At 52.7% G+C, this 67,676-nt stretch overlaps 5 protein-coding genes across 15 annotated transcripts in view; 1 reads left to right on the top strand and 4 right to left on the bottom strand.

Annotated features, from left to right (window-relative positions):
• Window positions 1-17,545: 17,545 nt before the first annotated feature.
• On the bottom strand, window positions 17,546-20,691 carry ZBTB9 (zinc finger and BTB domain containing 9). 2 transcript variants are annotated; one of them, XM_055406918.2, is made up of 2 exons: window positions 20,437-20,691; window positions 17,546-20,181 (listed from the first exon to the last, which is right to left on the bottom strand). In XM_055406918.2, the coding sequence occupies exon 2, from the start codon at window positions 20,173-20,175 to the stop codon at window positions 18,796-18,798; it is 1,380 nt and encodes a 459-aa protein (XP_055262893.2). In that variant the 5' UTR covers window positions 20,176-20,181; window positions 20,437-20,691; the 3' UTR covers window positions 17,546-18,795. The 2 variants fall into 2 exon arrangements, with proteins under 2 accessions (XP_055262893.2, XP_055262895.2); XM_055406920.2 differs by having other exon boundaries at window positions 20,540-20,691.
• Window positions 20,692-21,497: 806 nt separating this feature from the next.
• Window positions 21,498-48,102, bottom strand: SYNGAP1 (synaptic Ras GTPase activating protein 1). 6 transcript variants are annotated; one of them, XR_016036039.1, is made up of 19 exons: window positions 47,985-48,102; window positions 45,769-45,874; window positions 39,436-39,527; window positions 38,924-39,045; window positions 37,100-37,253; window positions 36,780-36,878; window positions 34,792-35,418; window positions 34,513-34,657; window positions 34,181-34,325; window positions 32,492-32,728; window positions 32,167-32,368; window positions 31,807-31,985; window positions 31,299-31,340; window positions 29,919-30,990; window positions 29,403-29,576; window positions 28,081-28,292; window positions 26,936-27,026; window positions 26,005-26,084; window positions 23,223-23,351 (listed from the first exon to the last, which is right to left on the bottom strand). XR_016036039.1 is itself a non-coding variant. In XM_088831173.1 (18 exons), the coding sequence occupies exons 1-18, from the start codon at window positions 48,087-48,089 to the stop codon at window positions 23,205-23,207; spliced, it is 3,951 nt and encodes a 1,316-aa protein (XP_088687299.1). In that variant the 5' UTR covers window positions 48,090-48,102; the 3' UTR covers window positions 21,498-23,204. The 6 variants fall into 6 exon arrangements, 3 of the variants coding, with proteins under 3 accessions (XP_088687299.1, XP_088687300.1, XP_088687298.1); XM_088831173.1 differs by lacking the exon at window positions 26,005-26,084 and having other exon boundaries at window positions 21,498-23,351; XR_016036040.1 differs by lacking the exon at window positions 31,299-31,340.
• Window positions 48,103-53,401: 5,299 nt separating this feature from the next.
• On the top strand, window positions 53,402-54,988 carry CUTA (cutA divalent cation tolerance homolog). 2 transcript variants are annotated; one of them, XM_055406750.2, is made up of 6 exons: window positions 53,402-53,514; window positions 53,905-54,113; window positions 54,257-54,316; window positions 54,426-54,471; window positions 54,595-54,644; window positions 54,762-54,988. In XM_055406750.2, the coding sequence occupies exons 2-6, from the start codon at window positions 53,932-53,934 to the stop codon at window positions 54,886-54,888; spliced, it is 465 nt and encodes a 154-aa protein (XP_055262725.1). In that variant the 5' UTR covers window positions 53,402-53,514; window positions 53,905-53,931; the 3' UTR covers window positions 54,889-54,988. The 2 variants fall into 2 exon arrangements, with proteins under 2 accessions (XP_055262725.1, XP_088687244.1); XM_088831118.1 differs by having other exon boundaries at window positions 53,512-53,649.
• An 87-nt stretch (window positions 54,989-55,075) lies between these two features.
• On the bottom strand, window positions 55,076-60,800 carry PHF1 (PHD finger protein 1). Of its 2 annotated transcripts, none has more exons than XM_055406748.2 (15): window positions 60,287-60,800; window positions 59,368-59,542; window positions 59,203-59,284; window positions 59,010-59,105; window positions 58,146-58,246; window positions 57,903-58,051; window positions 57,645-57,740; window positions 57,401-57,469; window positions 57,120-57,243; window positions 56,947-57,014; window positions 56,681-56,785; window positions 56,383-56,572; window positions 56,206-56,300; window positions 55,862-55,939; window positions 55,076-55,710 (listed from the first exon to the last, which is right to left on the bottom strand). In XM_055406748.2, the coding sequence occupies exons 2-15, from the start codon at window positions 59,524-59,526 to the stop codon at window positions 55,422-55,424; spliced, it is 1,701 nt and encodes a 566-aa protein (XP_055262723.1). In that variant the 5' UTR covers window positions 59,527-59,542; window positions 60,287-60,800; the 3' UTR covers window positions 55,076-55,421. The 2 variants fall into 2 exon arrangements, with proteins under 2 accessions (XP_055262723.1, XP_055262722.1); XM_055406747.2 differs by having other exon boundaries at window positions 55,862-55,942; window positions 60,287-60,797.
• Window positions 60,801-61,618: 818 nt separating this feature from the next.
• KIFC1 (kinesin family member C1) overlaps window positions 61,619-67,676 on the bottom strand; it is a 15,202-nt gene continuing 9,144 nt past the window's right edge. For all 3 annotated transcript variants that reach the window (XM_055406885.2, XM_055406886.2, XM_088831202.1), the window contains exons 6-11: window positions 67,288-67,676; window positions 65,842-66,621; window positions 64,632-64,922; window positions 64,462-64,535; window positions 64,272-64,347; window positions 61,619-61,714 (exon numbers count right to left, since the gene is read on the bottom strand). The exon at window positions 67,288-67,676 is cut by the window's right edge and continues 9 nt beyond it. In XM_055406885.2, coding sequence (XP_055262860.2) covers window positions 61,670-61,714; window positions 64,272-64,347; window positions 64,462-64,535; window positions 64,632-64,922; window positions 65,842-66,621; window positions 67,288-67,676 — 1,655 coding nt within the window. In that variant the 3' untranslated portion in view covers window positions 61,619-61,669. The remainder of the gene's footprint in view (window positions 61,715-64,271; window positions 64,348-64,461; window positions 64,536-64,631; window positions 64,923-65,841; window positions 66,622-67,287) is intronic.

Here is a 67,676-nt window from a genome sequence, read left to right as displayed (position 1 = left end):
CTTATGATTGTACACTAGAGGTGCTGAATAGATTCAAGAGACTAGATCTGGTAGACAGAGTGCCTGAAGAACTACGGAGAGAGGCTCATATAACACTGTACAGGAGGCAGTGCCTAAACCGCCCCAAATGAAAAGAAATGTGAGGGCGAAGTGGTTGTCTGAGGAGGCTTTACAAATAGTTAAGAAAGAAGAGAAACAAAAGGCAAAGGAGAAATGGAAAGACATACCCAACTGAAGGCAGAGTTCCAGAGAATAGCAAAGAGAGAAAAGAAGGCCTTCCTAAAGGAACAATGCAAAGAAACAGAGAAAAACAACAGAATGGGAAAGACTAGAGATCTCTTCAAGAAAATTAGAGATACAAAGGGAATATTCCATGAAAGGATGGGCATGATTAAGGACAGAAATGGTAAGGACCTAAGAGAAGCAGAAGAGATTAAGAAGAGGTGGCAAGAATACACAGAAGAACTGTACAAAAAAGGTCCTAATGACTGGGATAACCATGATGGAGTGGTCACTCAACTAGAGCTGGACATCCTAAAGTGTGAAGTCAAGGGGCCTTAGGAAGCATGACTACGAACAAAGCTAGCAGAGGTGATGAAATTCCATCTGAGCTATTTAAAATCTTAATGTTGTTAAAGTGCTGCACTCAATATGTCAGCAAATTTGGAAAAGTCAGCAGTGGCCACAGGGCTAGAAAACATGTTTTCATTCCAATCCCAAAGGACAATGCCAAAGAATGTTCAGACTACTGTACACTTGCACTCATTTCACATGCCAGCAAGGTTATACTCAAAATCCTTTAAGCTAGGCTTCAGCAGTACATGAACTGAGAACTTCTAGGTGTGCAAACTGAGTTTCAAAGAGGCAGAGAAACCAGAGATCAAATTGCCAACATTCACTGGGTCAAGGGAAAAGCAAGGGAGTTCCAGAAAAACATCTATTTCTGCTTCATTGACTATGCTAAAGCCTTTGACTATGTGGATCGCAACAAACTGGAAAACTCTTAAAGAGATGGGAATACCAGACCACCTTACCTGTCTTCTGAGAAACTTGTATGTAAGTCAAATAGAAAGAGACATGGAACATCTGACTGGTTCCAAATTGGGAAAGGAGTATTACAAGGCTGTATATTATCACCCTGCTTATTTAACTTATATGTAGAGTACATCACGTGACATGCCAGGCTGGACAAAGCACAGGTGGAATCAAGATTGCAGAGAGAAATATCAACAATCACAGATATGCAGATGATACCACTCTAATGGAAGAAAGTGAAGAGGAACTAAAGAGCCTCTTGATGAATGTGAAAGAGGAGAGTGAAAAAGGTGGCTTGAAACTCAACATTCAAAAAACTAAGATCATGGCATCTGGTTGGTTTCATCATGTCATGGCAAATAGAAGGGGAAAAAGTGGAAGCAGTGACAGATTTTATTTTTGGGGGGCTCCAAAATCACTGCAGACAGTGACTGCAGCCATGAAATTGAAAGACGCTTGCTCCTTCAAAGGAAAGTTATGACAAACCTCAGTTCAGTTCAGTTCAATTGCTCAGTTGTGTCTGACTCTTTGCAACCCCATGGACTGCAGCATGCCAGGCTTTCTTGTCCATCACCAACTGCTGGAACTTGCTCAAACTCATGTCCATCAAGTCGGTGATGCCATCCAGCCATCTCATCCTCTGTTTTCCCCTTCTCCTCCTGCCTTCAATCTTTCCCAGCATCAGGGTCTTTTCCAAGGAGTCATTTCTTTGCATTAGGTGCCCAAAGTAATGAAGCTTCAGCAACAGTCCTTCCAAAGAGTATTCAGGACTGATTTCCTTTAGGATTGACTAGTTGGATCTCCGAGCAGTCCAAGGGACTCTCAAGAATCTTCTCCAACACCACAGTTCAAAAGCATCAATTCTTTGGCGCTCAGCTTTCTTTATGGTCCGTTGGCTATATTCCTTGTGTTGTATAATATATCCTTTTAACTTATGTATTTTATACGTAGTACTTTGTACCACTTAATCCCCTATCCCTATCTTGACCTTTCCCCCTTCTCTCTCATCACTGGTAACCACAAGTTTGTCTTTGTATCTGTGAGTCTGTGTCTTTATTATAGTCACTAGTTTTATTTTTCAGATTCCACATTTAAGTGATATCATATAGTATTTGTCTTTACGATGTTGTAAACAAAAGTGCTGTCACCCAGGTTTTGCTATTCCATTCATAGAGCACAGGCAGAATAAACTTAGCACAATACTTAAGGGCCTTATGGTTTTTAGAAGGGCAAATGAGCACTGACTTCAAATTAAAGTCACCAGTTGCACCAGCCCCTGACAAGAGTTACCCTGTCCTTCGAAACTTTGAAGCCAGGCACTGACTTCTCCTCTCCAGCTATAAAAGTCCTAGATGGATTTCTTCTTCCAGTGTAAGGCTATTCGCCTGCACTGAAAAGGCTATTCATTTAGCACAGCCATTTCTATGAATTAGCTAGATCTTGTGCAGATCTTCCTTCGGCTTCTACATCAGCACTTGCTGCTTCACCTGGCACTTTTATGTCATGCAAATGGCTTCTCTGAAACCTCATGAACCAACCTCTGCTGGTTTCAAACTTCAGCTTCCTCACCTCTCTCAGCTTTCACAGAAGTGAAGACAGTTAGGGCTTTGCTGAGGATTAGGCTTTGGTTTAAGGGAATGCTATAGCTGGTTTGATCTTTCGAGACCACTAAAGCTTTCTCCACATCAGCAACAACATCAGTTTATCATGTCCAGAATTATTGGACTCCTAATTGTGCACCAATATGAGATACCCTTGAATCTGTATTTAGTTTATCTCTTCACTTCTTATGGCAGCATCCAGGGTACTTCTTACTCCCCGGTATAAGATGTTTTCAATATACAGGATGAGTATAATATTCTGGAGAATATCCAGATGATCAAGGTCATGTTAGCCTATATTGTGGCAGAGAGAGCAAGAGAAGGTGCAAGGGAGTAGTCCTGGCAAGGACCCTGACGGGACACCAAAGTCTACTCTGTGTGTAAACTGTTTCTTATCTTCCTTCCTGATAGAGAAAAAAAATGTAATTATCAGGTCAAAAGCCACATACTGGGGCTTCCCTGGTGGCTTAGTGGTGAAGAATCTGCCTGCCAGTGCAGGGGACACAGGTTCAATCCCTGATCTGGGAAGAACCCCACACGCCTCAGAGCAACTAAGCCTTTGTTCCACAAAACTGTTGAGCCTGTGCTCTAGCGTCCGGTAGCCACAACTATTGAGCCCACGTGCTGCAACTACTGAAGCCCTTCCACCCTAGAGCCTGTGCTCTGCAACAAGAGAAGGCACTGCAGTGAGAAGCCTGAGCGCCACTACTAGCACCCCTGCTCTCTGCAACTAGAGAAAAGCTCACGCAGCAACAGCACAGCCAGACCCAGCAGAGTCATCAATAAATAAAAATACTGAAAAAATAAAGGCAATATACCAAGGGCCAGAGGTTATGCTGGATTATCAAATAGTCCACCACCATCCACCATAATCAATCTGATTGTCACAGGAGCCATTAAAGTTACAATTCAGTTGCTCAGTCGTGTCCAACTCTTTGTGACCCCACGGACTGCAGCATGCAAGGCTTCCCTGTCCATCACCAGCTCCCAGAGCTTGCTCAAACTCATGTCCATCAAGTCAGTGATGCCATCCAACCATCTCATCCTCTGTTGTCCCCTTCTCCTCCTGACTTCAATCTTTCCCAGCATCAGGGTCTTTTCCAGTGAGTCATTTCTTTGCATCAGGTGGCCAAAGTACTGGAGTTTCAGCTTCAGCATCAGTCCTTCCAATGAATAGGAACCATAGTAGTGAAAAAAATAAAAGGAAATATAACCATATAACCACCACATTCTTTTAAGTATTTGAGGATGATATTAATCTCTGCCATTCCACATAGGATGCAAAACTACTTCTAATTGATCTTCTAATTGGGTAGATGATACTGTTTTGGGAGCTTTTACTTGTCTTTTCTTACCATTTCTTATTCCATAGATCAGGGAACTCCTAGGAAGTTTCTCAGTTCAGTTCAGTTCAGTCGCGTCCGACTCTGCGACCCCATGAATCACAGCACGCCAGGCCTCCCTGTCCATCACCAACTCTCGGAGTTCACTCAAACTCATGTCCATCGAGTCGGTGATACCATCCAGCCATCTCATTCTCTGTCGTCCCCTTCTCCTCCCGCCCCCAATCCTTTCCAGCATCAGAGTCTTTTCCAGTGAGTCAACTCGTCGCATGAGGTGGCCCAAGTATTGGAGGGTTCTACAAGAGTCTAAATAGATCCTTTCTAACTATGCTTTTGGGAATTACTGATATCATCAGAGGATTTTTCCATAAACCCATGAGACCTACTGTGAGAAATACTTAGGCCAGGACTCCATTTATTACTCAGCTTCCCTATACCACTTACTAGGGGTGCCATGATGTTGCTTTGGTATCCTAGTACCACTGACAGTTCAGATTCTAAAACCCACATCTCTTAAAAGATCTTGTTTTTCCTCCTTTTCCTATGTACAGTTCCTTTAATAAATTATAACAGGTCCCTTTAGAATTAGAGTAATTTCTAGTATGTTGTCATAGAGTTTTTCCTCAAGATAATTCAGTCGTCTCTGGGTCTGAGAACTGGCTCTGATCTGTCAGTCGAGTGAGGGATCATGATTCTTCTCTTCAGTAGCAAACATCAGCCTTTGGCTCATTCACTCTTGATCTTTTTGTTTTGGCTATGTAGGCTTCGTAATGTCCTCCCTGGCTATCTACCTTGCAGAGGGAATACCCTGACCTATCAGCTGTTGACACAGACCTCTATCTGTCTCTTCCCTCTAGTTTCCATTCATGCTTTGCTGCCTATTGTGGTAATTACGCCTGCCTTGCTCCTGACAATTAAGTCGGGGCCTCTACTCTTTCAAAATTGTATCTCTCTATTGACACTAGGGACTCCAGTTCCACATCAGCCTCCTCTGGGATGAATCCTAGCTTTCAAAGAACAGCTACTACTGATAATCTCAACAATGTCAGTGCTCATCTCTAGCAGATTTCTTATTGCTTTATTGAGGGGAGTGGCCTCTGGCCTCCAGGGAACATAGTCAACTAACGAGTTCTCTTTTTCAATTTCCCTTTCTGATTGCTGATAAAGCAGCGCTTTTTTGTTTTAGTTATTTTTGACCATGCTCCATGCCATGCAGGATCAAAGTTCCCTGACCAGGGATCAAACCCTCCCCCTGCACTGGAAGACCAAAATCTTAACCACTGGACTGCCAGGGAAGTCCTACGTTCTCTGATAGTAAAGCAAATTTATTCTGTCTACATTTTAACTTTTCCAAGGAAGTTCTAGCATCTCTTCCTCTCTCACTGTGGGGTGCTGCCTTCCCAAGCCTTCAAGAAGCTTTCTCAGTTCCAGGTGTCTTTGCCAGGATATTAAATCCTAAGTCACAAGAGAATGTCTTTTTACTAACATATGATTCCTTATCCAGTCTTGTATTCCAATCTTCTTGTTTCAGCACCCTCAAGATCCCCTTCCCTTGGTACATGCTCTCAGTTCCTACTGGTACATATTAGCCAGGTTCTGCAACTCTTCTGGTGAATAATTTCTTTTCTTCCAAAATAGAGTCAGTGTTTCCCCAGCTGGGCCATAATAAAAGACCCAAATTTTTAGCCTAGAAGTCATGCAGGAAATTGCAGGCAAATCTTGAAGAGGGCAGGTATCATTTACAAGGCATCTGTCTCAGATGCTGAAAGTGAAGGCTAAGAAAGAGTTGTAAATGGCCTGGTTAAACACTGAAGTTTTCTCAAGCCAGAGCCAACCTAAGAAGACTTAGAGAGTAATTTTCATTTTCTGGTTTTTGTTGTTGTTACCCATAATTATCAAGGTATCCAGTTTTCAGAACTTCCCTGGAAGTCCAATGGTTGAGACTCTACACTTCCAAGGAAGGGTGCATAGATTCGATCCCTCGTTAGGGAACTAAGATCTCACCTGCCTTGCAGCATGGTCATGTGTCTTTAATGTATTATTTCACTGTTCACTTATATTACTGTACATATTTGTTACAGTTAAAAGGAAAACATGAATTTGTACCCTAAAGGTTACTGCACAAAATCATTGAGTTAATTAAGTGTTGAACAATTAGAGAGCTGGTGTTTTAAAGGCTTTATCTTAAGCAGAAAACCTGGCTGATTGTTATATACATATATGTATTAGAGTGTTTTAAGTACTGAAAGAAATTGGTTGGGGCTTCTAGATGTGCTGGGAATATATATATATATATATATTTATATTTAGAACAATGATGTAGAGACTCTCCCTGTCTAAAAATTCACTATCTAACATGTTTTTAGGAATGGATTAAATTCTGAGGGATGCCTGAACTAGAATACAAGATACTAAAAATAATAAAATCATATTGCTATTACATTGTTGTGAATATTGCAGTCCATTAGAGACACATGCTCAGCCACTAGTGATGCTGAGATTGATCATCTGATACACAGTTAACGCTCTCCCTCTTGAGACTGGAAAGTCATCTCTGTGGTGCTACTATGGCCCTATATGAATGTTTACAACAATCAATCATCTGGTTTTAATACCAGTTGATATTCCTTGCCTGAATCAACAATTTCATTGGAGTTTGTTAAATTATGTTTTTCTGATTGTTTCCTTCACACTGTTTACAAGAATTCTGTGAAGATTTTCTTCATTAACTGGGACTATGTGGTTTTCCTAAAATAAACTTTTACTGGAAGAGCAAAATAATGCTTAATAGTCTCCCTCTGGACTTCCCACATGCCTCAGAAGTAAAGAATCTACCTGCCAACCAAAAGATACAGGTTTGATCCCTGGATTGGGAAGATCCCCAGAGAAGGAAATGGCAACCCACTCCAATATTCCTGCCTGGGAAATCCCATGGACAGAGGAGCCTGGTGGGCTACAATCGATGGGGTGCCAACAGTCAGACATAACTTAGCGACTAAACAGTAACAATTTTCCCTTTAATTGCCAATTTTCAAAGCAGATATTTTAAAAGTCACCCCAAATTGCAGTGAGTGAGAGTTCTTGATTTATTCTCATTTTGAGTATCATCATAAAATAATGAATTTCACTCAACCAATGTGTTCAATTTGATCATTATTCTTTTAGTTACTGAGACTGTCAGAATTTTGTTCATTGGAGACATTTTCATGTAGGCTCCTGGGTTCTTAAAGTTTTCTTTCTTCCTAACACAAAAAGGTGTCCCAGATGCACTTTGAAAAATGCCTACTTCTAGGTGTGGAATCAGCACTTTCTTCAAGAAGCCATGCTTTATTTTAGTAGGCTCTAGGGTTGCTCACTTATATGCAGAGTACATCAGGAGGAACGCTGGGTTGGAAGAAGCACAAGCTGAAATCAAGATTGCTGGGAGAAATATAAATAATCTCAGATATGCAGATGACACCACCCTTATGGCAGAAAGTGAAGAGGAACTGAAAAGCCTCTTGATGAAAGTGAAAGAGGAGAGTGAAAAGGTTGGCTTGAAGCTCAACATTCAGAAAACAAAGATCATGGCATCTGGTCCCATCACTTCATGGGAAATAGAAGGAAAAACAGTGGAAACAGTGTCAGACTTTATTTTTGGGGGCTCCAAAATCACTGCAGGTGCTGATTGCAGCCATGAAATTAAAAGACGCTTACTCCTTGGAAGGAAAGTTATGACCAACCTTGATAGTATATTAAAAAGCAGAGACATTACTTTGCCAACAAACGTCCGTCTAGTCAAGGCTATGGTTTTTCCAGTGGTCATGTATGGATGTGAGAGTTGGACTGTGAAGAAAGCTGATCGCTGAAGAATTGATGCTTTTGAACTGTGGTGCTGGATAAGACTCTTGAGAGTCCCTTGTACTGCAAGGAGATCCAACCAGTCCATTCTAAAGGAGATCAATCCTGGGTGTTCATTGGAAGGACTGATGCTAAAGCTGAGACTGCAATACTTTGGCCACCTCATGCGACGAGTTGACTCACTGGAAAAGACTCTGATGCTGGGAAAGGTTGGGGGCGGGAGGAGAAGGGGACGACAGGAGAAGGGGACGACAGAGAATGAGATGGCTGGATGGCATCACCGACTCTGTGACATGAGTTTGAGTGAACTCCGGGAGTTGGTGATGGACAGGGAGGCCTGGCGTGCTGTGATTCATGGGGTTGCGGAGAGTCGGATATGACTGAGCGACTGAACTGAACTGAACTGAACTGAGGGTTGCTCACTGTTTCTAGTCCATTTCAGTGGGCAAGACCAGAAAATACATATTTGAAAACTCATAAGTTCATCCTGATTTTTCATTTTAAACATTATTATGTTTTCAGTGGGTTTCCTTGGTTATATAATTGTATATCTTTTCTCTTATACTAAAAGCATCGATTCCTCAGGGGCTTCCCTGGTGGTCCAGTGATCAAGAATGCACCTGCCAATGCAGGGGACATGGGTTCGATCACTGAAGATTTCACACGCTGCAGGGCAACAAAGCCCAATTTCCACAACTACTGTGTGCCTACAGCCTGTGCTCTGCAATAGAGGTTGCAGCAATTAAGAATCCTGCACACTGCAAGGAAGCATAGCCCCTGCTCAAAGCAACTAGAGAAAACCCTCACACAGCAATGAAGACCCATCATAGCCAAAAATAAACAAAGACACTGATGGCTCCCACTTTTAATATAACCATGTCTTTTGATCTATTTATTGGAAAATATTTTATTTTTAAAATTCCTGTATTGATAATACTTCAAACAGCATAATTTCAGAGACAAGTTTAAAGCTTAAGAGAATTTCACATTTAAGGGCTTAAAAGTTTAAACTTTTAGTTAGGGATTTTTTTGTCCTTAAGAGTACATCCCATTAAGGATGGAAAGTCTTCAGAACTAACTCTTTTTGGGATTATATTGCCAAGTTGATATGGTTCAGTTCATTTGTTCTCAAATGGAAAGAATTTTAAAATTTTTATTTTTTGATTAGGTAATTAAATTACATAATTCAAAAACACACAGGCACTTCCCTGGTGGTCCAGTGGTTAAGACTGTGGTCCAGTGGTTAAGACTCCATGTTCCCAAAGCAAGGGGCCCAGGTTCAATCCCTGGTCAGGGAACTAGATCCTGCATGTCAAAACTAAAAAAACAAAAGAAAGATCCTGAATGCCACAACTAAAACCCCATACAGCAAAACAAGAGCAAAAAACCCCCAAAGTACACCTACAGGAGTCTTAAAGCACAAATGGTCATTTTTGTCCTTACCTCAACTTCTTTCCCCACTTTTATTGTTTTCCTGTTTATCCTAGGAGTGCTTATTTTTGCAAATATAAGCAAATATTATACCTTTCTTATTTCCTCTCTACATTTACTGTCTCTCACACAAAACACAGCATGTTATGTATTAATATATTGTCCTGCACTTTGCTTTTTACACTCAGCAATATATGCTGGAGATCACTCTAAATCAATACAGAGGACAATGAATTATTTTAAGAGTCAAGTAGAAAGTTTTATTAACTTTGACCAGAACACCAACCAGAATGTGCATGTAAAACAAGATTCTTGACTCAGTTCAGTTCAGTCACTCAGTCGTGTCCAACTCTTTGCAACCCCACGGACTGCAGCACGCCAGGCTTCCCTGCCCATCACCAACTCCCAGAGCTTGTTCAAACTCATGTCCATCAAGTCGGTGATTGATTAGATGCTCTTAATGTGCATTAACTATTTCCAAATTTATTTCTCAATCTTTTTAAAAGTGACTATATAGACAAACATTATAATTAACACAATTCTCTAGAATGCATGTGCATTTAGCATTTTTATTCAGTCTACATCTATGGATACATACATTTACCTGTAAATAACCAAAGAAAGGGCTCCCTCTTTTTTTAAACTCACAATACCATTATCACAACCAAATTTTAACAATAATTTCTGATATCTTCAAACGTCTAGTCAGTTGTCTCATAAAGGTGTTAATATATTTTTTTAATCTTAAAAATGAAAAGCTATGATCCAAACAAGGCCCACACATTACGATTAGTCTTTTAAAATCTTTCAAACTGCAGGTTTCCTTCCATCCCTTTTATCCCCTTGCAATTTTTTAAGAAACCTGGCTGTCTAATCCCCAGAGTTTCATACAGTCTTGCTTGAGCTGACTGCATCACTGTGGTATGGCTTAACATGTTTCCCTGCCTTCTGCATCATCTGTAAACTGGTAGTTGTATCTTGAGGTTTGATCACATTCAGGTTCCATCTTTCAGTTAGACTAATAGGTGGTGGTAGTGTTCTCCAAAAGCAACATATTACACATATATATGGAATGTAGAAAGATGGTAATAATAACCCTATAGGCAAGACAGCAAAAAGACACAGATGTATAGAACAGTCTTTTGGACTCTATGGGAGAAGGCGAGGGTGGGATGATCTGAGAGAATAGCATTGAAACATGTATATTATCATATATGAAACAGATCGCTAGTCCAGGTTCGATGCATGAGACAGGGTGCTCAGGGCTGGTGTACTGGGATGACCCAGAGGGATGGGAGGGGAAGGGAGGTGGGAGGGGCGTTCAGGATGGGGAACACATGTACACCCGTGACGGATTCATGTCAATGTATGGCAAAACCACTATAATATTGTAAAGTAATTAGCCTCCAACTAAAATAAATTTTTTTAAAAAGCAACATATTTTTATTGTCTGGTTGTTTCTATTTTTATGGTATTAGCCGCCACTGATGCTCAATGATCCATTAGCTCACTAGGGCTTCATTTACTTTTTATTGTGGCTAATATACCTAACAAAATTTACAATTTAAGCCATTAAGTGTACAGTGGCATTAAATAATTCATGCTATTGTGAAACCATTACCACTATCAATCTGCAGAACATTTCTCATCTATCCAAACAAACTAGGTACCCATTTAACAATAATTCCCCTTTCCTGCTCTCCCCAGCCTCTAGCAACCACCATTATACTTTCTGTCTCTATGAACTTGACTGCTCTAAGTCCCTCATATAAGTAGAATCATAACAGTATTTTTCCTTTTGTTCCTGGCTTATTTCACTTAGCATAGTGTCTTCAAGGTTCACCTATCTTGGAGCATGTGTCAGAATTTTCTTCCTTTTTTAAGGTCGAGTAACATTCCATTGTATATAAATACCACTTTTTGTTCATCCACACATCAATCAGTGTACAGGCTGTAGATGTGGTATCATTTCTTAAAAGGCAAAAAGAGCTTATATGGAAACCTATCAATAAACCTCAGCAAAATCATTAAAGTTGTCTGAATTGCTGGTAAAGTCAAGAACAAGAAGCAAGATCTCCATCCCCACACAAATTTGCAACAGATACATATTCTGAACTCAAACTATGGTTCCAGCAATATTTTTCAGACCTCAGTGTAAGTGCAAAGGAAGTTTCTATAGTTCATTTAACTGTGCAGTTGGAGAGCCTCCACCTATCTTTCAATTGGATGTGCTTAATTGACAATGTGGAAAACAGTGAAAAATTCTTAAAGAGATGGGAATACAGACCACCTTACCTGCCTCCTGAGAAATCCGTATGCAGGTCAGGAAGCAACAGTTAGAACTGGACATGGGACAACAGACTGGTTCCGAATTGGGAAAGGAGTATGTCAAGGCTGTATATTGTCACCCTGCTTATTTGACTTATATGCAGAGTACATCATACAAAATGCCAGACTGGATGAAGCACAAGCTGGAATCAAGATAGCTGGGAGAAATATCAATAACCTCAGATATGTAGATGACACCACCCTTATGGCAGAAAGCAAAGAGGACTTAAAGAGCCTCTTGATGAAAGTGAAAGAGGAGAGTGAAAAAGCTTGCTTAAAACTCAACATTCAAAAAACTAAGATCATGGCATCCAGTTCCATCACTTAATGGCAAATATACTGGGAAACAATGGAAACAGTGACAGACTTTATCTTCTTGAGCTCCAAAATCACTCCAGATAGTGATCACAGCCGTGAAATTAAAAGACACTTGCTCCTTGGAAGAAAAGCTATGACAAACCTAGACAGCATATTAAAAAACAGACATTACTTTTCTGACAAAGGTCCATATAGTCAAAGCGATGGTTTTTCCAGTAGTCATGTTTGGATGTGAGAATTGGACCATAAAGAAGGCTGAGAGCCAAAGAACTGATGCTTTTGAACTGTGCTGTTGGAAAAGACTCTTGAGTCTCTTGGACAGCAAGGAGATCCAATCAGTCAATCCTAAAGGAAATTAGTCCTGAATATTTATTGGAAATCAGTCCTGAATATTTTATTGATGCTGAAGCTGAAACTCCAATACTTTGGTCACCTGATGCGAAGAACTGACTTATTGGAAAAGACCCTGGGATTTGGGATGGGTCTTGGATCCAAATCCCTGGATTTGGGATGATGCTGGCAAAGATTGAAGGCAGGAGAAGAAACAACAGAGGAAGAGATGGTTGGATGGCATCACCAACTTGATGGACATGAGTATGAGCAAGCTCCGGCAGTTAGTCATGGACAGGGAAGCCTGCCGTGCTGCAGTCCATGGGGCTGCAAACAGTCGGACACAACTTGAGCGACTAAACTGAACTGAATTGACAATGTAATGATATGATAAAAGGCAAGTATCAAGAGAATATAAATGATAGAGCTCTATAAATGCCTTTCAAGTGATGAATATGCTCAATTAAAATCACATGCTCTTAGACTGATACCAGTTCTGGCAGTATTACCTGTGTGAAGACATTTTCAAAGATCAAACATAAAAAATCTCATTATAGATCAGCACTAACAGATGAACATTTGCAGTTGATTATAATGATAGGAAACACTATTTTTTTTTTTAGCTGCACCATGTAGCACATGGGACCTTAGTTCCCCAACCAAGGGTTGAATCCATGTCCTCTGCACTGGAAGCACAGTCTTAACCACCGATCACCCCGGGGAAGTCCTAGGAAACAATAACTTTGATCCCCAATTAAGCAGCTGACTTGTACAACAAAAATTTGTACTCAATTATTATTTTGAATTTTATTAATAAATACAAAGAAATTGTGGAAATTTGTTTTCCTTAATTTATGTACCTATATATCCTTGATTTTGTTTCTTGGCATGTAAAGCCTGATATTTACTATGCGATCCCTTACAGAATAAGTTTGCCACCCCCTGGTCTAGAAGAACACTTGTCAATACATCCAGCTGCTTGTGATCACTCTCAAGTTCTATTCCTGTCTCCCACTCGTTAAATGGCCTCTAACTCAAGCCAAAACTCTAGAAATCATCCTTGGTATTTTGCTTTCCCACAGTCTCTACATTAAGCTGTTAAAATGCTGTGTGTCAGTCCTGCCTCGAAAAATAACAACTTTAATCCATCTCCTTCTCTCCATATCTGCTTTTACTCCCTTCTTGTCTGCACTAATGAAACAGTCTAATTGGGCTCCCTACTCCCACTCTTGCCCTCTGTATAAAATTTGTTTTTGGCTTCATTGAGTCTTCGTTGTCACACCCTGGCTTTCTCTGAGGTACACAGTCTTCTCATCGCCATGGCTTCCCTTGCTGCTGAGCACAGGCTCTCAAGTGCAGGCTCAGTAGTTGCGGCACACAGGCTTAGCTACACCGAGGCCTGTGGGATCTTCCTGGACCAGGGATGGAGCCATGTCCACTGCATCGGCAGATGGATTCTTTACCACTGGACCACCAGGGAAGTCCAGTGAAAGTGTTAAGTCACTCACTCATGTCCAACTCTGCAACCCCGTCGACTGAAGCCCACAAGGCTTTTCTGTCCAGGGAATTCTCCAGGCAAGAATACTGGAGTGGGTACTCATCCCCTTCTCCAGGGGATCTTCCTGACCCAGGGATCGAACCCGAGTCTCTTGCATTGCAGGCAGATTCTTTACCACCTGAGCCACCAGGGAAGCCCAGGAATCTCTTTAAAATGTGAAAAGATCATTATTCCCCTAAATTCTTTATTGCCTTCTCAATGCATTTAGGATCAAATCCAAATTCCTTATCACAATCAAGGCTCCATATAGTCCAGTCCACCTCTTCAATCATATCTGCAATGAACTGAATGTTTATGCCCCCCAAAATTCATGTTAAAATCTTAATCCCCAAAGTGGTGTTATTAGAAGGCTGGGCATTGGTGAGATTAGGTCATGAAGGTGAAGACCTCATGAATGGGATTAGTGCCCTTATAAAAAAGAGACTTCAGAGAGCACCCTTTCTCTTTCCACTGTGTGAAGATACAGCAAGATATATGAGTCAGGAAGCAGGTCCTCATGACACCAAATCTGGCACTTGATCTTAGACTCCAGCCGCCAGAAGTGTGAGAAATAATTCTTTTGTTTATAAGCCACCCCATCTGTGGTACTGTTAGAGAGGCCAGAATGGACTAAGACAACATCTCATTCCTCTCCAGGTCCCCAATCTCATCAAATACACCTCCTATCTCTTCCTTGGCCTTCACATCTGCTGAACACTTAACTGGAACCACTTCCCTTGCCCTGTTTTGCATGTCTGGTGTAGTGGGAATTCCTAATAATGTACTTCCACAGCCTTGAGAAATTTCACAGAAATAGTACCTGGGAAAACAGCATGTATTAGGAAACTATATTGATGATTATTTTTCATGTCTTTCTTAGAATCATAGCCTTGTTACAAACTCCAGGGTCAGACCCAGAAGGGATTATGACTGGGATCATAACAGCATGGGCCCTGGAACGCCTAGTCTGCGTCAGGCATGAGCTGCCCGTGCACTTGCTAAGTCTCCGAGACCAGCCCAGAAGGGAATGGCCTGAGGTAAACACAAGGAGACCTGGCCTATGTCAGTGCAGTCCATGATGTTTAGAAGTATGTGATTGATATGGCATGTGTGTTGAGAAAGAGGTCTGAGAAAGTCTTGTAGTATGCAGTTACGTGTAAAAGCTGGACTCAGAGTGGACTCTGCATCTCAGTCCAATAGAGGCCACAGGTCCCCTGAACCCTCGCACCAGATTTCGTGTTCTGTCTTCATTCTGGTCACTCGCTCCCGGACCATTAGGGCAACAGTCTGGGTCTTTCTTTTCCTTTGGATACTAGATAAATATGTAAAGCATACCTCCCTTTCCTGTTCCTCTCCATCTTATTGCCTGTTGTACTTTCCCTCCCTTTCATCTATGAAGTACGTACACAATGGTTTAAACATCTCTTAAAGCGAAAATCCAGGCCCAAGTCCTCGTGATACTTCCTGCTTTCTTCAACAGTGCCCAGTACACAGCAGCTGCTTATTGTTGAAGGAAAGAGGGAGGAATCTAAGTTGTTTGGGGGTTAGGAAAACTGGATATAAATAGCTAAGGGTCACCAGTATTTAAATGCTTTAACTCAGAAAAGTGGATAAAAATCATCCAGGAGTGTATCAAGGGAAAAGTCCTGAAAAACTAGCATTCATGAGAAAGGCAGTAATTAAGATGATAACATCTAATCCTTACTGAGTGCTGCATGTCTCATTTCCCTTTCAGTTGAAAACACTTTCCCTTTATGGATGTGAATGCTCCCTGATCAGTTCTCCCTGAGAACTGATCCCTGAGTGTGGGGAACTGATGCTCTCACTCTATAATAAGAGCTGACATTTATTGAGTTTACTGAGTACAAGGCACTGTTTTAAGCATTTTACATGTATTAATTCTCACAATCCCATGAACATATTAACTGTTAATGAGAAACTACGGAGAAGGCAATGGCAAGCCACTCCAGTACTCTTGCCTAGAAAATCGCATGGACAGAGGAGCCTGGTAGGCTGCAGTCCATGGGGTCGCTACTAGTCGGACACGACTGAGCGACTTCACTTTCACTTTTCACTTTCACACATTGGGGAAGGAAATGGCAACCCACTCCAGTGTTCTTGCCTGGAGAATCCCAGGGACGGCGGAGCCTGGTCGGCTGCCGTCTATGGGGTCGCACAGAGTCGGAGACGACTGAAGTGACTTAGCAGCAGCAGCAGCAGCAGCACCAGAGAGACAGAAGAGTGAAGATACAGGATAGAGAGGATAATTAAAAGAGCAAAGGCTCTGGGAAGCGGCCGAGCCGTGGACAGTAGAAGGGACATTTCCTCCACTATAAAAAGGAAGACAGAGGCAGAGAAGTGCACGTTTAAGTTTGTTTAAACTCTTTCACCATGGAACCTGATTTCTCTATAATTGTAATAACTTAAAAAAAAAAAACCCAAAACTTATAACATGGAGTATTAATGGGCTTCATAGGATGTAATAAAGAGCTGTGGGGAATAAGGAGAGGGAGCAGGCAATTCTGCTGTATGTCTAGACATCTATTAAGTGCCAGGTATACCTGAAGCTTTACAGGTCCCGTGATGGGCAACATGTGGAGACCTTATGGGCGGACCTCTGTTCTTGGGTGGGCCCCCTTCCTCACTCTTCTGTCCCAGAACTTCAATTTACCCTAAGGATTCCAGCATTTGTTGCCTCAGTGAAATAAATGGTCACAGTACTCTGGCCAGAGGATGGACCTGAGGGCCAGAGTCCACTCCTGGGAAATTTTATCTTAAGATGAGTGACACAAGACAAGACTGACTGGGTCTTCCCAAAACATATGACCTGAAGAAATCCCCAGTTTCTGCTCCCTGAACCCCTGGAGCTGACCCAGGTCTTATCCTTCCAAAGGCTGGTCTTTTAGCCCTTCCTTCTGTTCCAGGAGCCACCCTACATCCTTCAGATTCCTGTTTTGACAAGGTTAGGCTGAGCCAGCTTCCATTACTTGCAATCCAAGGATCCTGGCCAATAGATACAATCACTTACAGAATGTGCACCAAAGAATGACAGGTGGGTGGCATGGCAGTAGATCCAAGGGTGGCAGCCTCCATCCCTGACCCTGTACCCAGTGTGGTTACAGTCCTTATAGTGGGGATGGTTCTTTAGAAAGACCGACAGATCCCAGCTAGAACCCACCTTCTCAGCCACAGTCATAGTTTTAGCCCCTTTAGGCTCCATACCTAGTAACTTCTGAGGTACCTGCTTTGGCAAAGGCTGTCAATAGTGGCTCTACAGTTCTCATGCTCACCATTTCCATGTCAATTAGACCACTTAACCCACTGCCACACTCTGGCAATGGAGGAGGTCTTTGTGAAACCTCTGGTGATCTACAATAGGTTCTTTACTGAGCTTCCTTTGTGCCATTACAGTAGCTTATACTGTCCCCCATCATGGACTTACTATACTACATTGTCTTTATGTCTAGCTTTGGTAGTAGCTGCAAACTCTTCAAGGTTAAGAGTGTAAGTCAGGGTTGAGTACAGTGCTTTGCAATAAATGTTGAACAAACCGAACAATACACATAATATATGAAGTCAGGAAGCAACATTATAAAATCATGTGAACCCCTAAAAAAAAGAGAAAACAAAGAACCAGTTAGAAGGTACATAACACCCCACCCCTCAAAAAAAAAAAAAAAAAACTCTGAAAAATAAGGTAACTTATCAGAAGTTATTCAGAGGCAGGTGAGGACCAAGAATCTGGTCCCCCAACATCCAGGACTGTGTTCTCTGCATCAGCGTGAAACTATCTGATTCTTCTCCCACTGACATAACCCAGCTGCATAAGGAACACACCCAGGTCTCTGCAACTCTTTTCACATGTTCTCTCCCATATAAATGACTCAATTCAGTTCACAGTTAGCTTAGATTTCATGGCAAAGTTTATTTGAAGAAATAAAACTACAACAATCTCCCCATTCCAACATCTACCTTTCTATGTGTGGACCAAGGGGCTGTAATGTGGGTGAGGATGGAAAGGGAGGCGGTATGGTCCCACTATGCAGTTATTTCTCTAGTTTTCAGCATGTGCCATCTCAGCCCTGAGTCTCTCTAACCTCGGCCACTTGTTCAGAGCAGTGGCACCACCCTGAGAGTATTTTAGGTCAGTGGCCATCTCCTGAGTTCACTGATCACATTTCAGTCCCTGTGATCAAAATGAGTGATCAGTGGTGGTCAAAAGTAGACAAGAGGCACAGCCTGTGGAGGGAATACCTCTATCAAAGAGGGTTCTAAGTGACTCATGGAATCCTCAATTTGTTAAAGTGCTCAACTACGACATACAAAATAAAGGTGTTGAAAAAGTACCTACTGGTGAGAACGTAATTTATAGACTGAAGGGTTTCCAGAAAATCACAACAAAAGAAAAGTATATAAGACCTATACTCATAAAATTTCAGCAGTGACGAGAGAAAAGTAAAGCTTAGAGCTGTCTCTGGATTACTAGAACTCTGAATCAAACACATCTCTAGATGGAGACCAGCTCCCTTAACTTCTCATAGAGCCTGAATTAAAATTTACCATAATTTTTCTTGTTCTAACTCCTCTCTCATCAAATAAAACTTCTAATCTGAAATTTAATCCAGTTTCCTGTATGAGACAATCTATTACAGGCAACTGATCAGTATATCCATGGCCTGTAAACCAGTTTACTGTAGGATAGTTAGCCAAAACCTGGAGATGAGAAATCAAGTTTTCAAATCTGTCAGGTTGAGGCCCACACCCAAAAAGAGATCCATAATATATCTATCCTTCTGGAATAATTAACAAGATACAGGGATGTTGCTGCTGGTCCAGTGGTTAGGACTCTGCACTGTCCATTGCAGGGGTCCAGGTTCAATCCCTGGTGGCATGCTACGAGGTATGGCCAAGAAAAAACCACCAACACCAACATCAAGATACAGGATTAGGGTACTGTGGTAGTGAGGGATAGTAAGTATCCATCAGCAGCAGTGGCTCCCTTGTCCTGAAAGCTGGCATATGGCCTCAGCAATTACTTGTAAGTCCAGTGAGCAGTGGCCCAGCCCTGACCCTTGCAGAGGTCCTGATGGCGAAGGAAACAGGCATGGACTCTGAACCGGCGACCACAGTGAGGACAGGCATGTAGGGCTCCAGCATGCGTCTTCATATGCTCTGTCAGATGGTGCTTCAGCTTGAAACGCTTGTTGCAGATGCCACAGCCAAAGGGTCGAAGGCTGAAGGTCAGCATGATGTGCCGGTCACGCTTTGGCTTCACTGCAAAGCGTTTCCCACACAAACAACCAAAGCGTTTTCCATCTGCAGGGGGTGCGCCACCTAGCTTCACAGGCCCATGCACAGCTTGCCCTGCTCCCCCAGGTCCCCCACCCCCTGATAGGATTTCATTCCCATGAAGATCCACTGGTTTCCAGGATGGACCACCTCCTCCAGATGTTGTCCCTGTTCCTGAGGGCAGTAGGAACCCTAGTTCTCCATTCTCTTCAGTGTTCCCTCCTTGAAACACTTTGGTCTCCTCCTTTGCTCCTACAGACTGACTTCCGCCTCCTGCTATCTCCTCCTTGGACTCAAAGGGTTCCTGCTTGATGTAGAAGATTTTGAGGGGCAATGCAGTATGAGCAGCAGGAGGCTCAGGTGGGGCACTCTCGCCCTCTGGAAGCCTGCAAGGAGTAGTAGATGTGGGCAAGGGGTGGGACGCAGTAGGGCAAGGAAAACTCCCTGATCCTCTCTGAGGCTGAGAAGTTTGAGAGGGTGCTGCTGACCCTTGGTCCTCCTCCTCTTCTTCCTCCTCTTCCTCTTCAACCTGAAGCTGTAACATATCTCCCAGTTCACTACCCTCCCCTCCAGTCGGGCTCTGGGTAGAAGACTGTGCCGGGGTCTGGAAAGGGGAAGAGCGGATGCACCAGCCTCCTCTGGTGGAAAGAAGTGTGTGGAAAGGGGTGGCTGCTCGGGATGAAATCCCACCTGCGTTTTCCAGTTCTCGAAGGATCTCTGAGCACTGATCTACTACTTGCCACATCTGCAGGCCACTGGCCACAAGGAGGTGCGCAGGGAGAGCATCCAGGGGCAGACGGAGGTGCCCCGAATAAATGAGCTGGAGCAGCCCCTCGAAGGCATCGGCTTCGATAACGCTGGGCAGGGTGAGACGCGGTGCATCCCCTAGAAGTAGTTTGTCGTGGAAATAAGGAGAAGCGGCGGCCAACACTGCTTTGTGGGCCCTCAGTTCGCGGCCCTGCACCAGGAGAGAGACGTCACAGAACTTTCCCTCCAGCCTGTGGCGGTTCAGGGCCTCCAGCAGCAACGAGCTGTGCTGAGGGAACTCGATATGTATCGTCCGTGGGGCTGGGTTGCAGGCTGGGGAGGGGGCTACTGGAGGCAAAGGCGTCGAGGTATCCATGGCCTCCTGGGGAAGAAAGAGACCCACAGGGTCGGGTACAGGAGGTGAGGGGGCGGGGGAGAGGCCCTGCGCGATGAGGGCTGCGGAGCAAAGACGGGATAACAGAAGCTCTGGATAAGGGCAATCGTATCTCCCCAAGCAACGTCCGCCTCCGCTGCACCCCAACGTGTGGGAACTTTTCGGTGGCCGGTGGTTCGGGCAGAACAGTCCCACACGCTCCCCCGCCGACAAAACAAAAACAAACCACAACAAAACACCAACCGGGGCTTGAACTTAAGGGCCTGTGGCGAGGAGATCCTTCAGCCGCGAGCCGGGCACCGCCGGCTCAGTCGGCTTCTTCCCGCCGTTCCGCTCCCCAACTCACGTGCCCGCGGAGTCCAACTCCCTGGCAGGCACCCGAGGTCCGCGAGCGCCAGCCGCTTGGCCCTTCCTGCCGCCACGCCCCCACAGGTACACACGCGGTCCGGCGTCCAGAGCGGCTCTGCAGCAACCGCGCCGTCTCGGCCGGAAGCCGCCTCCTCCCCGCCGGAAGCGGACCCGGGAGTTGGGCGGGGCCAGAGAGGCAGCCAAACGGAGGGCGCCGGCCTACAAGCCTCACGTCGATTGGTCGCGCCGGCGAGAAGGCGGTGCTGGCGGGAGGCTGTAGACCTGGCCCGGGCCGTAGAAGGGATGAGAAAGCGCAGCACCGAGGCACCGAGGGCGCGGCCAGTGAGCCATGCCATGCCAGTGATTGAATGTAGTGCCTGCCCCCGATAGGTGCTGAGATTAAGAGGGCACCTAGCGTATGGGCTAGGTATTGTTCGCATCACCTTCTATCCCACGCCCCCTCCCCCGACCTGCCACCTGCGAGGTAGGAGTTCCCATCCTTTCCTCAGGGGAAGCCGAGACGGCAAGTGCTGGCCCAGGGGCCGACTCCACAAGGCTGAGGCACCAAGTTCTTTCCTCCGTTCCGCACGGGAGCACTTGAACCAACAATGAAATTATCTTCATTCCTAGGTAATTATTTCTAAGAGACATGTAGATGTACACTTGTAATTTTTTATCAGATAATGCTGCTGTTCCTTAACCTCTTTACTCTTGGGGTTAAGTGACGTAGTGCTGACACATGGGGGAAATCTGGCCTGTGCAAAACCCCTACTCTAAAACAATCTCGCTGGTTAGGACAGCGACATTCTAGGGCCAAGACTATGTCATCACACAAGGATACAGAATTTCTCCCAAGCTGCCAGCTTCCTCTCAAAAAGCAGCTCCTGTCACCATGCTGATCTTCCCGGAGGTCCGAGACTAGGAAAGTGAGCACCGCGATAAAAGAACAATCTCCGTTTATTAAACATGATTTTTCTGTTTCACCACACACTCCAGAAAAAAAGGAAATGGGGCTGGGAGTGGAAGAAAAGGGGCAGTGGTGGGGGAGAGTAGGCTGGGGGTGGGGTGGGGAGGGGAGGGAGAACGAGAAAACAAAATAAAACAGGTAGGAAGAACATCTCCCTACCCTTATGGGGGGAGAGGGAATGGTGGGGGGGAGGGGGCCAGGAAGCGCTGTACAGAGGGGTTGCCCCCAGCCCACACACACACACCCCGGATATGTACAGTACAAATCCCAGATAATTACAACAGCCAAAGAAGAGAAGAGGAAAGGGGGTCCAGTGGTAGGGGCTGAGGTTGGGAAAGCAAGGAAGGGCACAGGGATAAAATTTCACATATTTACAACTTTTATATAAGTATAAATTTGGCCCCGGCTGGGTGTCTGTGTGTAGGGAGATGGGACTGAAGGGGAACTGTCCATACAAAAGAAAGAAGGGTGGAGTCCGAGAAGTCTCAATACCAAACGCAAGAAGGGATGAGGGGGCAAGGCTGGGTAGAGGCCAGCAGTCAGGGAAGAGGGGGTGCCAAGGAGGGCCTTCTCTCCTCCTATGACCGACCCACCCCAAACCCCGTCCATCCTACCTCCCCTATCCCGCCAGAGAGCTATGTACAGAGAAACACCGAAAAACTGTGGAGCTGGCGGGAGGGAGACGTGGAGGGAGATTGGGGGGGGATGAGAGGGAAGCCCAGCCCTGTCCAACCCCCAGGGGACAGAGTCATGGAAGGGGGCCCCCAACACCGCTCCTCCATCACAGGCCCCCCTGCCCTGGGGGAGAGAGACATGGCTTTTCCTAGAGTAAGTTCCCCCTCCCCCTGGGAGTAGAGACCAAGGGGGGGGGGCACGGGGGCCGTGTGTCAGGGTAGGGCAGATCAGCTAGTCTGTCCTCCCCAGCATACACCCCCCTCCTAAACCCTAACCCCTCCCCTGAACCTCAGTTCCGCCCCACCCAACACACTGGGGGAGGGGGGGGCCTGAGCCCCCTCACCCCGCTCTGGGACCAGCCAAGAGCAGATCAGGTATGGGAAGAAAGGGAGACAAGTCCCATTCCCCCTTTGCCGCCCCCTCCCTGCCCCGGTGGCCCCTCCACCCCATCTGGGTTCTGGGTGGGGAGGGAGAGTATTTGAGAGTGGTAGGAGGAGTTTGTGCGTGCTGAGCCCCCCCAGACGCTCCTGAGAAATCAAGGGGTAACAGGACCCCCTCACCTGGGGTCCCCTCCCCATAACAAGGGGGACAGGGGAGGCCAAAATGGGGCGATGGAGGAGAGTTAGATTGTCAGCTCTGGTTACTGCTAAAAAATCACCCTGAAGTTGAAAGTTTGGAGGTGCCGCACCCCCAGGGTGGGGGTGAGGGTCTGTCCCCCAGTGCTCAGGGGAACGATGAGGCAGAGGATGGGGATAGCACCCCGGAGTGAAGGGGTCTGTGTCCTGGGGCAAGGGTCCTTGGGGTCACAGGGGACAGCACCCCAACAGGAAGGAAAAGGGGGCAGCTGAGGGTCCCCGCTCTCCCTCCCAGAAATGGTGCAGTGGAGGGTGGGGGACTGGCGCCCCGCAAGGAGGCGTTCAGGGAGGCGTCCCGCTGTCCCTCGGCGGCGTCCAGTCCTGGTGGTCGGTGCCGTTCCAGGGTGGGGTGCACAGGGAGGAGGAGGTCTGAGATGCTGGGTGGGCTAGTGGTCTGCGGTGTTTCGGAACTCGCCGTTCTCAGTGATCTGCAGCCGGGGTGGGGGAGGTGGGGCTGGGGGGGCCAGGCCGTTCCAAGGTGGGGCCAGCGTCACACGCGGGTTTGTTGGACCCAAGGGGGGAAGCTGCCTCTCCTGCAAGATACCAAAGAGGAGAGCGCGGACTTATTGAGACGCTTCGCGGGGGCCTGGCTGCCAGCCCCCAAGCAGTGGCCTCCCCCAGAGCCGGCCCACTCCACCAACTGTCCCACCCCCTTCCCCCAGGACACCCCTCCCACCCACATCCTCCTCATTTGTTCTCACCTGTAGGAGAAGGCACATCTTCTGGAATCAGGGAGAAGAGACTCTCACCCCGACTCCTAACTGGGGTCTTCAACCCCAGGAGTCACACCAGGAACCCAATTCAAAAGAGGTCAGTTTCCTATCTCACCCCCAAGCAAACCCTGGCACCTTGTGCTGCCCAGGGCCCCCTCCCAGGCCACCGCCAACCTGAGGTGGGAACTTAGTGCAGAGGGAACAAGGAAAGGCAGTACAGCAAAACCTCATTAATCCAAACCCCCATGGATTGGAATTTTTTCATAATTTGAACAAAAACTGGGCTTAAGTTTTCCTTTATCTGTGAAGAAAGAGTGTGCTAAGCAAATTAATAGTAGAAACATGTCTGTGGGAGGGAATATTTAACCTATACCAGAAAACAGGCTTTTCAATCCTATCTACTCATTAATGCATGCTCCCTGAGGGCCTCGAGTGGAAAAGCCTTGTTCATGGAGTTCTACTTACTGTATATATTCTGAAGACATGCATTTCATTAAACAGATACTGTCATTCAGTTTTTTCACTTATTCAGAGTGGCCATCTCCTCAAATACAACATTCTAAATTAGAGAGGTTTAACTGTACTGGGGGGAAGGAACGGGATTCAGGGAAGTGATGTGGGAAGGAAAAAATACTGTGGGAGGGCTGCCTCTCTCTCATGCTGATGTCAGAAAGGAAGGACCAGGAGCTCCTGCAGAGACGCAGCATGCCCCAAGCTCTGTGTCCCCAGGAAGCAGAAGGACTTCGTTCCTCTCCACCCCCACGTTCCTTTAGTTCCCTCACCCTGGGCTCCCAGTTAGAGGGTGAGGGGGACTCCCACCCCTGGTCCTATTCTACCCCTTCCTACCCTTCCTGGACCAACTCCTGTCTCCTCCCCTCAGCTCTGGCTTCTGTTCCTCTGCTGGGAGCAGAGAAGAACACCATGTATTCTATGCTTCAGGTTGCTCATTTGGCTTTTAAAAATACAGACATAAAATTAATTTTTACGTTAATGGTTGAGTTGCAGAGGGACCAATACCTGAAGGGGGTTTAGAAAAAGTGTCCAAATTATTTCCTGGGATATAGGGCATTGAAGCCTAGCAACCGAGCTGTGTCTGACCGAATCGCTAAAGACGTAACAACATTCCAGGCAGAGGCTCCTGGATTAGTTCTCCTCACCTCTCAGAAGGTCACCCAAACCCAAGATTTAAGCAAAGGTGCCCTCTTAGCTACTGAGTATCTCCCACACTTTCCAAGAGTCAGCAAGAGAGGAAATCACGTGTGAGTAGGGCATCCTGAGTGTGGCAGGAGAGCAGGGGAAGGAAACCTCAGACTCCCTTCCCTCTGCTTGTCTGCATGCCCCCTACACCCCCAGGGACCCAAATTTAGAAAGGAGATAAATTAGGGTGCCATTATTCATTTTACAAAAGAACACCACAGGAGTCCTTTAAATGGTAAGGTCCCCTGGTGCCTGGCAGCATCTGTTTTCAGCTCACTAACTACTTTGACAGAGAGGCTGGGCAGGCAGAGAGTTAAAATTACAGTGTGAGGAGCCACTGCCCACTGCAGATCCATCCTGCAGAAAATAAAGCCTCTCAGAAGTGATGTCACTGGTTGACAGGTTCCCATTTACTGGCTTTTCAGGTAGGATTCTGTGTCCGGCAAGGCCACTGGGTAGCAGGAGAGGGGGAGTGAATGGCATTAGCAGCCCCCAGCCAAGCATCTCTGCCTGAAATCAACACGGCTACCAGCCCATGATCTTATCTAGGAAGATATCTCCTGCCACTGCCAACTCCCACACCATGCAGGCCGGTCCACATTCCTAACATCCATCAGGATCTCCTTTCTCGATCGTTCTCCTTGCTCCACTCACCCTTACTGTCTTGACATCTGAATAGCACCCTTTCCAAGCCCCCCAAAGTCTCCCTGCCTTAACTATACACTCTTAACTCCCACCCAGCAGGGCTGAATAGGAGCCCCAGATGCTGTCTACCTCACAGGTGAGGGGTGGAAGAAAGAAGGGCTCTCCACAGAAATAGGGGGAGGGAGAAGGAAGAGGAGACCCCAGCCTACCTGCTGCAGCCAGCACAGCCCCTTAGCCAGTGCCCCCCAACCCAGCGTCACCACCCCTCCTTAACAAACCCTACCCGCAATGTCCCAACCCCCAAGGACGCTTTGGTGAAATGGGGGGTGACAGACATACACTGGAGAGGTCAGAGGAGGAGGCAGGGTCAGGAGGAGGTGCGGGGAGGTTGTGTGGGGAGGTGCTGTGATCTAGGGATGTGCAGGTGTCTAAGGTAAAGTGCTTGGTAGGGGGCAGGGGTCCCTGAAAGGTTCTGGGAGGCGGCAGGGAAGTGCTCTGGGGCAGTGCCTGGGAAGATGGGTCAGCGCAGGTGTCCGGAGGGTCGCATCTGGGGAGGTCCTCAGGTGTGGGGGGCAGCCGTGAACCGGGGAGGGGCTCTGGAGAGTCAGAGGGAGTGGGCTTCACGACCAACCTGCAGTGGTCCGGAGTCACCTCCCCCTGTGTCCTCCGCCCGTGGTCAAAGCGGAACCAGGAGAATTACCTGATGAGGAGCTGCAGGGGGAGAGAGTGGGGTCATGGGGTCAGGAGCCTTGGTGGTTCTAGGGGGGAGCCTGGAGGTCAGAGCAGAGGAGAGAGAAGCATGGGTGGGCAAGTGAGCCTAACTGGGGGTAGGAAACAGGGGTTAGGGGGTGGGAGGGAAGTCCTAAAAGCTAACTGGGGGGAGAGAGGGCGGATGGCGGGAGCTGGGGCAGTCGGGCAGGTGTGAGGACCAAAGGGGGAGCAGGGCTGAAGAAGGCGGGCTGGGCTTTAAACACAGGCAGAAGGGGAGGGCTCAGAGTGTGGGGCTGGGGGGTGGGCTTCAGGATCCCAGGACCTGGGAAGAGGCCTAGAAAGCTGTCAAAGACAAGGAGAACTGAAGGGCCCAGGAAGTAGTGGTGATGAGCACCCCCACAGCCCCAGGGCACCTGCTGGAGCTAGCACCCAGGGCTCTGCGCTGGTGAAGCACCGCCTCCAGCCCGGCCTGAGAGGCGCTCAGGGAGACCGCGCCCCCTGACTCACACGGGGGCCAGCCCAGAAGGGGCGGGGGCCAGGACTCGGGTCTGGGGGCAGAGAGACTGAGGTTCTGGCTGGAGGTCCTGAAATACTGCTGAGCAGGGGAGGCAGGGTGGGGAGGTACGGGTTGGGGGGGGGGTGTTGCTGACACTGCCAGGAGTGACGAAGGCACAGACGACGGGATGAAGATGGGGTCGCGGGGACGGCCTGGAGCGGCCGCCAGACGGACGGAGGACAACGGGAGAGACGGCGGTGATGGGGCCGGGGTGGCTGGCGCAGTGACCGCACGAAGGACAGTGGGATGGATGGGGATGGGACACGGAGAAGATAAATGACATTGTAATTTCCACCTGAGCGTCGAGCAGCCTCTTCTTGGGTTCAGGCAGCGGCTCAGCCATGGTGGGGTGGTCCCGGCGCAGCTCCTCCTCCACCAGCATCAGCCTGAAGGGACGGGCTTCAGTGGGGTTAGTGGCGGGCACAGACAGGGAGCCTGCCCAGGGAGATCCTGACCCTGGGAACCCTGCCACTCTCTCGAGAAGCTTTGGCACTTTTCTCCCCTGCACTCAGAGTCCCTCCATTCCTCCAACTCCCAGAGATTGCCCATCATTCACTCGCTTTCAGGAATGCTTGCATCTCCCTGCTAAGGACCGCTCTCTGTGCCCCGGGGGCCCCACCCACCAGGCACACAGCACTCAGCACTCTATCCATGAGCAGGCCCTTCCACAGACACTGCAGCTGAAGATCTGGCTTCTCCTTCCCCTACACCACCTCACGAAACTGAGACTGTCTCCAGGGCAGCCCCTGGACACCCCTGGCCCAAGAGAGATCTCTACAGTCATCACTCCCAGCTTCTCTCTACCTTCAAAGAAGGTTCTCAAGGTGATTTCTCATAAAGGATATCACAGAGTGGTTTTCAAAAAAGTCTCAAGTCAAACTTTTCTAATTAATCTTCCTCAAAAATACACTGAGAATGGATGGCAATGGAGCTGGCCCTGGTTGGAGTGGGGTGTGGGGTCCTAACCAGCTCTCAAGCTAACTGACCCCCTTGCTGAGACACTTCCTGTGGAGCTCAGGACTTGGCAGAGCACAAGGGAGAATGAGCGTCATTCCCTTCCTGACGGAACACCTTTCCAGGATGGGAAGATAAGGGGCTACTGTGGCTAAGGGACCTCTGCTTAAATTTGGGGTGAGCATCATAGACTGGCTTGAGAATAACCAGAAACACAGAGATGGTTGGACAGTAAGAGGTATGTTTCTAAAGGCTTCAGACGTTACTAGGAGAGAGAACCTCTCTCCTAGGTTTAGTAAAGAGAGATTTAATGCACTGAGCATGAGGTTTCTCTCCATCTAGTAACGGTGGAGGAGGTGGCATCCCTAGGAGGGCGGTGGGCTTTCCTCCGGGTGTCCTGAGCTGGGGGGGGGACTGGAGCGGGGCTCGCTGGCCCTCTTTGGCCTCAGACTCTCCCTCACCAGCCCTCCCCGGGCCGCTCCTCACCTGCCGATGATGCTTTTGATCTGGGAGTCCTTCTCCACCTGCTGCTGCCGTAGCCTCTTCTCACTCTGCTCCAGCCGAGCCTGATACTGCATCAGGATTTTGCTGGTCTGCTCTTCCTGGGACAGCAATCTCCGTTCATACTCCTCCAGCTTCCGGTTGGACATGTGCAGCCGCTCCTTCAGTGAGTGGATCTCCTCCTCATACTCCTTCACCTGCCCGCCGGGCACACGACCCCGCACTGTGAGGGGGGCAGGGCCTGACCGTGCACCCAGCCTCTACCCTGCCTGCTAAGCAAAGCACTGTGCGGTGAGGGATCCTCACCAGTCTCCTCCAGCCCTTCCCTGGCCTCTTGATCTCCCTCTCTCTCTTTCTTTCTTACACACACACTTTTAAGAAAGTCCTCCCATGGGGCTGAGGCTACCTCAAGACATAACAAGACCATGGACTCCCCCACCCTAGAGGTATACACATGCCCTCACGTGTGCACTTGGACACGGGAAAACCCACACAGGAGCCAAACAGACTCATGGACACGGTGGAAGGCATTTTGTCTTTAGTTTGTTAAATGGTGCTGGAAATAATTTATAATAAGGCCTAAAGATATTCTCTTAGCTCAAGTCTATCTATGTCAATCCCAACATTTTTCTTTGCTCAGAGACTACTTCTCCCCCAAAACCTCTCTGCTCCCCCAGTTGGAATCATGTATCCTGTATGTATAATTTAACCCTGCAGTCACTCTCTTCTTCAGGGTCTTTGTAGCAATGGCTCCCAAGCAGCTTTCTGCTAAGTGAGTAAAGGCCAGAGCTTTGACTGACTTTTGGTTGGAGCCACCAGCGGCTGAGTCTGGACAGTCTTCCCCACATGCACCACTTTTCCGCATGAGACCTCTGACAGCTATCCCTCTGTCACCGGTGCCTGTGGGACAGTGACTGGGGAAGCCGTGCATGGCTCAGAGTATAACTGCCCTGCCCTCGCCCAGTGGATCAGCTCCCACTGCCGGTGCAGTAACTTCCCTCCTGAGAAGTCACAGGAGCCAGGGCTTATGCTCTCCCTGGGGAGGAACATGGAGGCAGTCTAATACAGAGCATGCTTCCCCTGACAATCTAGCATGTGTGGAACCCACAAAACAGAGCTGGAAGGGCTTTTCAATGGACTGATTGTCTGGCCTCCCCTCAGAGGCTGAGGGCTGCTCAGAAGGGGTCGGTCTTTGTCCTTTCTTCTCGTAACTACTTGGCCCCAGGTGTTGCCCTGGGAAGGGGCTAGAAGCCTGCCCTTTGGGTAAAGGTAATGACAGGGCTCGGGGCGGGGACGGCCCCCCGTACCCTGTCCAGTCGGCTCTCATCCATAGACTTGGAGTACTCCTTGAGCTTGTACTCTTCCCGCTCGATATGGGCGCTCTCAATGTCAGCCGACAGGTGAGGCATGTTGGAGACCCAGGCCACTGTCCGCTCGGAGGCTGGCATCGTGGGGTTCAGCGTGGATGGCGTCTGGGAATGCTGGGGCAGGAGAGGGGAAGGAAGGTGGAAGGAGGTGGGTGCTTTCAGAGGCAGGGAGCGTGGCCCAAGGAGACGTGAGTCCCCCCACCGATCCCCTCATGAATGCTGTTCTTATCACATCTCCCCTGGGAGCCCCAAGAGGGCAGGGAGGCCTGTCTGTTAACTGACAAGCGCACAGTGCCCAGAACAGCACGTGGAGCAAAGCAGCCCTCTGTGCACTTTGTTGAATGAATGAAAGGAAGTGAGAAAACTGACTTCAGACCACAGACAGTTCTGCTCCCCTTGACCCGTCTCCTTCTCCCCTCCCGTTCGCCTCCCCTCTGGCCCTCACACCCATCCTACCTGCTTGGTGATGGAGGGCTTGAGCCCCCCGCCTCCGCCGCCGCTGCCCCCGCTGCCCCCGATGCTGCCCTCCTTGCTGAGGCTCTGCTGCCGTGGGCGGGCAGGGCCGTAACTTGGCTCTGGAGACTGCAGCAGGTTCCCGCTGGACGGCCGAGGTTTCTGGGCAGCGCTGACTGTCAACTGCTGAGACTTGCCCCTCTGCAACGGGGGCGGCTGGCCCCCGCCGCCCCCGCCACTGCCCGCACCACCACTACCGCCTGCAGGCCCTGAGGGGACAGGCCTCTGGGGACCAATGGTGATCTGGGGAGGGGACAGCATGTGCTGCAGGTTGTCCTGGAGTGAGAGCTGCCGACGGGTGAAGTCAGTGCCAGAGGGTCCAAACTCATCACTGTAGCTGTGGCTGTGAAGGATGGAAGCGGCAGGGGGCTTAGGGACCCCTGAGGAGAGGTCCTCACTCTTGCTGTAGCCGTGAAACGGGGCAAAGGTGTCCCCTGGGGGCTCTCCACCTCGGTGGTGGTGGTGGTGGTGGTGGTGGTGATGGGAGGAGGGTGGGCCGTGACCACCGCCCCCTGCATGGCCCCCTGGGGGGCCTGGCCCATCAGCGGCCATGTGGAATAGAGGATTCTGGAAGGAGAGGGGGATGCGCAGTTGCTGGGCAGGGACACCGTCTGTGGTGACGCCCATCTGGCTGAGGCGCATGCCAGCCGCCGTGATGGACGAGCCACTCCCCTGGGAGAGGCGGCCAGCAGGCGCAGGCCGCAGCCCCAAAGCCGCAGTCAGGGAGGCCTGGCTCGAGTGCAGCAGGTCCCCGACAGCCGCCAGGTTGGACACACTGCTGCTGTTGAGGCGGCCGCCGGGCCCGTCGCCCTGCAGGTCCAGCATGGAGACGCTCTTGTTGACGCTCAGCATCTTCTGCTCCGGCTCCGTGATGTCCGAGCTGCTCGTGCAGTAGGCAGGGGAGGACCGGGCCAGGGGTGGGCGGCTGACATAGAACAGGTCTTTCCCCCCACCAGGTGGTGGTGGTGGGGGCTTCTCCTTGGTTGGGGAGGGGAGGCGAGCCATGTCCATAGAGCTGCGGGAAGTGAAGGGAGCACGCGAGTGGGAGGTCAGCGCGGGCCACCTGCAAGTGAGCCTCCGTGGCCAGCGAAGGCCCGGGGTGAAGAGGGGCCACAGGGCAGGCAGAGAGGGCGGCGGGCGGGTGGCAGGGGTGCGAGAGAAACGGGGGGATGGGCCTCCGGGAAACGGGGGCAGATGCGGCAGCAGGAAGAGGGATGAGGGCAGGTCTGGGCAGACGTGGGGGAGATGAGGGTGCATGGAGAAGGCTGGGAGCGGGCGGCAGACGGCAGAGAGCAGAGGGCGGGGGAGCGCAGAGCCCCTCACCTGTTGAGGCCTCGAGCCATGAAGGACTGAAGGTCGATGGAGCTGGAGAAAGATGCAAGAGGGGCGAGCACAGGCAGAGAAGGAGAGAGGGGGCGGAGGTCGGACATGTGGAGGCGGGCGGGGTGGCGGATGGGAATGGTATCATGGAGAGGAGGGGCAGGGTGGGCAGGGTCTGCAGGGTCCCGGCGGGGACTAGGACAGAGCCATCTGAACATCCTGACACCGGTGGCTGGTCCTAGGGTACTGGCTGAGCCCCTGCCCGGGGCAGGCCGAGGGACCCCCAGGCTCACAGCACGTGGTGGAGCTAAAGGGATATTTTCGGCAGGGGGTGCTCTGAGTTGCTTGCTTCCTCTGACTTTAAAAGGCTCTCAGCCTAACCACTGACTGGACCTGTCTCCTTACAGTTTTCTCTATGAAAACATCTCTCTTTCCTTTTTTCAAGTCCTCGAGAGAGGCACATGGACCCAGGAGTGTATCCGGGACAGAAGTGCGGGCTCCCAGGGCTCACCTGTTGAGGTCCCGCATCATGTAGCCCTGCATCTCGGCCGAAGGGCCCCGCAGCACCACGGGCTGAGGCCGGGGCCGCTCGCTCTGCCGGCTCGGCTGTCTTTGGATGTTGGGGTTCCTCAGAGCTGTGCTGATGTCGTTGAGGAGCCGGGGCAGTGGGCCCAGCTTCAGGAGGGCTTCCTGGAAGGGGGAGGCTGTTACCCAGGGGCCTCAGAGTTCAGAAGAGGGGAAGGTGTCTGAGCCTGCAAAGTGGCCATGACATGTCCGGGACCAGAAGGGCAGCAGAATCTGCTCAGGGGATGGTCTATGGGCCACAGGAGCCTCTGGAGACCTAAGGACCAACCAAGGGGCCCGTGCTGACCTTGCTGAGCTGGGGCAGCACCTCCCACAGCAGGGCGTGCAGCGTGGAGAGCTCTCGGCCCAGGTCGATGTAACCCTCAAAGCTACTGCTGTTAGTCAGCGTGTCCAGGTTGGAGATCTCGTACAGGAACTGCTGCATGGACCCCCACTCCAGCTCCAGAAATTCATTCATGAAGCCCAGAAAGTCCTCCTTTGAGGTAAACCTGGCCAAAGCATCCAGAAGGTACAGGTCACACCCAGAAGGCCCCAACCCATGCCTGACTCTAGGGACTCAGGAGACCCTTCCTGCCAGCCCCACCCGACCCGTGGCCTGAGGCTTCCCTCACTTGGAAAAGTTGGCCAGGTTCTGGATGACCTTGGCGATGAGCGTGAGGGTTCTCGAGGTTTGCTCATCTGGGTACTCCTGCATGAGCCCGAAGAGACTGGGCGACATGATGGCCGGGCAGAGGAAGCGCAGGAAGAGCGAGGCGCTGATCAGCCGGTCTGCGATGTCCTCCCGGCCCCGCTCTGCACAGCGCAGTCGCCAGGACGCAAACACCTCCTTCAGCTCCCTCGGGAACACGCTGGCGGGGAGGGGCAGGGAGACAGAGAGAAAGAGAGAGAGAGAGAGAGACCGGGACTGAGCCCCAGAGACCCTCAGCTTCAAGGGAACATGCTGAGGTGGGTGGTAGGAGGTGAGGGTGCAGAGACAGAGGTGAGAGTGACAGGGCGCGAGGGAGGGCGCGCAGGAGGAGGACGGGGCTGAGGAGGGAGAGAGGGCCGGAGGGAAGGAGGTGGAGGCCAGGCACACATGGGAGAGAGACAGCGCGTGCGCCAGAGAGACAAGGAGAGCAGGAGGAGAGAAGACGACACCGGGAGAGACAGAGATGGAGAGAGGGGGTCACTTGAGGCACAGGGGGCTCGGACCCCCAACTCTTCTGGACTCCAGGGGAATGGGGATGAGGCACCCCAGGCATGGTCCCAGTCCCAGGAACGGCTCAGAGTTCACCCCCCACCTCCCAGGTCCTCCTCTGCAATGTCCCATTGACACCTTAAACTTCGAACCATGGAAAGCAGAGCTGAGCGTCGCCCCCACACCTCCAACCTCCACTGAGTTCCCCCTCCACTCCCTGGTTCTGTCAGTGAGGCCACTGGTCGCCCGGCCACCAGCCTCAGCCTCAGGACCCCCACAGACACGGCCCTTCCTTTCCAATTAGCTGAGAACACCCGTTGGTCCTCTCCGCAGAGGGTCCTTACAGCGGCCCCTTTCTAACTTTTCCTGCCAGATCCTGACTCAGGATCTGATTTCCATGCCTGACACAGTAACAGCCCCCAACTAGCCTGGACTTCATCTCCCTATCCAGTCGCCTCCGCACCCACCTCGACTGAAGGCCTAACCTTCACGGCCACGATACTGCATGGCGCCCATACCGTCACAGGCGTCCCCTGACCTACCAAGAACTCAGGCTCCCTTACCAGGCAGTGAAGGCTTCACACGCTAACTCTCCTCACCCTGTCCAACCACGCGGCCCTCCATTCCCCACTGAAGGGAGCCACATGCTCCACTAACCACTTCTGCCTGCTGCCCCAGAACCTCTCGCCCTCATGCATGGGTCTGCTCCACAGCCTTCTCCTGAGGCAGCTTCTCAATCCACCGTGTTCTATAGGTCAGAACCAGGCCCAATCTTCGAAGCCCAGCCCAGAAGCACCTCTCCCATGAAGCCGTCTCTGCTCATCTCCAAGTTCTGCCCTCTCTGACCTTATGTGTGGAGGCGGGATGGAGGGTCCCTTCCTTGGAACTTAACACATACTACACTGTTCCTTGGCTTTCTGCGTATCTAATATCCCGACCCTCTGCTGCAGGTCCTCTGAGGGCAGAGGCCAAGTCTCACAGCTCTCTGTCTGCTCTATAGCACTGAGCACAACACTTTGCCCACAACTGGTTCTCGGGTCTCTTTGAAGATGGACAGATGGATGAACAGATGAACACACGACTCCCCAACCCTGGCCCCCCAACCCAGCGTTCCCAGTCTCACCAATGGGAGTTGACCACCTTGCACAGGGCCAACTCACAGCACATCCGCAGGTTGGCCTGGTGCTCAGCCAAACTGGATGCTGTGCACTTGATGGGGTCCACCTCACAGTTCTCCTCAGATTCATACAGAGCGCGGATGAATTCCCCTGCGGGGTTGGAGGCACACTGGGGGTCAGTCACACTTTCAAAGGGCAGAGACAACTGGGCTTTGGGGAATCTCAGAATCAAGCTGGAGGCTGGGGACTCTGGGTCTGGAAGCATCAAGCTGAGGCAAAGTGGACTTGGGGTCTGGAGGAGCTGTGTTTAGGGAGAAGGCCTGCAGTGGGGCCGTACCGATAGCATCCTTGAGGTATTTCTGACCAATCAGTCTCATGTACTCTTCTATGGCTTTAGTGGCGAGCGTGTTCTCGCGGAATATGAGGTGTTCTCGTTCCATGAACCGGTCCACCTCGGACATGGCCATGTCTGAAAGGAAGTCCTGGAGTCCAGGAAGAGCCAGGGGTCAGCCTCTATTCAATCCAAGCTCATGAAGACACACATGCCCTCCCCTTACTGTCCCCACAAGCAAGCATCCATGCCCAGGTCGCCTTGTCCTGAGGGCCCAGCACTCACCTTGGCCTTGCCCGTACTCTGCAGGATGTGAACCAGAGCACTGGCGACCTCCTCCTTGCCCTTGACGTTCAGGGCGGGCTCCAACACCGCACAAAGCATCCGATAATGGTTGGTGACGTACTCGGCAAACTCTTTATACAGCTCCATGGGCAGGATGCTCATCGTCTGGTAGCGTGCTTTCAGCCGCACCGCTGGGCAACCTCCTTTGCCCTTGCCCCCTGAGCCGCCCCCAGAGCCCCCTCCCCCACCCGAGCCCCCCACACCCCCAGAGCCCCCACTGCCCGTCGGCAGGGTCACAGGGTACCACTGCTCTGTGAAGTGGCGCCCAGCCAGGGTGGCCACGGGCACAGTCACCAGGCCAACATAGCCTGCCTTGTCCTTCTTGCGCTTTTTGTCTGAGTCACGGTATAGGTGCAGCCGCAGGGCCCGGACGGCTGGCAGGTTGTTGAACTCGAAGTGCTCACCCCAGAAAACGGTGTCCCCCGAGGCGGAGCGGGGCTTAGAGGTGGTGCGTGCATACAGCATATCATCCAGGCAGAGCTCACAGTAGTACCGCTTCTTGGGGGGCAGCTCCCGGGCCTCTATGATCCACAGCTTTAATACGTTGTCCACCCGGCGGCTGTTGTCCTGGCAGGGTAGGGTGGGTGAAGGGGAAGGGCCAGAGAGCCAGAGACACCAAAAGAGGAGAGACAGTCAAAAACCCAGTCTCTGAGACCAACAATCACAGGGTTGAGAAGGTGTGTGTGGAACTGAACCTTGTCCCCCTCAAATTCGGTCTACTCGGAACCTGGGAACGTGACCTATTTTGGAAATATGATCCTTGCAGATAAAATCACATTGACATGTGGTCAATACTGGATTTAGGGTGGACCCTAAATCCCATGACTGGGGTCTATGTGGAGAGGGAAATTTTGAGACCACACACACGGAAAGGAGATGACCCCGTGAAGATGGAAGTAAAAATTTTGCAGATGGAGCTGTAAGTTAAGGGATGCTGGAGACTGCTGGCAACTCCCAGACAGTATGAAGGGGAAGGGGAGGATTCTTCCTAGAGCTTCCAGAGGAGCAAGGCCCTGCCGACACCTTGATTTTTGACTTCCAGTCTCCTGACCACCAGAAAATAAACTTCTGTTATTTTAAGTAGCCTAGTCAGTGGTAGTTTGTTACAGCAGCCAGAGGAAACTGATATAGACTGAGCTCATACATCAGTTGATAGAATTTGTATTGGGAAAATATTTTGAAAGTTATAATAATAAGCCCAAACTATTAAGATGGAATTTGAACAGGAGAACTGAGGAGTCTTTTAAAGACAATCAGAAGTTAATTGAAAAAAAAAAAAAAGGTATAAATGCAAAAGGTGAGAATCTACAGTTAATGCAAAAAGGGCCTGGAGGCTGACAATGACCAGTGAGGTTTCAGTGTGAAAAGAGCCTGGTATCTGGACTCTGCAGGGGGGAAGATTGCAGCATCTTGGGTCTAGTTTTTAAGGAGGACATTGACAAACAAGAGTCTCCACAGAGGAGCTCACTGGAAGCTGGGACACAGAGAACAGCAGACGGAACTGGGAGCATTTCTCCTGGGAAGAACACAGACTCACAGAATTCCTGAGCCAGAGGGACCTTAGAGATATTCTGCTTCAACCCCATTCCTACCAGTTGTACAGAAAAGAAACCATGGTCTCGAGATTCAGCTACGTGACCAATCTATGTGTCCTACAGAAACACTGCAAGCGGGGGCTGGGTGCCCACCTGTCAGGGTATTAGGGGAACATCCCTGCTTGCAGGGAATATGCACTGGAGAAAATTGCAGAGCTCTGTCAGCTCTCAGTCTATGATTTCTATGGAAAGGAAATATCATAAGGCAGAAGAAAACAGAAACGGGGGGTCTTCTCCTACTCCTCCACCTGCCCCCCGCCCCATCCCACCCAGGCCCCCGGCCCCCTGGACATCGTCCCGTCCGTGCCATCTGGAGCCCCAGACGTGCAGTACCTTGTTGGGCTTCACTGCCCGCTGCAGGTTCTCGATCCATTTGTCCCTTTCGGCGGCAGAACGACAGGCAAAGCATTTTGTTCCTGATGACGTTGTTACCTGAAGAGGGGTGCAGGGTCAGAGAGGCTCTAGAAAGGAGAGGACTCCCTAGGGCTGGAATCACCCCACCATCTCTTCCTCCCGGCCCATTCCTCCTTCCTTCCAGCCCCAGAAGTTTCTGTTTCCCTGACATCCCACCTCTGCCACCTTCTCCAGGCCTCTCTGCCTCCCTCTCCTGGACCCCCACCCTTGGGCCCGCCCCAGCCCCACACACCCAGTACCTCAAAACAGAACTCCTGGCCCAGGATGGAGCTGTGCACTGGCTTGATGATGGAGTCTTCATCCAAGTTGAGCTCCAAGGCCTCAGCCGCGCTACTGGGACTCAGCAGGGACTCGTGAGAGTGCGACTCCTTAAAGCTCTGCATCAGCCGGGCCCTGGCAGGGTAGGGGTCCAGGAGGGGGGATCAGGGCCCAGCCTGCTTACAAATCCAGAGGGCTGCATCGCCAAGCGGGCTCTAGGATGGACAGAGACCTGGGGAAAGCGCTCCTACACCCACTTCCCACAGACAGAAACCCAACCTGTACCAGGGAAGGACATAAGGGGTGTGAGACAAAGCCCCTCCCCTCGGTCCACCACCTAAGAGGTTTGAATACTGGGGACACCTAGAAATATTTCAAGCCAGAAATGACCCATGGCAGGGAAAAAAAGGAAATAGGTGGGCTTTGGACAGTTCTAGATGGGACTTCTAGGTGATCACCCCTCTAAAAAAACCCCACAGCTGTGGGAGTCTTGATTCTTGGGAGTCAAGAATTAGAAGTACAAAGATGTTGGTCTGGGCCTGCCACATAGGTACTACCTAAAAAAGCACTTAATAAATCCCAGAATGAACGAGGTAAGAGAACACATTTTAGCTAATTGAGGAAATGAATGAGGGAAAACAGTAAGAAATGCAAGAAGGCTGTGGGCAGAAATCTGAGAACAGGAGCACGGGTCTGGCAGTGAGGACTAGGGAGGCAGAGAGGGGAAGGAGAAGAGGGAGAGGGGAAGGTAAGAGCAGAGTCAGGGCAGCAGGAGGTGTGGAGAGCCCTGGAGTGCCGCGGAGGGCACAGAGGGCAGGCAGGGGTGGATTCAGGAGGGGAGTGGAGGCCGGGGCTACAGGACAGCAAGCCCCAGGAGCCATCGAGGGGATGAGGAGTAGAGAGCAGCAGGGAAGGGAGGGGGAGCGCGGGTGTGGGAGCCTCCGTGGAGCTATTTATAGCAGCCCCGTCATCTTGGGCTCCATTGCCGTCAGCGCGACGCTCCCCCGGCCCCCCGCCCCCGCGGCCAGGAATACCAGGCCCTCACCCCCTGCCGGCCCCAAATCCAGCTCCAGGGACATACAGGGGGAGGGGAAGGTGTGACTCACCTAGCCCAACTCCCTACCTGCCCTGCCTCAGGGGCGGCCAGACTGGGGGAAGGAAGGACAGGTTTCTCCCCTGGGAGGAACCGGGTGAGGGGGGAACCCAAAGAGGGACCCAAAGAAGCAGACCCCAGGAGCAAACAAGGTTTCCTTCCAGCCCAGCCCTGGAGACAGTGCCCTCTGGACCATCTGCGGCCTTCCTCCTCAGGCTCAGTCCGTGATGAGCCCTCCAGCCTCCCCTCCCCAGCTGTGGACCTGCACACCTGTGCCGCCTGCCCTCCTCCACTCGCTCCAAGCGCACCTGCCCAGCCCCGCCCCCCTTGCCTGGGCCCTCCACCCAGACCCCACCGGCCCCTCCCAGCCCACAGCCCCTTCCCCATCCTCTCCCGGGTTGCCACTCCATCTCTGTCCTTCTGGGCAGCTCCATCCACCCCAGCCTGGAGCCCGTCCTTCCCCGGCCAGGAGAGTCCCTCCTTGGCTTCACCTTCATCCCCTTTCCAGCCCTGCTCCCCATCCTCCCCCCCACTCCCCACCTCCTGCTGCTCCTCCATTCTGGCCCCTTCCCTATAACACCTCTCAGTCAGTCTGAAGCCATCAAGCTCTGCACTCTGACAGCACCCACAGAATGGGCAGTGGGCACTCCAGAGCCCCCTACTCTGCATCCAAATCATCCCACCCTGGTCCAGCCCACTTCAGACCCCATACCTGTCATGGTCAGCACTTCGGAAGCGAGGCAGGATCTGGCGGAAGCTACTGGTCCGGTCAAGTTTGGGTTGTGACTTCGTGCGTTTGATGGAGCTTTTTAGCCTCCGGCTCAAGAAGCCTTGCTAGGTGGGGGGAAATGGGGATAGGGGTGGGTCGGGGTAGGGTTGGTTCCACCTGCTTACTGCTCGACTGGTAAAGAGCCCCTGGATGAAGGCGGGATGGGGGAAAGGGAAGTCTCCAGGGTGAGAAAAAGGGGACAGGAGCCCTGCCACCAGTCTGTCTTCCTTTGCTCCCACGGGTGCGAGTGCACACACAAACACACACACACCAGCCCAGAGAAGGTGGGAGGGCTGGTCTGAGAAGCAGGGGGGCAGAGCAGGAAGGGGGAACCAAAGAGGTGGGGACACATGCACAGACTCTCTCTCCTGCCCCTTTCTCACAACCCGGGGGCTCCAGCTGGGACTGGTGGGGAGAGGACCAGCTGAGCCACATCTGGCAGGGCCTTCACTCACCGAGGGCCGGAAGGGTGCAGCGGGGGCGGCCTCCATGCTGTACTGCTTCCCCCCTGGGACACTCTTCCTCCTCGAGCGACCCAAGTGGTATTCTGGAGGGGAGGAGAGGGCCGGCAGGGACGTGGGAGGGGGTCATGGTTCCTCCGGGTCCACCCTGGCCCCAGCACATCTGCCCCCTCCCTCTGCCCCTCAGCTCCAGCCTCACCTACCCCCCGGGAAGCAGCAGGAAGAGCAGCGGCGGCTGAGAGGCTGGCGGCGGGAAGGAGGGGGCAAGGAACCTGAGCCAGAGCCCCCAGAGGGGGATGGGGTGGGGGGCCTCAGGCCCATGACTGGGGTTGGGGCTGGCAGTCAGCAAAGGGGCATGGCTGAGAGCATCAGTAAAACTCCAGGAATAAAGGACACCAAAGAGCCACAGAACCTAGGTTCTTGGTGCCCACACCCCCAGGAAGGGGTCAGCTGGGGGAGAAGTCGGGTTAAAGGTCATGGGCCGGAGGCAGGCTTTCCTCCTCTTTCAGCTGGGCACATCTTCCCCCCCAACCCCACTCCTGAAAGCCCTGTCTTTCTGGAGGACCAAGACTGCCTCCCATGACCCCCTCCTTGGCCTGGAGGGGGAGGTCCTGGAAGGGACCTGTGCGGAGTGGAAGCGGAAGCAGCCTGGGGACAGCAAAGGGCAGCGGGGAGGGGAGAAGGGGCTGGCTCCACGTGCAATGCAGAAGCAGGGAGTCAGAAGGGAAGGGGGAAGGGGAAGGGGAAAAACGCAGGGGAGTGGGGATAATGGGTAGTGGGCACTCGGGAGACTCCCAAGTGAGGGCAGGGCGAGGAGGAGGAGGAGGAGAGGTGAACGCAGAGGAAGCTCGGATGGCTCTGAGTCTGGAGGGGTGGCAGCTAGGAGGAGGGAAGCTGAGGTTCTGCTGCCAGGGAATTGAGAGGGGCTGAGGAGCTAGAGGAGAATGAAAGTGGGGGGATGCCAAGCTCGGGCTCCAGCTCCAGAATGGCTGCCCAGGCCTGGGCTCCCCCCTCAGCCCCACAGTCACCACTGCAGCCAATGGGGGGGCAGGTGCTGCATCAGGGGCGGGGCTACCATCTCCACAGCAACAAGAAGCTACAGGCTGGTGGGGGGGGGACCGGAAGAGCTGCCTGTTAACCCTCTAGCGTCCAGAACAAGGGAGACAGAACAGCCACAGCTTCACTGTCAGCTTCCTGAACTGCAAATCGCCTGCAAATTGCCCAGCTTCCCCATGCCTCTAAAACCCAGGAGATCTACACACAAAAATGTGGATCCCATGACATGGAAACCCTTGTCAGGCCCTCAGCAACACAGAAACATACACTGAGCTGTGTAGGGAGAGAGACATAGATACACGATAACCACAATACGAAAAGTAAAAAGGAATCTAGGTGCTTATGAGACATGCAGAGAATGGTGAGTTGGTGGTGCCACAGGTCCACATCCTGAGGCCCTGGGGCCCACATACCCCACACAACACATGTTTAGACATATGTGAGCACTGAAGCATGGGAGTGCATACTTGACCCTGACACCCTGACACACCATGCTGGTGTGGACCTGGGGCCCAAGTTCCTTGGGCAGTCATGTAGGCAGCACATTACAGAAAAGGACATTTAACCCAGAGACCCACACAGGGCCCCCACACAGGGGAGGCCACTTTAACCTCTAAGACACATGCTTGAGTAATTCTCAAGCATTATCAATCATGGTCACATGATTCTGACCGCATCAAGGTACCCCCATACCCCCAAAGCACAAGCATCCTTCATTCACAGGAAAAGTACAACCACAACCACTCTATCTCAGGACAACCCCTTCTTCCCCAGCCCTTTCCTGACTCCGACACAGGAGTCCCTGGTTGCTACCAGAATAAAGAAAAACCAAGGGACAAATGCATTAACTACCCTTCTGTTACACACTCAACAGTGCATCTAAGGGTTCAGGGCATTTCCTTCCGAAGTCTTTGCTTTTCTCAGGTCTGCTTGCCTCATTCTCATGCCAAAGAATGCAGTTCAGCCATTATGTTCATATAAAAGATCCTGTAATAAAGGCAGAAAGTCTAACTTCAAATCGACTAAAATTCTGCTTTAGAACTAAACAATTAACAGAAGGAGAATGGATTTGCTAATTGGTTTGCTTGATTCTTGGAAGTAATATAATCTTACACGTATAACCAAGTACTAAGAGGTACAAGGAGAAGGCAATGGCAACCCACTCCAGTGTTCTTGCCTGGAGAATCCCGGGGAAGGGGGAGCCTAGTGGGCTTCCGTCTATGGGGTCACACATAGTCGGACATGACTGAAGTGACTTAGCAGCAAGAGGTACAAACTCATATTTAAGTCAGAGGTACACAGAGACCACATACGCATGTGCTTACAAAGACCCCAATGAAAAAAAGGAGCAGAAACACAGAGGAAAGGGGGCAGGGCGACAGAGACACAGGCTATCCTGTTCTTAGTGCTGCATGCAGTGACACGCACAGAACACACGCCCCAGGCCCATGTCCACGCAGAGAGCAAACCTGAAAAGCACACACCGAGATCCTGGGCCTCCACGTCCCATCCCTGCACGATGTATACACGCGTGCACACGCATAACAGCCACCTACACAGACCCGTAACACAGGCATTGTGCACACACCCACACATGTACACACCCTGTATACACACACAATTGCACTCACTCACACACACAGCAAGGGCTTGCACTCCCACCTCTCCAGCCTCTCTAATCTTGCCATCACCCACAGAATCTCCCCCTACCCTCCAATCCCCCAAACCGCTAACGTTCCCTTTGGCCTTTCTTCCCAGTCACACCCCGCTGGCAGCTCTCAAGGGGAGCCCCAGAGGCAGGCTGCCAAAGTAGGTGGAGAAACATAGCTGGAGAGAGAGCAGAGAAATGGGGAGGGGGCAAAACTCTGGGCTGGGAACGGGCACCTCTACCAGCAGGTCCTGCTGCGCCAGGCCTCACTGGGAGCCGGCCTCTAGGATGGCTTCTCCTGAGCCAGCCAAGCCTGATCCTACACAGCCTACACAAGCCAAAAGCCCGGCCGCCACTCTCCTCTCAGCGATCACTTCACGGAAGGCCTGAGTCTCTCTTGCCCCTGCACTGCCTCCCCACTTCCAGGCCCCTTCTCCACCAGCTCCAGCAAGTTCCCTACCTCCTCTCTCCTCTCTTCTCACCCTGACTCCACTAAGTCCCAACTGCCCAACCCCTCTTCAGCCATTCCCTCTCCTCGCCAAGCCTCTCTCAGTCCTCCTCTCCCCCACCTCCCCGCTTTTCCTCTTTATCCCACTCTGTCCCTTTTCAGCTAGCTTTCCTGTTCCCACTCCCTAATGGAGCAGGGGCTCACACCTGCTAGCCCAAAGGTGTTTCACACATGGTAGGATTCCAAAGAACACACTCACACACACTCTCTCCCACCACTTGCATACCACCCACATCCAGACACGCCCTGGACACCCATGCTGGGACTGACACAGATACCCAGGCCAATGATGGAACACACATGCAAAGACACACACCTGCCACCAGGGACACAGCAATCCTTCTCATGCAGTCACACATCCCCACATACAGGAGACTGACAGAAGGTGAGCCCCAGCCAGGGACACATTCTCAGGGTCAGAGGTGACGGGCCAGTACGGCCAAGGGCTGCCCCCCAAGCCGCGGGCAGCCCAGCAGAGCCCTAGGTAGGAAGCAAGCCGAGGCAGCCGAGGGCAGGAAAGGCTGCAAAAGGCTGGCTGCACATGTGTACGCGAGGAACGGGCCCCCGTGTGCACATGGCACTCACACACAGGAGACACAAGCCTAGACACCGACACACACGCGGACACTGGGGCTGCCGCCTCCACCGCGGGGCTCCAAGACCACCCTACACCGGCCGCCCCCGCGCGCTCCGGAGACCGGCCCCCCAGGCCAGTCTCCGACCCCCCCTCCGCTGCCCCCCGCCAGTTACCATAACTCCCCCCACTCGGCAGATGCAGCGAGAACATGCGGAGCCGCCGCCGCCGCCGCGGCCTCCCCACCCCCGCCCCGCCCACGCACACGCGCGCCCCCAAAGCGCGGCGCCCCCCGCGAGCGCGGCGCCCCCCCACGCGCTCCTCGTCCGCCCGGCCCCGCCCTTACCTCGCACCGCCCACCGGGGGGGTCGGGGGTGTCCCCGGCGGGGGAGGGGCGGGTGCGGCGGGAGAGGGGGCGGCGCGGCCCGGCTCGCGCCGCCCGGCGCGGTGGGGGCGGCGGCGGCGGGGCCCGGGACGGCCGGGACGGCCGCGCGGTGACGGCCGCGGGAACGGCTCCCTCCGCCGCCGCTCCCGCCGCTGCCGCCGTTGCCCGGGCCCCGCCGCCGTTGCTAGGCGACCGCTGCTGCCGTGGCCGCCTCTGTCACGAGCCCCGTCGCCCGGAGACAGCGCGAGAGAGATGCGGGAGGGGGGCGAAGGGACCCCCAAAACCAACCGGGCCTCCCACCATCCCTTCCTGAGCTGGACCCCCCATCGAAACCACGGAGGGAATGAGGGGCGGCGGCTCCACCCAGGAGAGGAGGAGCCCTGAATGCCGATGCCCCTTGAAGGTCCGGCGACCTCTCCTGGGCTTGAGAGTCCACAGCCTCTGCACAGACCTTCTCGGACCCGGGCCCCCAGGGTCCCCAGACATAGTTTCCTTGCACAGTCCCCACTCCCTTCACACATCCCACGTCCCCCTGAGAACCCCAAACGTTCACCAGCCATCAACTCTTTCACTAAACTCTCCACCGGAATATGTATACCCCTGGACCCCCTCCCAGCCCCTACTGAACTTCCAACACAAACACCTCCACACACCATCCCCAGTTCCAAACATACATGAGTGCCCTCCTCCCTAACACACAAGAGACCCACACGAGAGACCCCAGACCCTGAGGAGTGACAATAAGAAGATAGAAGGGGAATATGTGGGCAGAGACACCCACCACCAGATATATAACAAACATGCTCCATAAGCATGTGACTATTCTGGCCTGGACACACAGGTATGCACACATGGACACAAACCTTTCCCAGGCATGGACATGACTGACTCTCTCTCTCTCACACACACACACAGATGTGACAGACATCACACACATTCTCTATACACATTCCACCACCACCAGCAGCACCACCTGGCTTTGCCTCGCATAAATGTGCTACCCACACGCCCCCGTGGTCAGAAGTTTCCATGACAATGATACACACCCCTGGCCAGCGATCCACCCAGGGTCCCAGAGTTGGCCCCCAAGTGCAGTAAGGCCTGAGCCTATCAGAGAGGGCTGAAGGGAGCCAAGGGATGGAGACAGGCCACTGGCTCTACAGAAGAGAAACTGGAAGCCTGGATCCCTGAGGGGAGAGGGGGTGTTGGTAGAATAAAAGGGTCACCAGGGGTTGAGGGGATGAAGGACCTGGGCCCTTGGTCCTAGAAGGGGGACACAGTGGTAGGGGGCAGTGACAAGGGGGTTTCTGGGGGCTGAGGGCGTCTCTCTGCACCTTGGCTGCAGATCTCTGTTCTCTGCCTTCATCTCCCCTCACTGTTCCCATGGAAACCTTTTAAGCGAACTTCTCAGGAAGACAAAAATCTTTTTTTAAATGACTAAAGAGGGGGGTGGAGGGGGGGCAGAAAGAGGGAGGGAGGGGAAGAGACAGATGGAGAGAGGGAGAGTTGGAGAGACAGACTGAGCACATAGCTCCACAGACAGACAGAAAGGAGATGAGATGGGGGTATGACGGAGTTCCACGAGAACAGAGGGGAGAGGCAGACGACCCAAGAGCGATAGAGAAAATAAGAGAAATCGGGGAGGAAAGCGGAAGAGGGTGACAGAATTGCAGAAAAATAAAAACAGCTGATGAGAAAAGGAAAAGGGGGCAAGAGGGAGGGTCCACAGGCCAGAAGGTCTGGGAGAAGACTCAGGAGCGTGGGGGGTGGGGCAGAGGTCTGGGGGCAGGGCGGGAACTAGGTCATTCTCTCCAAGATCCCAGACCCAGGCCGGGGACGGGCAGGGTCAGCCACACTCGGACAGGAAGCGAAAGATCTAAGGAGACTATTTTTACAAGCACCGGGGAAACAGTCAAACTTCGCTGCTGGAGAGGAAAAAGAGAGCGAAACAGCGAGGACCGCTGAGGCCTCTCACCCACAGCCTGCGTCCCGCTCAGACCCCAGATGAGTAGGCCGGCTCTGCCCGGGCTCCCACTCGGTGCGAGACTTCGTCTCCGCCCCCTCCCGGCCCCGGACGCCCCCTCCCCTGCACCCAGGGCCCCGCAGCCCCCTCCCCGCGCCTGTCCGGGGCACGAGAGCCTGCTCGGCCGCCGTACCATGCTCGCCGTGGGGCCGCCCCTCCACCGGCACGGAGACCGTGCGTCTCAGCAGTTTGTTGCGACTGGACTCGCTCCTCCGGTCCCGGATCAGAAGGGGGTGTATCTAGGGGATGCGGTGGGGGGGGGGGGCGTCAGACCTCGCGGGCCCAGGCCATCCCTCTTCTTCCTCTTCCCCACCAGAGGAGGATGAGCCTCCCTTCCCACCAGCCTGACCACCTGCCCCCGCCCCTCCATACTCTTTTTAAGTGTCTCGGGGTGAGTGGATTTCTCGTTGCCTTCTCTCTCCGAGTCTGCTCCCTCATCCTCTCCCGTCCCACCCTCCTCTTTTCTTCCACCATGTCTTTTGAAACACCCTCCAGGGAATCCCCGCAACCACTCTGGTCTTTGCTGCTCCCCAAATCCACTTTCCCCTTGACCTTCAGTTCCTCCATTCTCCCTGTTTTCCTCCCAACCTCCCACCGCCCTCACCCCCTTCCCTCCCTCCGTGGCTGTCACGGGGGTAGCAGAAGCTGCATTTATAATCAGGATCCACAGCTTGTCTCCCTCCCACGGCCAGGCTTGCGGCCAGAATGGGACCCAACCTCCCCACTCCCTAGAGAGCCTGGTCACCTCCCCACCACCTTTCATTGCCTTCCATGGCCCCCCCTTCAGCCTAGCTCACCTCCCTTAGCCATTACCTCTCCCTAAGGCTCATCCCCAATTCTCCCTGGCCACCTCTTTCCTAACCTTCCCCTTTCCACCCTGCCAATCTCCACCCCTTCAAGAACCACCAACCCCACTCGTCCCAGCCTGGGCTCCACAACCCAGCCAATTCCAGCTCCCTGTGGCCCTGCACACTGCCATTCCAGGACCCCCTCCACACCGTTCCTACCTCAGTTGCTAGCCACCAGTCCTCTGGACCTGTCTGTCCCCATCTTTTTCGTTCCTTCACTCTCCCACCCACTGTCCAACCTCTTCATTCTCACAGTCTCCAGTTCCACCATTCATCCTACAGACCCCAAACGCTTGGCCACAACTAGTGACCATTCAAACTGGCCCCAGTGCCTAACACTTGGACTCCCCAAACCACCTTTCCCTTGAGCCACCATGTCCTCCCCGGAAGAAGCTTCAGCTTGACTCTGTACCTGGGAAGCTGTCTACCCAGGCATCTCTCCACACTCACTTGCCCCCCAGATTCCTCGAAACTCTGGTTAACCTCAACTCCAGTTCTAACCCTGCCTCACTACACCCTTCCCAACAGCTTTTGGGACAAATCTCGCACCACCTCTCTGGTCTTGCAGGTTATCCTATCACTCTCTAAAGCTTACCTAAATCACCCCCCACCACCTGAATCACACCTCTGGGGATCCATTCTTCATAGTCACATCTCCTGTTTCCTCCGATGGATGCTCTACTGCTGACCTGGCTCCAAAATCAGAACCCACACTCCCCTGGGTCTCTAATCATACTGCATGGCTGCCACCTCCCACGAGGATGCTCTGTTCATTTCACATCTTCCACTTTGGCTGGTCCTTGCCTCTATCCCACTCTGACTCCTTTAGACAACTTCCCATATTCCCAGTTCCCCTCACCCCCCAGGCGTCTCTTCCCTCATATTCCTTCCCTGTGTCCCTGGAGAAAGCCCTCTCAACATCTCTCTAAACCCTGATCTCAGGCTCCCTGTCTTCACCACCATCCAGGCCCAGACCTACTGCTCTCTATCGTCTCTCCTCGTACCCTGCAGCCCCTTCCCAGTTCCCTTAGAGACCCCACTCTGAGTCCATGCACTCTGCCCCATGCCAGGAAAAGGATGGGGAGTAGTCAGTGATGAGGCTTGCTCAGTATGGGGAGAGGAGAGGGAGATGTTCCCTCCAAAGTGATCCCCGTGTCTTCACCCTCCTCCAAGCTCTTTGGTTTCCCTTTCCTAGCCTAACCTATCCCACAATAGGAGCAGGGTGAAAACAGAAGGCACCCCCAAATCTTTAGAACCACAGCTCTTCCCCATCACTGTGCATGGCCCTCAAAGACCCCCCTGGCCAAGGGGAGAGAACCCCTGCCCCTTCTGACATCTCAACCCAAGTCTCAAGGCCACCCTCCTCCCACCATTTGCTAGTGTCTTTCCTTTTGCCATCTCCGTGTCTCGCGTCCCTTTGCAAATGAGGATTCTCCCATCCTTCTCTCACATTTTCCCATGCTACCCAGAGGTCTCTTCCCAGCCTTCCCACCCTGCTCACCTCGTCCTCATCCAGCATGAGAAGCTGGTTCCCCGAGATGATGCAGAACCGAGGGTTCCAACCAGGACGATCATACGGGGAGTGAACGTATTGGGTTCGGTGCATAGGGGGTCCCCGTACATCTAGGGGGCAGAGATATACAGAAACCATAAGGGAAGCTCTATGCATTCAGGGGACAGAAGAAGAGTCCATAAAGGGGGACAAGGGGCCCCCACCCACCTTGAGGAGATCATAGAAGGGGGTAAGGCCCCTAGAAACTTTAGAGGAACAGAAGATAAGCTTCTCTGGCTGGGGCGGTGGGAGCTGAGGGACTCAGTAGACTTGGCAGAAGAAATACAGAGGAGTGGTTCAGAGGGGAATGATATCCTGACAGAGAGAGTACAAGTTTGGAGGCAGAGAAAGGGGAAGGAGCTCTCCATCCACTTCTGAAAAATCAAAAGGCTGAGGGTCCAGCAAAACTGGCAGAAGAAAAATACAGGGAGGTTGGTGGCAAGTGTCTGGGAAGAGGGAGGGCAACCAGATAGCTGCAGAAGACAAGGATTTGGAAGGTGGCCCCACCCATCTGCAAGAGACTAAGAGGAAGCCTACAGAGCTGTGGGAAGAAGGATGGGGATGTAGGAACATTTGGGTCATGAGACTAAAAGCTAAATGTCTAGAAAAGAGAGGGAGTGAGGAGCTTACTTGTTCCCAGGGTCAGAATCCCGAGAGGGCCTCCTCTCCTACCTCTCCTTTCCTTCACTCCCTCCTCCCCAGCCCAACCCTGCTTATCCTTCAGGGAAAGAGGTGGTTCTGCTGGTGGTGGGTCTTGTTGGTATCTGGCTGTGGAGGGGTTGCAGACTGAGGAGGCAGGAAATATGCCTTGTTTGCATGAGTACTGAGTTGATCTCTTCCCCTACTCCATGCCCAGAGGTCAAAGATTCAATACTGTCCCCCTACCCCACCTCCCCAGTCTCCATGGACAGGATGGAAGCCAACTCCTCAAGTAGGAGCCTCCCCAAGGCACCGTGAGAAGCCTGAGGAAGGAAGAGGGGAGGGGAGAATGAAAGATCCAGGCCTGTGACATAGAGGCTGGGGATGGGGACAAAACTTCCAAAAGTAGTAGACTAAGGGTCGCCCCTCCCCTGATTTTGCTGTTCTTCCTCACCCCTGTGCATGCAAAGTGCCTCTCCTTTAAACCCCAATGCTACACACCATCACGGGACATAGTGGGCAGGCCCTATAGAAGTCAGAGAGAAATCAAATTGATGACATCAGTGTGATAGAAAATAAGCTTAAGGAATGAGGGTGACAGAGAGTTTAAGAGGAAAAAAGATCAAATCCCGTTACCTTTCCAGGATAATCATGGGAATATGGCAGGAAAAGAACTGGTCAGTGAACTTCATTCCAACTAAAAGCTATGAGTAGCAGAGTGTTAAAATATCTAGCCCCTTTCTGTCTGTAAACATGGTTCAAATTTACCCAGTCTGCAGGTCAGAGACAGAGGTGAACTCCCTGAACACAGGTATCTAAAAATCCCAATATTCTTGAAACTCTGTGTCAGTGCCACCTCAGAGACATACCCTTTAGATCACCAAAACCTAGGCTCTGAGGCTGCAGATACTGCAGGAAACATGTCCACCGCAGTCAGACCCTGAGGACTCCCAGAGGGGACATCTGTTGATTCACATCATCATTATAGGAGGGACTGGGTCAGTGAGCAGCCACAGGGAGGACAGTTAGACTTCAGGGGACACCCTCCTCCTGGGAGTGGGGAAGGACACAGGGAACTTCACTTAGGAGCCACTCTGGAAATACACATATACACAAACATTGCCTGGACTTAGAATGATTCTGGGAGGCAGACGCAAGAGGCAAAGGGACACAGTTAAGAAAGGGGAAAGATTTACTAGGATGAACAGCCCCATGGGGCTCAGATGGGGATCTCTTGTAGGTCCTGTTCGAACTGTCAAAACTGGTGTCTTTGCTCCCCAAATCTCCAACAGCCCAGGAAGGAGAGGAGACAAGAGAAAAGGAATGGGTGATAAGAGGTGGGGTCTTAGGGGAAAGTAAGCAGGCACAGACTTGTGGTGATAAGATAGGAAATGGGGTGGGGAAGAAGGGATGGGGTGGAGAAGAAATAACAGGAATGTATCTAAGAGAGTAAGAGTCAGAGATGATGGTAAATCTTTAGGGACAAGGGACTACACCAGAAGGGCCCAAAGGAAATGAGGGGGACATAATAGGGACTAGGATGAGGGGGTCAAGAAGGAGGGGGTGAAGAGGTGGTAGAGATATAAAGGACTACCAGGCAGAAGAAAGGGAGAGAGAGAAGGGACACCAGAGAAGGGGGAAGGACAGAAGGGGGACGCATATAAGGAACGGACACCACATGTGGGGAAAGATATAGGTGATGGACACCAGAGGGAGGGGGACTGGAAATAAGGACTGGAAGTGGGGGAGGGGGTGAAAGTGGTGGAGTGAATGAAGTGGATAAGACCCCAGGGATTCCGTCTCAATGCTCAGGGGCCTTAATGAGGGCCTGAGTCTGGGGCAGGGTCTTAATCTGCCCCCTACTCCCAGCACTCAGTTTTACTTGTATTGCCCCCCTCCCCCCCAATAAACACATACCTAATTTGGCCCTCCCCCTGCCCTGGTCTCTCCTCCCCCAAACCCATTCCCCATTCTCTCTCCTCTCTTCCCTCCATCTGGACCCTCCATTCCTCCCCCCCCACTGCCTCCCTCTCTCTCCATCTGGCCCCTTCTCCTCTCCCTCCAGCTCCAGTCTTTTTCTACCCCCTACCATACTCTGAGACCCCACCAGATCCTACCCCCCTTCTTCTTGGCTGCTTTTTCCACCTCTATGTTTTAATTTTCTTCATTTTCCCCTCCTAGCCCCTCTCCTAAGACTCTGTCCTTCTATTTCCTTGATATTTTCCTCATCTCTCAGCTCCCACCTCCAAATTATTTCTGCAGCTCTTCCCCCAACCCTACCCTTCTATCTTCCCACCTTCTCTGGCGATCTCTTTCCCCTTCATCGTTTCCCCCTCAGCCCCCTTCAAGGCCTGTTTCTTGGCTCCTCCGGTCCCTATTTACCCCTATCTTCCAATGCCTCCTTCCCCATTGCTCCCATCCCTGCCTTCCGAGTCCTCCTCTCTCCTTCCATTTCAGCTGCTCCCCTCCCTGGCCCCAGCTCTGCCCAGCCCCCACCCCCACCCCGCCCCTCCCCCCTTCTCCCCCCAAACTGGTCCTCCCCCTCCCCTCACCACCGTACCTCTGAAGGGGGCATAGGACATCGCGGGGATGCTCCCCCGATGGATGGAGGCGCGAGACCTGCTCATCAGGCCTGGGGGGGAGGGGGCGGGGGGGCCGGGGGAGAAAGAGAAGAGAGAAAGAGGGGGAGAGAGAGGGGGAGAAGGAGGAGGAGGTGGAGGAGGAGGAGGAGAGAGGAGGAGAGAGGAGCGGAGAGAGGCAGAGAGGAGGAGAGAGAGGAGGAGGAGGAGAAGAGGAGCCAACGGCAGCAGCGGCAGCCGGGAGAGAGAGAGAGAGAGAGGGGGGCGGGGGAGCGAGCGAGAGGAGAGCAGGAGGAGGAGGAGGAGAGAGAGTCCCTGCAGCCCCCACCCCTACTCTGTGAGAACCAGGGAGGGAGAGACCCCGACTCAAAAACTCTCCCGACAGAACGAGAGCGGTTCTAAAGATGCAGACCCCAGACCCTGATATGGGGAGGCTCAAGACCCACAAAGATATCTTGCCACCCGGGGGTGGGGTGGGGGTGGCGCAGGGGATAATCTGAGGCACAAACCCTAAATCTAGAGGAAAAGAGGCCCCAATCTCAGAAAACAGACCCCAGACCACCCCCCCAAGATGGGTCAAAGGTCAAAATCTGAGCATTCAGTCTCAAAAAGGTTCTTCATAGCCACAGAAATCTTAAGACACCAGACTTAAACAATGATTTCAGGGACTGAGATCTAAGACCTAGACTCAAAGGAAAAGATGAGACCAGATTCAGAAAGAATCCAGACCTGAAATTAGGTCTTTGAGAACTCAAACCCACTGAGAGATATCAGAGACCCCAGACTTAGATCTCAAAGAAAAGAAACTGCAGACTCAGAGGCTGATAACTCAAAGACACAGAAAGTCCAGACCTTGGTTGGGGGTTTGGGGGGCAGAAGAGACACTCTGCTAGCCCAGAGATGAACTCAGAGACCCCAAACACATAAAAAAGAATTTTTAATACCTTAGAGAGAGGGTGATTACAGACCCAGAAACCTCCCCCCGCAAACAAAAAACAAGGACACTCAGTCCTAAAAAGGATACAAATACCAAAAGACCCCATAGAGATCCCTCAGAGACAAACTCCAAAGACAAGAGATCTCAGGGAGACCTCCACCCGCATACTGGTAGGTATGAGAGAACTCAGCCTGGGAAATGCCCAGTTATACCCACCCAGCAGACCAGAGACCCCAGACCCAGGAAGGAGGGGAAATACTGGGTAGGGAAAGTGGCAGAGCCTTTTTCTCCCTGCCTCCTCCCACCTATTTCTCCTCTCATTGGCCCCTCCATTTTTGGGTCACAGGATGTGCTTGGGCCCCAGGGAGGTTATGTAGGGCAGGTCCTGGCTCCTAGGGGGATGGGTTAAGGGAAGGAGACCCAAGGCTGAGAGGTAGACCAGACCCAGAGAGTGAAATAGGAAGGGGGTAAGGGATAAAAGGACCATCACTACTTCCCGGTGTCTTCTTCATACCCCCAACCTGCAACCCTCCTCTCCCCCACCACCTCTATTGATTCACAAGTCTGTCTGCAGTTTTGGGGCTTCAGTTAAGGCTGAGGCGCCCCATTTTAATCACTGTCTATCCCACTTACAGGGTCTTACTCCGTTCTTTTAAAATGCATCTTTCCACCTACCCGTGGTCTTGCCATGCCCTGCCTGCGTAATCACTTCCCCCTATAACCAGAGACAGTTGGTTTCTCAGATTATACTTGTGCATTCCTCAACTCAGGAATCTGTCAGTCCTAACCAAAATGGCAGGGGGCGCTCTCTTCACGCCCCACGAGGTTCAATCTCCTAAGACCCTGTCATTCCTTAAGGCCTCAGGAACTGTATTGGGGCTGTTACTAGGCACATTCCGGGGTTTAAGGATGAGCCCCCACTCCACAACCTGACGCATCGACTCTGCGGGGTCTCCAGGCCCCTCTTTCCCAGCGCCAGGGCTCTTATCATGTGGCCTGCGGGGCTGCCCCGCGATTGGTCTCTTCGCGTACTTCATTGAGGTACCGCTGCCTGAGGCGACCCGCCCCCTCACGTGACAGTAGAACGCCGCAGCGGCTCTCCTCAGGCTGCAATTGGCCGTTTCCGGTTTACACGGAAACGGGCGCTCCATTTCCGTGCACGTCTGCAGGTCCGGGTGTTGATTGGTTGGATCCTTCTTAGCCCCTCCCGCCCCCGGAGGCGGGACAAACCGGGCCACGTGGGGGCAAGGATTGGCTGGCTCTGGAGGTTAGGTCTTCTACTGTCACGTGGTCTGCGCTGTTTTATCACGTGGCTGCTGCCCAGGTAAGAAGAGGCCGCTCTTCCTGGCTTTGGGGTTCTTTCTCCGCGTAACCTGTGGTCTCTGATACTCAACTCTCCTCTACCAGCATAGGCTGCATGAGGTGGGGGCGGGCTCCCGCATTCCTGCTCGGCGGAGGGGTGAGTGACCGGCCCCGCCCCTTCCGGTCCTCGAAGCTTCGCCCATGACCCGTACCCCAAAACCCAGAGGTTGGCCTCCGAGCAGAGTGAAAACCGAGTCTTTGCCTTAAATTTTCCAAGCTTCTCTTGGTTTCAGGAATGTTTTCCTTCGGGATCCAGAAGCGGGAGGGCCCGAGTGTTTATACAAGCGAAGTGTTCCCGGGGTGTGATTTCTTGGAGTATTTATGAGACACCGAATTCACCTCCTGCTCTCAGGCCGCTCTGCTCCTGTCGCTTTTTTGGATGCCGACACTGCTGCCTGTAGCCTCCCGCCTTCTGTTGCTACCCCGAGCCCTGCTGTCCATGGCTTCAGGAAGTCCCCCGGCCCAGCCCTCGTCGGCCTCGGGCTCCGCTTATGTCCCCGGCTCGGTCTCTGCGGCCTTTGTCACCTGTCCCAACGAGAAGGTCGCCAAGGAGATCGCCAGGTGGGGACTTCAGTGTGAAGCGAGGAAAGGCGCTTATGAAGGGAGTTGTGGGAGCGCCTCTCGCTGCTTCCTGCCTGTCTCTGGGCTGCCAGTGCAAAAATCCGGGTCATGGGGCCTTTAAACGGTGCTCTCTTCACCTTCAGGGCTGTGGTGGAGAAGCGCCTAGCAGCCTGCGTCAACCTTGTCCCTCAGATTACATCCATGTGAGTCAATTAGGGTTGGGGGGTTAACCTAACTCAAAGGGCTGACTGTCAGTCTTTTACCTTGAGGGAAATCTTTGCTCCCGCAACTCTCTCTCCCTGACTTTTTCAGCTATGAGTGGAAAGGAAAGATTGAAGAGGACAGTGAAGTGCTGATGGTGAGAAATGTTTCCTACACGACAAAAACAATTCCCTGACCATTTACTTTGACCCCTATCCCTCATCCGAGATGCTGGAATCAACTTCACCCCGATTCAGCCATGTTTCTCTTCACCCCTCAGATGATCAAAACTCAAAGTTCCTTGGTTTCAGCTCTGACGGATTTTGTTCGGTGAGAACTTTGACGTGGGTAGAGCTGAGGGTCTACCGTGTGGGGTGACCCTTCCTGGGCAATCTGAGGGGATGGACTCCTTTGGGTAAGTCTTTGATTCCCCCATTGCTTCCACAGGTCTGTGCACCCTTATGAAGTGGCTGAGGTGATTGCATTGCCTGTGGAGCAGGGGAACTCCCCGTACCTGCAGTGGGTGCACCAGGTTACAGCGTCGGTTCCTGACTCCAGCACAGCCCCGCTGTGAGGAACCTTTGTTCTTGCCAGGGTTTCCCTCATAAATTTCAAGGCTCCTACCTTGTGATGATTGGACTCTTAATAAATCCCATTTTTGGTTCTCTCTTCCATTTTCCTTTTCCTTTGTCAAAAAGTTATTTGGAAGATCAGAAGTGCTTCTAGTCCCTCTCATTTTTTGGAATGACAGGGCTGCTAAGTTTGTTTATTTATCTTTATTTCAATGATACAGAGCCCAGGATCTGTTCTTCTCCCCTCCTCAGTCTCCATCCCCAAGGGTTAAATAATTTTAAAAAATATTTAAAAAGCTGTAACAAAATAACATCAAAGGAAATGAGGGAATGGTTGGGGGGAAGGGTCAGGAACCGTGAAGGGAGTAGAGGAGAGTGAGCCTCTTCCCCAACCCCCAACCTGGATTCCAGCCTGGACAGTAGGGGGACATACCCCCCTAGTGCCCCAGGTACATCCCAGCTGTAGGTGAGGTCAGAGGTCAGGGTATGAAAGTGCCGGTGTGTGTCAATGGGCAGCTGGGCACAGGCAGGCAGTTCAGAAGATGCCCCCACCTCCCCACTCAACCAGGTACTGGACAGAGCCATCAGGCCGCACTCTCCGAGCAAGGACCCGGACGGGATCCCCACGGGACAGGTAGCCGACCCCACCTCGGACTCCACCCCCAGCCCCAGGAGACAAACTACGGCACAGGGGAGAAGGGGGTGCTGAGCGTCTGGGAACACCTGGGGAGGGGGCTGGGACTGAGGAAGATGAGGCAGTCATCGAGTTGGGGGCACTTTTAGGGAGGTCTGTGGGGAAACCAATGTGAAGTTCCAGGGGTGACCTAGGGAGAGAAAGCAACTGTCAGTCCAGATGGAGATAAAGACTGACCAGAAATGGACACCGTGTGGGGATCAGAAGAACAACAAAAATGTTTAAGAGACCAAAGAAGTTAAGAGTACAGAGGTATCACAGGTAAAAGAGTAGAATCTCACCTGTCTGGGGGTTCACCATCCCCAGAGGTCCCTGCGGTGCTGGCAGAGGGGTGGAAGGAAGCGAACATCCGGATGGGACTGCTGGGGTTGGGAAGGAAGAAAGTCAGGACCCAAAGCAGGGGAACAGGACCCTGGGAAGGGCAGAGCACAAACACTATCCTCAAGGAACCCATCCCTAGAATACTGGGGAGCAGACACTGGTTCTTGAAGTCTCTAGGTAAAGAAATGGGCAGCCAAAGGGGAGAGGGAGAAGAATTTTGGGTGAGGAAATTCAGAAGATTGTAGGCAGCTAGAAGAGAGGTTCCAAGGGAGTGTGTCTGGTTGAAGGGAGGAGGCACACTGACCTGGGCAGGCAGCGGGCATCTGTGGGCCGGAAGTTGTAGCCGCTGCTGCCCTGGTAACTCTGGTTAGGGCTGGAGGGTGGTGGAGACACTGAGGCCTAGAAGGAGCAAAGGACTGAGAGATCATCCTTGATTCCTTCCCACACCACCATTTGCCCACGGGTGTCCCTGCCCCTGTACCTGCAGTGCCCTTTGCAGACGAGCCCGCTCCCTCTGCTCCTGGGGCTCGGGCTGGTTGCGCACTGCTGAGGGTGGCCCCAGCTCCTCCATTTTCCCCTTCTGCCTCCTCCTCAGGGGCTCTGGCTCCGGCCTCCGGCGCTTCCCCAGGGGACGTGAGACCCCTCCCCCAGGGCCCTGCCCTGAAGGGAAGCTGTAAGAGGCCTCCTTATCCCCCCAGCCCCCTCCCGGACACCCCAAAGACCTCCCTGTTTCCATACATACACCCTGAGAACTTCCCCATCCCCCCTGGACCAGTGACCTGGTGGGGGCTCCGTCTCCAGGAGGGGACTCCACAGGGGGAGGGATCCGAGCATGGAGACCAAACAAGCATTTCCTCTTCTTAATCTCCCTCCCTGAAATGAAACTGGGATGAGGAGAGAAATGATACAGGGTCAGTGCTGGAGAAAAGTGACCCTCCTATGCTGTTAGTCCTTTTCAGAGGGGATCTTCCGGGTGGGCTGCAGCCCTCCCTCTCAGGCTGCGTATCCATGTCTCCATCTCCTCCTGAGCCTCCCTCCGACTCACCGATCCTTGTGGCTGTTGAGAGCAGAGAGGAGCTTGGAAGATCGTTCTCCCTTGGGGGTTTCTGAGAGCTGGAGGGGGGATAGGAAATGGGCTCAGGAGAGCAGTGATTCCCTCCCCCATTTTTCCACATCTCCCTGGCCCACCCTGACCTCCAGAGGTTCACCATCCCTTACCTCTCCAAGGAGCAAACTGTCCCAATTCTCAGAGGTGAAGGGGAGGATCTCACGGTCAAAATCGAAGTATTTTTTCTTACAGCAAACACTGAGGTGGTAGAGGACAAGATGCGCCACATCCACCCTGGAGAAACACTGACTCGTCAAGGTGGTGGAAACATTACAAGATCCGGGGGGCAGGCAGGGGTGTCCCTCAGGTAGGGGGCTGGGGCCTGTAAAGTGAAAAACTGGGGGTGCAGAGAGAGGAGTGATGCTGAGGTCATGCCCCATATCCAGCTCACCAGCGAAGCTGTAGCCTCCGGACCTTCTCAGGACCCCCTCGACACACACAGCACTCAAACTCATAGAATCTGGACATAGGCAAGACAAAGAGAATATACCTTTTACAGGAAACTACACCTGCCCACGGTGGGGTGGGGTGTTCCGAGCAAGGATGGGGCTAACCGGTAAGCAAGGCTTTAGAGGTCAGGAAGACACCTGGTCTGGGATGGGGGCAGACCTCCTGGAGGGTCTGCCCAGGCTCACCTGTCCCCATAAAGGAGCGGCTTGCTCAGACACTGGGTGCAGGCCTCGTGGAACCACTGCAGGCAGCTCCGGCACTGCAGCATCTTCAGGTTCCACCTGAAGGGAAACGGTACGAGTGACCCCCCAGACACGCCCTCCTTATCTGCCCCAAACCCTGCTCACCACTCTCCCGCCCCTTCAGCACTCCCGCTACCCTGCCATTCTCCTTTGTTCCCAGCCCCATCACTTGTTCCCTAACCCCCGCCCCTCACTACTCACTCCCCAGGGCCACCACAGTAACAGTAGCTCTGCTGCCGGTTGCTCAGATGCCCAGCGTCCCAGTCCAACCCCTTCAGTCCATACGGCAGGGAGAGCTTCATGCCCAGCATGGCCCGGGCATAGGGGCCCTTCTTCAGCGCACCCCCCCTCTGCAGGTGGAACAAACAGGTGGCCTCAGGGGTGGGGGAAGGAAGGGCTCAGGAGGGGCTGGGGGTGGGAGGCCCCACAGGGAGGGGCTCTTACCTTGGTGGCGATGGCAAAGACACACTGGCGGCAGACCCAGGATGCGCCCTCTCCCTCTCCAGGGGCTGGGGCCCTTGGAACATGGCAGTCCTGGTGATAAGCTGAGTAATGACAATGTTGACGGCAGACCACTTACTGCAGAGCACGCCTGTGTGCGCTAGGCATTGGGACAAGAGTCTTACCCCCATCTCATTTTGTTCTCAACCGTGGTCCTGCTAGGGTGGGCGTATGTATTACCTTTATTTTAAAAGCAGGTGAGGCAGCTGTGATTCTTAGAGGTTTAGGGACTTGCCCAAGGTCAAATGGTTAGAAAAGGCCGTACTGGAACTACCCTCTGCCCGCATTTGGGGCTTCCTTGATAGCTCAGTTGGTAAAGAACACCTGCAATGCAGGAGACCCCGGTTTGATTCCTGGGTCAGGAAGATCCCCTGGAGAAGGAATAGGTTACACACTCCAGTATTCTTGGGCTTCCCTTGCATCTCAGCTAGTAAAGATTCCGCCTGCAATGTGGGAAACCTGGGTTTGATCCCTGAAAAAGGGAAAGACTACCCACTTCAGTATCCTGGCCTGGAAAATTCCATGGACTGTACAGTTCATGGGGTCGCAAAGAGTCAGACACAACTGAGAGACTTTCACTCATTCACACCCTCTGCCCGCAGAGCTCATACATCCCATCCCAAGGCCGCCTCTCCCTGTGCTAGAAGGGAGTGAGGTTACAGGCTTGTGGCGACTGGCCAGAGCAGTGGCTTGGGGACTCAGACCAGGACAGGTAGTATAAGGACCAGTGCTGGAGAGAAGGATCAGAGACACCCTGGAAGACCCAGGGCAAGCTGGACCATTCAGGTGTCTTGCTCTCTCACCCACCATGGCGACACTTCTCACAGCTGACCAGCCGGTTCCCAGGGACCACAGTCTCAGAGCGACATACACAGCAGAGGAGTTCCTCCCCAGGGAGGGCCGCTGTGAGAGAACAGAGTGTCAGAGGGCCTGTCCTCCAGTCCCTTTCTGCCTCCCATGTCAGCTTGTTTTCCATGGGATCCATACTCAGGTTTCTCACCAGGGCTAATGTCTTTCCACAGAACCAGAAACTGGGAATCATCCTCAAACTGAACCAGACACACCTCCCGAGCACTGTCCACCTGGAATGGGTGAGCACAGAAGATGGAACAGGAATCAAACTAGATAAGGGGAATGAGAAAAGGTGACAGGTCAGAGGCCTTACCTTTTTGATGGTCCCCAAGTATAGCAGCCCATCTGTCCATCTGGCCAGCACATCTTGACCCTCCCAAAGTCGAGGCCGGGGGCCTGAGGTGGGAGCAGCGGAAGCTGGGTCCCAAAGTGGGGGGGCACCAGAGCGGCTCAGCCGGGGGGGCTGTGCCATTGCATCCTGGGGGGGCCTAGTCAGAAGTGAGACGGTAGGAGAAAGTTACGAATATTGAGGCACTAGCCCCCATTTTCTTTGCCTGTTCTTCTGTCAAAGACTTGAGCAGGTGTGCCCAGCCTCCATTTCCCTGAGACACCTGGGAAGGAAACCACTGGGCACCCCTTCCGGCCTTCCTGACTCCAGCTCTCCCAACAGAGTCACCACTGGCTCTCTTCTCCCTACCGTCCCCCCACCCCACCAACCTAGTTCTCTAGTTTCCCAGCTTCCAGAGCTCCCCTGGGATGTTGTATCCTGGCCTTGAGATTTTAGCAGAAACGATGGTTGCAGAGGCAAAGGTTACCACTCAGTTTCTACTGTCACCTTCTACCGCTGTTTATAGAGGTATTACAATTGGGGTGCTGTTTCCCTGAGATGTGTTTCAGGAGCTTTTTCTGGAGATGTTTTCCAGAGTGGAAAAGGTTGCCTCCTGGGCCCCCGTTATCTCATTCAGAACAATCATCTTGGTGCTAGGTTACGTCAGGTCACCCTCAAATTCGGGGCTCCCTGGCCCCGGGTTTGATAACTTCCCTGAGTGCCCCGGGAGGGGGGCGTGTCCCAGTCCGGGTCTCTTCTCCCCAGGACGGCGAGTCCGAGAGGGGACTTGAGTCGGCCCAGCCCAACCCGCCGCCGGGGCGGCGCGGCTCTCCCGCCCGCGCGCCCTGCGCGCCGACCCCCGGCTCCCTGCCCCCCCCACGGGCGCCTCCCGCCGCCTCCTTACCAGTGACAGCTGGGGCCGCCGGGAGCCGGGCAGAGGCAGACGTGGGAGACTGAGGTGAAACCCCCGCGCGGGGAGGGCACGGCTGGGCGTCGGGGGGGCGTGCAGGCAGAGACCGGGGGGTCCCCAGGCCCAGCCCCTCCGTCCCGGCGGCTCTGGGGCGTATGACGCAGCAGCCAAAGCAGCGGCAGCGGCAGGAGGAGGCGGCGGGGGAAGGAGGGGAGGGGAGGGGAGGGACAAACCGGCTCGGGGGGAGGGTGGAGGGAGGGGAGGGCCGGGGGGAAGGAGGAGCCGGGGGGGCGGGCACCTCCTCACCCCACCTCCCTCACCGCCAGCGGGCCTGGAGGGCGCGGAGCGAGCAGGAGCGTCTCCGCGGATGGGGCGGGCGGGCTCTCGGACCCGGCGGGAGAGGGAATCCCCGCAGCCCCTTCCTCCGGAGGGAGGCCTGCCCTCGGGGCAGGAGGGAATCCCCCGCTAGGCCGCCGGCCGGGCCCCCGCCCCGCGCCACATCCGTTAACTGCCCCCAGCCCCGCAGGGTCACCCCGGGCCCCGCCCCGCGCTCTAGTTCACGACCCCGCCCTCCATTCACCCGTCCCATGGCCCCCGCCCCGCCCCGCGGGCCCCGCCCCCTCCCGCCTTTGCCCCGGCCCCGCCCTCCCCGGAGCTAGTTGCCCCCACCCCCGCCCACCGTCGCCGCGCCTCTGCGCACGCGCGACCCCTCCCGCGCGCGCGGCCCCTGGGAAGACCCAGCCCTCCTCTGACGGGGCGGCGGCCCTTGGCGGTTGGCGCGAGGGAGTTAGCCAATGCGCCCCGCCCCGCGCGGCCGAGACGGGTGCACCGACTAGGGGAGCTCGGACCGAGGCGGTGACGCCGCCGAGAGCCAGCCAATGGTGTCGGGCGGAGCTAGCCCCGGCGGTTCGAAAAGGACGGCAGAGAAAGAGCGGGAGGAGAGAGCCCGCAGCTTGTGGGCGGGCGGACTCGGGCTCCCACCTTCCCGCACTCACTAGGGCATCCTGTGGCGGAGGAAGCGGAACTAATGACTGGACACCTGGTGCACACACCCACCCCGCCCCGGGCGTGGACGGGAGCGGGGCGGGGGGCTACCCTGACTCTGGGGTGACCCGTTAGAAAAGCCGAAGCCCTGTCCCCGTGAAACACAGACGTTTGGCAGAATTGAAGAGCCACAGCTCCCATCTTCATGGATATGACAACTATCCCCCTTACTGGACAACCGCTAATAAAACCTTTATTTAAAAACAACAAAATATTCTCTTCTTTATTTGATAGGCCCAGGAATCAGCGCCCCCTCCCAATAAACCACACCGCCCCCCGCCCCCCGCCGCCCCGTGTGTCTCACACACACACACACACAATCTAGATCCATCTTCATTTCTTGTTGGCCTGGGCAGTGCCAATAACACACTGGTTCACCTGCGGGCAGGGGATTTAGACAAACGGGATAAAGTTTTCAGAGCAACCAAAAAACAGTGTTTCCCAAATCACCTCTGAACCCTCAGTGTTAGGGCTGCCTTCAGAGTCCTGATAAGGGCTCTGAAAGCAGGTTCAGGCTGGTCTCAGTTCTCCCGCGCCCACTGGGCACACTAGATCTGGAAGAGGAGGAAAGGCCAGAGGGGCAGAAGCCCCTCACAGGAGCAGAGAGAGGCACTTCTCTTTCTAGACACCCCCACAGCCCTCCCACCACTAGTGCTGGATAAGCTAGATAATACGGCAACATAAACGTGGGAACCAAAGCTCCTTCGAAAATTAATGATCCTCAGTCTAGGGCAGGAAATGTACAAGATGAATCTGGAGAAAAGACTACTGGGAACTTGTCTAAAGGGCACAGGAGCCAAGTTGGAGCTTCCACTGGCCAAAGGCGGGCAATTAGAGCATCAGAAAGAATAATGACTTCAAAGGATATATACCAAAAGTACAAGTAAGTTGTTACCTCCTGGATAAAAACTCACTGATCACCTTTGGAAGTTGTCAGGATACCAATTTATAATAGTGAAAACTGAAGAAGAATATAGCCTTTATCCCATCTTACCTATATGGACTTAATTTCAGAATAACCAAATAGATGACAAGGGAGAGTTCTCAAGAATTGTGATTAATAAATGTAGAACAGCTGAGAAAATTAGAAATCACCATTTTAAAACTCCCTAATAATAGATCTGGGGCTCCCATGGTGGCTCAGTGGCAAAGAACTGCCTGCCAATGCAGGAGAGGTGGGGTGGATCACTGAATCGGGAAGATCCCCTGGAGAAGGACAAGGCAACCCACTTCAATATTCTTGTCTGGAAAACCCCATGGACAGAGGAGCTGGGTGGACTGCAGAGTTGGACATGACTTAGTGACTAAACAAAAACAAACAATAGATCTAGATAGCATCGCTGATAAAATCATTAGGGGAGAAAGTTGAAGTGAGTTTTTAAATGGATAGATTGGGCTGACAATACCCAAATGCAATGATCAATTTTTATATCATTAAACGTGAAATAACTAGGGGGAGGGGAAAAAAATGGAACAACTCGATACTAGGTGTGCCTCCTGATATGATGCAATAAAATGTATCATACCATTTTCTTGCCAAGAAATTTGAATCTGATTCAAATCAAGCCTCCAAATATAATCACAAGAAAACAAAAATTGTGGAGGAGAGGAAGCAACCAGCCAAAAACTAGAATATATGTTCCATAGGACAAATCACCCCACTTCTTCAACAAATGTGGGGGTGAGATTATTACAGATTAAAAGAAACTCAAAAGACCATTTCAACTAAATTAAAAGGGTGGTCCTTGCTCTGATCCTGAATGGAACAAATCCTAATGTATAAAAGGCATTTGAAACAATCAGGGGAAATTTAACATAAACTGGGTATTAGAGGATATCAAAGAGTTCATGTTGTTCGGTATTAATGATGTGGGTAGAACTTTAATTGAACTTGTAAGGTAGCAAGGAAAATCCTGATTAAAGCAGAAGACCACGGCAGGACGCTAAGGTGGCCGATTACTTCCACAGCAGCAAGAGTGCAGAACACCTGCAATCCAAGACTCTGAGTAAAGCCAGAAAGCATCTCAAGGCTATATCCTCAGGAAAATCAGAGGACTACATTACTCTCCAAGGCAGTCTGTAAAGAAACTTCCTGACTTAACTCTTGTAGAGGGAGCTTAAGTTTCTTAGAGAATTCATAGCCTGAACACAGCTGACCCTTGTGGGGACTGGAGCCTGAATTCACGCTGTGAATTTGGAATAGCCTGAAAAACCTGTATGTCTTTGATCCAGGAATCCCATTTCAAAGAATCTCTCTGGATAGTTGGATGTAACCAAGCAAATATAGAATGCTATGTACAAGGTTAGTCCACATAGCCTTGTTTGTAATAGTAACAGGGTGGACAGAATCCAGGTGTCCGGTAGAGGGAGCTGGTGGATGCGCTCTGGTGCATGCACAGTGGAGCCCCGGCACATGTCAGCAGTGGGGTGCTCTCTGTATGCTGGTGGGGAATCAGCCTGGGGCTGTCTGATTGTCTTCCTTTCCCGCCACTCTCCCTGGCCACCGCCCCGTGCTTAAGGCTGTCTTGTTAATCAAAAACAAAAAAATGGCAGGACAACATATAATACTTGAGAGAGGAGAAGAGATGTCTTCTGTAAGAAGTAGGGAACTCCCATGCATATCGCTTGTATTTGCAAAACCAGACACTGAGAGGAGAAGCAAAGAGATAAAAGATGAGAACTACTAGGAGGATGGGGAGAATGTGGTGGGCGGGGCGGAGGTGAAACCTCACTTGGATACAGCTTTCTACACAGATTTGACCTTTCAACCACCTTGTTTTAAAAACTTAATTCAAACCCCCCAGAAGTCAACAGTTAAATGCCTGGCAAATGTACATCCTTTCGGGATGCACGTGCCACTGGCCCGAAGGACCAGGGTGCAGAAGCCTATAGTCAGCAGGAAGCCTGACGGGGATGGGGATGCTAGTGACCGCACCTTGGAGGCGAAGCGTAGGGAGTTGAGGGACTCGGAGACATTCTCTTCTAGGGGAGAAATGTTCACAAACATGAGCCTGTGGACAGAGGAGAGGGCAGCAAACCCCAGAATCAGTGTCCAGGTCTCCACTACATCGCTGCCCCCACCCTGACCCTGACCCAGTGGCTCCCAGCCCAGCCCCTCCACTCACATCTTGGCACTGCCGCCCAGAGAGTTCTGCAGCAGGTAGGTGAGCTTGCTGTTCCGGTAAGGCACGTGGGCCTCCTAGAGGGTGGAAAAGGACAGGCGATTAGGACAGGGCTGGGGACAGCCAGCACCAGCTGCTTCCCAGGGCCCACCTGCCCCCACCCTCACTCCTACCTTGTTGCTCAAGGCCATGATGACCAGCCCCAGTGTGGACAGGCTGCTGTTAATGGCCTGTGTTTCCCGAAGGCGTTCCCGCTCCCCAGGGCCGAGTGCTAAGCCGGGGTCTAGCCGCTCACTCCCAGCCAAGTCCACCAGGCTGAGGGGGGCCACACACTGCAGGCCTCGGCCAGCGTGCTCCCCAGAGATCTGCAGCTGGAACACGCTGTGACTACGCGACGAGCGCTCATTCTGGGCTGTGCGGGCCACAGCCCGGTTCTGACGGGCTAGATGGAGCAGGGCCTCCACCTGGGGACGGGGCACAGCAAGAGGTGAAGTCAGGCAGCGGTCAGCACGTAGCCTGGTCAGGAGTGCATGCATGCCTGCGTGCTCAGTCATTTCAGTCAAGTCCGACCCTTTGCAACCTGTGGACTGTAGCCCGCCAGGCTCCTCTGTCCATGGGATTCTCCAGGCAAGAACACAGGAGTGGGTTGCCATGCCCTCCTCCAGGGGATCTTCCCAACCCAGGGATCAAACCCCCGTCCCTTATGTCTTCTGCACTGCAGGCAGACTCTTAACCACCTGGGAACCCACAGGTCAGATATGGCAATAAGCAAGACCCAGCACCTGCCTTCTTGGTCCTTTTTTCTAGCCAGTGAAAGACTAAATAGTTAAAATACACAGTGTATCTGAGAGTATCAAGGAATTAAAAATAGAAAAGCAGTGTGTAATGGTGAGGGTTGCAATTTTAGAAAGGATAACCAGCAGTAATTTCCTGACAGTCCAGTGGTGAGGACTTGGCGCTTTCACTGCCAGGGCACAGGTTCAATTCCTGGTTGGGGAACTAAGATCCCATAAGTCATGTAGTGCAGCCAAAAGTTAAAAAAAAAAAAAAGATGGTCAGGGACGGCCTCAATCAACACCTTAAAATCTTTAAGGTGGTGAGGGAACAAGCAGAGCAGGCGGAGATGAGACCGAGATGAGACCGAGATGACCGTGTGGAGCCCAGGGGCACCCGCCTCAGGAGATGCGTCACTTCTCTCCACGCCTTGGTTCCATGAAGGTGGATGCATCTCAACGCCCACCACCCAAAGTCAAACGTCTGATCTACCGTCGCCACTCGCCCCTCCTCATCCTGGCCCACTCCCCGCACCTCCATCCTGTGTCACTCTGCCTGAGCCCCAGCCCTGCGACCTCATGTCCAGGCCTAGTGGCCCTCAGCGCTTACCTCCCTCTCACAGGAGACCGGAACATAGCGCGCGTTGGTGACAGTGAGCTCCTCGCTGCCTGGCCCTGCCCGGCGAATCTCACACTCACCCCCCTGGCCCTTCCGGGTCCCAGTGGCCAGCAGGTCTCGGACAGTCTCATTGTAGATCTCTACGTAACTTGCCACAAAGCTGTAGGTCCAGCCCTGGCCACTTAGCTCCTGGGCCACAGAAAAGAGGTGCCGCAGGGCCCGAGGGATCAGCCCCTCCACCTGGGGGTCTCCCCCAGGCCCACCCTCCATGGTGAAGGTCTTGCCACTGCCTGTCTGGCCATAAGCAAAGATGCACACTGGATAGCCATCCAGGGCTGACTGGACAAGCATGGAAATCTCCTCAAACACTTCATCCTGTCCACTCCCTGGTGGGAACACCCGGTCAAAGGAGAAGTCATGGCGGGTAGGGGCAGCTGGCGCCCCACTCAGGGTCCCACGCCGCTCGTCAGACCGCGTGAGGCTGAGGCGGGTTGGAGGGTCAGAGGGTCCACAGGGGCCAGAGGGAAACTGGAGGAAGCCAGGGGATGGGGTGGACTCCCCTGGAAGGACAGGGCGGACCCGGCAGAACACACGGATGTTGCCTTTGAGTTCCTGCAATTGGTTGTGTAACCGCCGGCGCTCCATCTCGAGCCCGTGGAGACGGTCTTCCCGCTCAGCCAGTACGGCCTCCCGGGCTGCAGCCTCCTGGCGCAGAGATGCCACCTCCTCCTGGCTGTCTGACAGAGAAGCTTCTGAGGTCTGCAGCCTCCTCTGTCCAGAACAGAACAGACAGGGATGGTGAGACGGAGCAACCAAGAGTAAGAAGTTTCATGATGGGACTGGGGGTGGGAGGTGGGCTGGCCCTGGCCCCAAGGACTTCAGAGTCTGGTAAAGAAGAGATAAGTGAATGTTAACCGTCATATTAGACTAAGGAGTACACGGAGCACCAGAAAGGACACAAAGAAGGGGATATCCAGGCTGACACCCCAAAGCATGGGAGTGAACCAAGGGAAGGATGGGGTGCAGAGAGAACATTCCACAGAGAGGGATGTGCATGTGCCAAACGCCCTGACCTGAGAATTGAGTCATTTGAGAGATTGCAAGTACCTCATTCCAGCTGGTGCTCACCAAGGAGCCAAATGGATGACAAGCAGAAGAGAGAATGCATGGGGACCTTTATCAGTGAAGACGGACAGAAAGAAAAGAGGTGGAGAAGTAGAGGAGATGCAGATGGGAGAGCGGCAGGTTATGCAAACAGTCAGAATGGGGTGAAGTGGGGCAGGAAGCAAGACAGTCAGAAGTACACAGAGCAGGGGCGAGCAGGGAGCAGGGTGGTGAACGGTGCTGCCGGACAGAGGCGCTCAGGACTTCAAAGCCCCAAGCGACTTCTGGGCCACCTAGAGAGAAGGGTGCGTTAGATGAGAAGCCAGCCCTCACCTCCTGCTCTCCCAGCCGGGCAGCCAGTCCCCTGCGCTCCTCCTGCAATCTCAGCTGTTCCTTCTGGAGCTCTTGCACTAAGCCCTCCTGCGTGCCCAGCCGCTTTTCCAGCTCCAGGACGCGGGCACTCAGGTTCCCCAGCTCCCGCTGGCCCTGCTCAGCCCGGGCCCGCACCCTGGCCAACTCCTCTTCCAGGGTCCTGCGCTCTGCCCCCAGGGCCGAGGCCTGTTGCTGGGCCTCCCGGAGCTGGTCCCGCAGCTGTTGGTTCTCCTGGTCCAGCACCTGCTTCCTCTCGCGGCAGCATTTCAGCTCTGCATTGAGGTCACATAACTGCCCCTTTAAGTCCCAGGCCGGACGTTTGGGTTTCTTCCCTCCCACCATGGGAGGCG

The sequence above is a fragment of the Moschus berezovskii genome, chromosome 23 (genome assembly GCF_049115385.1).
Source record: "Moschus berezovskii isolate FMDL1 chromosome 23, NW_MosBer_1.0, whole genome shotgun sequence".
In the NCBI taxonomy this organism is placed as follows: domain Eukaryota; kingdom Metazoa; phylum Chordata; class Mammalia; order Artiodactyla; family Moschidae; genus Moschus; species Moschus berezovskii.
The sequence above is the reverse complement of the archived record's forward strand: the minus strand, read 5'-3'. Positions and strand labels throughout refer to the sequence as shown.

Coding starts and splice junctions, on each gene's coding strand:
- ZBTB9 (XM_055406918.2), bottom strand. CDS start 20,175: ATGGATACCTCGACGCCTTTGCCTCCAGTAGCCCCCTCCCCAGCCTGC.
- SYNGAP1 (XM_088831173.1), bottom strand. CDS start 48,089: ATGCACCGAACCCAATACGTTCACTCCCCGTATGATCGTCCTGGTTGG. Junction 32,369..32,491: donor AACCTGGCCAACTTTTCCAA/GTGAGGGAAGCC, acceptor TGCTTTGGCCAG/GTTTACCTCAAAGGAGGACT. Junction 31,986..32,166: donor TGCTGCCCCAGCTCAGCAAG/GTCAGCACGGGC, acceptor TCCCCCTTCCAG/GAAGCCCTCCTGAAGCTGGG.
- CUTA (XM_088831118.1), top strand. CDS start 53,608: ATGAGGTGGGGGCGGGCTCCCGCATTCCTGCTCGGCGGAGGG. Junction 54,114..54,256: donor GTCGCCAAGGAGATCGCCAG/GTGGGGACTTCA, acceptor CTTCACCTTCAG/GGCTGTGGTGGAGAAGCGCC. Junction 54,317..54,425: donor GTCCCTCAGATTACATCCAT/GTGAGTCAATTA, acceptor TGACTTTTTCAG/CTATGAGTGGAAAGGAAAGA.
- PHF1 (XM_055406747.2), bottom strand. CDS start 59,526: ATGGCACAGCCCCCCCGGCTGAGCCGCTCTGGTGCCCCCCCACTTTGG. Junction 55,943..56,205: donor GATGCCCGCTGCCTGCCCAG/GTCAGTGTGCCT, acceptor TCCCAACCCCAG/CAGTCCCATCCGGATGTTCG. Junction 55,711..55,861: donor GATGGTGAACCCCCAGACAG/GTGAGATTCTAC, acceptor TTCTCTCCCTAG/GTCACCCCTGGAACTTCACA.